This window comes from Chanos chanos, chromosome 5 (genome assembly GCF_902362185.1).
Source record: "Chanos chanos chromosome 5, fChaCha1.1, whole genome shotgun sequence".
In the NCBI taxonomy this organism is placed as follows: Eukaryota; Metazoa; Chordata; class Actinopteri; order Gonorynchiformes; family Chanidae; genus Chanos; species Chanos chanos.
This window is the reverse complement of record NC_044499.1, coordinates 14,577,048-14,637,887: the sequence shown is the minus strand read 5'-3', so window position 1 is coordinate 14,637,887 and position 60,840 is coordinate 14,577,048. Positions and strand designations below refer to the sequence as shown.

The 60,840-nt window shown below is 41.9% G+C and overlaps 2 protein-coding genes across 5 annotated transcripts; both read left to right on the top strand.

Moving 5' to 3' along the window:
• Positions 1 to 15,309: 15,309 nt before the first annotated feature.
• On the top strand, positions 15,310 to 27,833 carry LOC115811668 (midnolin). The gene is made up of 7 exons (XM_030773966.1): positions 15,310 to 16,040; positions 16,819 to 16,906; positions 17,074 to 17,136; positions 23,376 to 23,840; positions 24,281 to 24,401; positions 24,501 to 24,770; positions 27,449 to 27,833. Exons 1-7 carry the CDS (start codon positions 15,814 to 15,816, stop codon positions 27,709 to 27,711), a joined length of 1,497 nt encoding a protein of 498 aa, XP_030629826.1. The 5' UTR covers positions 15,310 to 15,813; the 3' UTR covers positions 27,712 to 27,833.
• Positions 27,834 to 53,653: 25,820 nt separating this feature from the next.
• cirbpa (cold inducible RNA binding protein a) lies at positions 53,654 to 57,307 on the top strand. 4 transcript variants are annotated; one of them, XM_030773754.1, is made up of 7 exons: positions 53,654 to 53,719; positions 54,299 to 54,416; positions 54,539 to 54,645; positions 54,870 to 55,050; positions 55,386 to 55,551; positions 55,802 to 55,857; positions 57,029 to 57,307. In XM_030773754.1, exons 2-7 carry the CDS (start codon positions 54,317 to 54,319, stop codon positions 57,034 to 57,036), a joined length of 618 nt encoding a protein of 205 aa, XP_030629614.1. In that variant the 5' UTR covers positions 53,654 to 53,719; positions 54,299 to 54,316; the 3' UTR covers positions 57,037 to 57,307. The 4 variants fall into 4 exon arrangements, with proteins under 4 accessions (XP_030629614.1, XP_030629612.1, XP_030629613.1 ...); XM_030773752.1 differs by lacking the exon at positions 57,029 to 57,307 and adding an exon at positions 56,367 to 56,455; XM_030773753.1 differs by lacking the exon at positions 57,029 to 57,307 and adding an exon at positions 56,259 to 56,354 and having other exon boundaries at positions 54,870 to 55,038.
• The last annotated feature ends 3,533 nt before the right edge of the window (positions 57,308 to 60,840 follow it).

The window sequence follows — 60,840 nt, the reverse complement described above, 5'->3', positions numbered from 1 at the left end:
AAATCTTTCTGCCTTCTCTCTCACTATACGTTCAGGAAAGATCTTTAGCTTTGATCTTTCCCAGATTGTGTGAAACCATTTGGTTGATTGTATTTTCGTAAACCACTGTAATCTACTCTACAGTTCTACTGTTAACGTAAGCGGCAGTTGTTCACGTGTGCAAGTGTGTGTGTGTGTGTGTGTGTGTCCTTGCGTGCGTGCATGCGTGCGTGTGCGCACACTCGCACAAATGAGCATACAGCAATATAGGATTTTAAATAAAATGCTTCCACCACTATTTTTGGTTTATAATACAGCTATCTCTAGATATTCATTTTGACATGTTCTCTGTGTGCACACAACAGTTCATAACGCTGTGCAATGGTCTTAGGCTCTTTTATGGCCTGCACCTTTCAGCCTCTTAACCCTCCACATGAGTATGCTTCAAACAACCAATTCATTTAAGCTGCAGGCCATTAACAGGCGTTAACACGGTGCCACACTCGCCTTACGCATAGAACTTGCATTAAGTATGAGTGTTATGACTTCCTGTGCATGTTAAAAGCTGGGTGAGTGAGTACTCTGATTCCACTGATCTAAGGCATTGTGTATTCATGAGGAATGCTCTGCTGCTTTTGCTCCACGGGCATATCCGGATGACCTGTTTCTCACACGCCTCTTTACTAGTCCTACAGGAGGCCCTCAGTGCACTAGTGCTTCTTAATCATGAACAACAGGTATGGTCCAGGACTTACTGAGATCTCAGCTCGCTCTAGTACCAGAGGCTCTGAGCCAGTGGCACTGACTGCTGAAACAATTGGGGGTGTAATAGAGTGTGGTTTATGGCTTTGGAAAACTCATGCTGCTAATCACAGTTTGAAGAGAAAGCCCTTCGCACTCAGATCTTTATCAAATTAATTCGTCCACAAAGTTAAGCTTGTTGATTAAAAAAACAGATGAAAGGTAAACCCCGCACTTTCATTCATGGTGGTTGTAAGGAAACTATTCCATATTATTATGATTATGATGATGGGGATTATTATTATTGTTGTTGTTGTTGTTGTTTATATTATTGTATAACAATAATAATAATAATAATAATAATAATAGTATGTAATAGTAGTTTTGTTGCTATGACACTGCTTTAATCCTAAGTATTCTGAGTACTAAACTAGGGTATCTTAACACACAAGAGGCTTTTGTTTGGTGCTTACTTGCTTGTTCCCAATTAACACAGCAAGTTTACACTCCCCACATTGGCTCAGACATCACGCACTGACACTCTCGCGCGCCCGCTTAAACAGTCAACATAGAAGAGAAAGCAAAGCTAAAACGATACGCTTGTAATGACTGTCGTTCACTTTTATTACCTGGAATTATTACGAATACCACATACGCAGTACACTCTAACCTACTTGTCCGGACTGCCTTGCATGTTCCAATGTAAATTTTCCACAGAAGTGTTCACTTGCGCATCCCGACCCGCCATAACAAGCGCTGCCGTAGGAATTGGCTATATCCGACAAAGATGCTCAGAGATGATCAAACAATGACACAACCTCAAAGGCTTCATTGAGAGTGCTCCAGGTTTCACTTTCCCAACAAAGCACAGGCATGATTCAACGTCTCAGCTTCACGTTCTTCTGTCTTAACATTTTACAAGACAAGCATTACTTGCCCAGCACAACTGCGTTTTTAGAGAAACAGCCTACCACCGCATCTTAACAGAAACATCGACCAGTGTTTCTCTTTCCGAGTGTCACATGGAACGAAGAGATAAACAACCGTTTTAGCGCATTTCCACAGACAATTCACTGATGAGTAATAAATTAAAATAGCCTATATATTGAATGTAGCTCCATAACAGTAAGGCAACAGATGGCGATATCTGGAAATATCAAACGACAGTGCAAGTAACCCTGTGATACTCACCTATGTGTAGATCATGCGATCCGTGTACGGGATGCTGATACCACACACGAATAGAACGGTTCTTCTCCGGGCGGTTTAATTTTCATCCTAATGCCAAACGTAGTTATGAATGAAACCTAGCGTCTTAGAACACACCCACTGGCCGGTGTAAAAGGAAAAAAAAACACCACGTGATGTGAAGGATGATGCGAGCGATGGGATTCCATGCACAGAAATGGTCCAGCACGACTCCAGATTTGCGTCAGCATAGTCTGCAATGCCTGACTTGTCAAACGGTGTTACATCATTGCCAATAACCAAGACTGGGCTGATATTCATCTGAAGATGTGCAATGAGTGAAGGTAAACTCTAAAATGAGTCGGTATATAGTACTTCTCATAAACAAATAAATGATGCGACTTTCCCTGTGTTATCTATCTATCTAACTATCTATCCTCCTCTCCTGGAACACCCATCGTTTGTGTGTATGTGTTTGTGTGTGTGTGTGTGTATGTGCACGCGCGCGCTGAAGTCATCGCAGCTAACGACTGGATTTGATGCCAACACCTAACATTTGATGTTAGACGGTTAAGGATCCGACAGACATACGCGGGACCAGTGAGAAACCACAGAGAAAATTCACACTTTCCAAAGGCGTTTTTTTTTTTTTTTTTCAATAAGTGTCGTTGGTATGCGTCAGCCTTATGTAAGTAAAATGGTTACACCTGCTCCCTATGGTAAACATAGCACTCCCATTTTCGAGAGTACCTTACTTTCACAAAAGCCCAACTGAGGTAACGACTCTTCTGAAAAGATAAATAAACCGACAAATATCATTTTAATATTTAAAGAATAGTAGGCCTATTACTTTCAGAAAGAAATGTTCTGATGGGAAAACATTTGCGTCACAGACAAGTTCATACCTTGAGATGTTATGAGGCCATTTTGCGCCACCACCTGGTTCAATCTTAAATTGAAATTGTTAGGGTGATGTCATACCAATTAGTAATGTTGGCTAGATCACTGGGTCTCTCATCCCATTAGCTGAAAGATGTTTGCTTATTCTTTTGTTTGTTCCTTCTTTCGTGTAGGCCTATTTGTTTGTTCCTTTTTGTAAATAAAAACTAAAACACTTAGTTGGGATCAGGCTAAACCAATTAATTATTAATAAATTAATAATTTCACTACATGTACTTTATCACACCTGTATCGAGTTCTTTAGGATTTTAAAGAAAACGAGACGACGGGTTAGAATTTTGACTGGTTAAGAGCGGAAGTCCCTAAACACGTAGTGATGTAGGGCTCAGTTGAACATGCTCCTGAGCGGGCTACGTACATAGTCTAAATTTACACAGTTATATACATGGTTTAAAAGACAGCCACCTTTGTAACACGAATAAGGCTGCTTTGGATGGGTTAAATCGTCAACCGGTGTATCCCGCATCCCATCATGTTTTCAGGGTCTATAGCCTAGTCTGTGCTTTACAACAGTCATACCACCCGCTATAGAGAGAGATCAACAGTTACTCTTTGTGCCACGTGGGGTCAGTGTTGGATTCCATTTCACACATAACACGTTTCAAACGGCTGTTGTAATCAACCACGCTTCATAATTCTCCACGAGAATGGATTGAAGTGGTCTAATTTCTGAGCCGTTAAGTAATAAACTGGTATCGTATTTGGTTGGAGCACATGTTTCGTATCCGTGGGCCAGAGTTTCATGTTTCCGACGGGGAACCAGATGCATGTTTTAGGTATTGTTCAGCTAACTCGGATTTGAAGACATTCCTTGAAAATGTATTTATTTATTAATTTAATAAACCTTATTGATTTTGATTGTCAGAAGTGAAAATAAATGGGTGATCAGTTCAAAAGCTGTATATTACATATCTTGAAGTGGAAGTTATATCAATGTACTTCAACTCAGAACTATTAAAATTGTCTGTTGGGCTTAACAAGTATACACTCTATTCATACGTTATATAAAATTTGTATTATTCCACCTCACAGTGAAATAAAGTATTTTCGTCGTTCTGAAGCTTCATCCTGGCTGAATCTTAATACAGTAAAGAAAAGAGGGTTGTAACAAAGGACTTTGAGTAACTCCTTCAGTTTTCATCAGCAACCAAGAGTGCAAACAGTCACTCGCTATTGGTTATCCTTCTCCATTAGATGCGCTAATCACAGCCGCACTAGTCTCCATAAATGCTGCCGCAAAGCCGCCGTTTTTGTTGGCGCGACATTCGAAAGGAGAAGACTTGTGGGGAGACTGTGATTGTGCGTACACTTTCGGAGAAACTGCTGTGCTTTTCATCGCGGACTGCTGTATTCTGCATTCATCAAATCTTTGTGTGCGTTCAGATACCAGTAAGTAAACTCTGCATTGGTAAAATATGCGCGCTTTGAGTTTACTTTATATCCGATCGTTCGGTGATCATACCCGCCATTATGTAGTTAAGTTTGTAAGATCCTTTGTTCTCGTAATGGCGGCATGTATCGGTTTGTTTGTATGTTTGCTGTGTTTTCAGTCGTTTCAGTACGTAGTATTACCTTTTACCATGTCTTATGTCGGTAAATGTAGCGTATTGTGAGTAATACATGCTTTATAATGCGGATATTATGTCTGTCGGTATTCGCAGTAATGTATGATCGGTTTACTCGCTATGTAGATGCCAGTTTTGCTATAGGCATGTGTATATTCGTTCCGAGTGTAATACTGCGTTCTCTGTCTTGACTCTAGCTGTGTGTATGAATGTACTTGGTTGTGTATCTAATGTGGTGCTGTTATCTGTTGTTACAGAACCACACAATACATAGATCACACACACAATACAGAACCACACAATACATAGATCACACACAAAGCACCATACAAAGACCACACACACATAGATCATCATACATAGATCACACAAAGAACACACAAAGCACCACACAGTTACAAACACAGCAATACATACACCCCCAATTCACAGCTCTGTATACATGGTGATTGTATACATACCACCCACTCACACATTCTTCTGTACTTCCATTTCTATTTTTAATAAAACCCATTAAAGAAACATCTTGTGTTGCATTCTAACTGGATGCGCCATAGCGGCCGCACACTTCCTGTGAACCATACAGTCCTTTACACACATCACAACAATTTTGGTCCTTCGAGCCGGACTGACGTGGTCACCGTGGAATTGGCTGGTACGACGCCTCTCACCTACTCACGGCTGCGAGAGGAGTGGTACGCCGCGACAGGAGCTAGACCCAGATACCGTCGTCAACTAGAGCATGTGGACCCACTGCCCCAGAGCATGCACGCTTCTCCCCAGCACAGTCCTGCACCAGATAAGTTGCCTGCGATTTTGGAAGCGCTTCACCTGTTCATGGAAGACAACCGACTCATTCGGCAGCAGATGACGGACATGCAGAGGCAGCTTGACGCCAGAGCTTCTCTCCCAGGCCCGCCAAAGACTTCTGAGCCACCACGAGGCCTGCACCACCCAAGGCAGAGAGACAGCACAGAGACTCCGGTTGCTCCAGCCTTCCATGCAGGTTAGTGGTCACGCTCCTCCCCCAGAAGACGACAGTGATTGGCCGCTGCCACCACCTCCTGTGGCAAACGACATTGTCAACCAGCCACCACAAGCTGCAACATCACGGGACTTCGTGGAGGAACTCACAGCGTTGCTGAGAGAGATGAGGACAGCGCGTCAAGAGGAAACTCCTCATTGCCCAGAGCGCCATGATCCTGTGTCCCGACTGCCAACCCCAGGCTCCTGTACTCCACACACCACTGCAGGGAGTGAGTCTGCAGGCAGCGATCAACAGCCCTCCCATCAGCGTGAGATGGTGTACCAAGGTCCCCAGCTTACCATCTCAGCATTCGCTAAGGGAGACCCGAGAGAGTTCGCCAGGCTAAAGGTCACACTGGAGAATCTGCTGCCTGAGGACGCTACAGAGTGCTTCAAATATCAGATCCTACTGGACCACCTGAGATTTTAGGAGGCATTGCTGATTGCCAACTCTTACACCAACTCCCCACGGCCCTACACAGACACCATGGCGAGCCTCACAAAGCGCTATGGTCAGCCTCACCAGCTGGCCTTGTGGAAGATTGCTGACCTGATGGAGGCCCCGAACATCGCTCGTAACGACGCCAGTGGATTCAGCAGGTTTGCCCTGCGCGTGAGGGCACTGGTGGGCATGTTGGACCAGCTGGGTGACAGCGGACAGACTGAGCTCCGCTGTGGGTCCCATGTCACACGGCTGCTATCCAAGCTGCCACAAGATATGCAGGCGGAGTTCAAGAGGTTTTTGTACCCCAGGAGTGTAAGCTTGGCCTGACGGAGCACACGCACCCAGTGACAGCGCTGCAGAAGAAATACAAGCACCTAAACGGGCTTCCCCTCCAGGTGCTTAACAGAGTGCACCCGCTGCTGCTGATTGGATCTAACTACCCCCATCTCATCACACCAGTTGAGCCAGTGCGTCTGGGACCCCCAGGGGGACCCGTGGCAGTGAAGACGAGATTGAGCTGGACACTTCAGGGGCCGACCAACCGCATCATACAGCAGCTTAGAAACCTGCAGTGCCTGCACATCTCCACTCTCTCACCCTCGCTTGAGTTGCTGCAAAATGTTGAGAGATGGTGGCAGATGGATGGGCTTCCCTACAGGAGTGAGAAACTTGTCACTCGCTCCTGGCAGGACCAAGACACAATGCACCTGTTGGCGACGGAGACGGAGCGAGTGGATGTGGATGGTGTCCAGCGCGACACCACCCCCCTCCTCAGAGTAAAGAACAAGCCGCAGCTCCGCGCAGTGGACTCAGCCAGTAACCCAGCTGATGACATCACACAGGGGAAGACATTGCTGGAACTGTCCAGAAAGAACAGGTGGAGCCAAGGCCCTGCCTTCTTGAGACAGTCACCTGAGTTCTGGCCCACTAAACCAGCCATTGGAGAGACAGATGATGCTGCAGAGCTGCGTAAATCTGCCTGCTGCTTCACTACAACTGCCACAATCCTCCCGCTGCCTGACCCTGACCAGTTCTCCTCCTTCCAAGAGCTGATTGAGGAGTTGCACTGTCAAGTCATGGGGCGGCAGCTGACCAATTCAATCTTTCTGTTGAAGACTACCAAGAAGCAGAAAGAGAGGTCCTGAGACGAGCACAGTAGGACAGCTTTGCTGAAGACTTCAGACACCTGTGCGCTGGTAAGCCCTTGCCTGCAACCAGTAGACTGCTCTGCCTAGCTCCAGAGTATGATGACTCCGTGAAACTGATTCAGGTTGGAGGGAGGCTTCGCCGCAGCGACCAGCTGGAACCAGATGCCATCCACCCAGTGGTCATGGACCCCCGGCATAAAGTGACTCAGCTGATCATCAAGGATGCCGATGAGAAGCTCCATCACCCAGGAGCAGAGTGTCTCTTCGCAGAGCTACGCCGCAGGTACTGGATCCTACGCAGCCGAGAAGCTGTCAATCGTCACCAGCGCTCCTGTCCAGACTGCCAAAGGTGGAGAGCCACTCCAGCGGTGCCCAGAATGGCGGATTTACCATCTGCCAGACTGCGACTACTGATACCGCCCTTCTTCTCCACAGGCATGGACTGCTTTGGGCCCTCACGGTCAAGGTTGGTCGTCGGACAGAGAAGAGGTGGGGCATACTCTTCAAATGCTTGACAACACAGGCTGTGCACATAGATGTTCTGACCAGCTTGGACACTGATGCTTTCCTGATGGCCCTTCGCCGTTTTGTCGCACGAAGAGGTAAACCTGCAGAGCTGCTGTCTGACCAGGGTACCAATTTCGGAGGTGGCGAGAGGGAGCTTCAAGAAGCACTGACATCCTTGCATCCCACGCTCAGAACGCATCTGGCTAAACACCAGATACAGTTCAAGTTCAACCCCCCAAGTGCACCACACTTTGGGGGTGTCTGGGAGAGGGAAGTGAGGTCCATCAAAGCTGCCCTGTACGCGACCATCCAGACGCAGACAGTTCCAGAGGAAGCTGATTGAAGTGGAAGGGATCCTAAACTCCAAGCCACTGGGTACGTGTCAACAGATGTGGCTGACACTGATCCAGTGACCCCCAACCTGCTCCTGATGGGGCAGCTTGACCCTTCACTTCCCCAGGCGGTGTATCCAGAATCTGAGCTCCTGAGTCGCCGGCGCTGGAGACACACACAGGTGCTAGCTGGCCAGTTCTGGACGCACTTCATCAGACGCTTCCTGCCTGCTCTGCAGATACGCTCCAAGTGGCACAAAGACCCTGCGCAGCTGTAACCTGGGACCATTGTTATGGTGGTTGACCCCCAGCTGCCGAGAGCCCTGTGGCCAGTAGGCCACGTCACCAGTGTTCTCCCTGGAGCGGACGGGAGAATAAGAACTGCGGTCGTCCAGGTCAAGGACAAGACCTACACCAGACCTGTCGCACGCCTCGATATGCTGCCTTCCATCCCTGACATAGACACTGACAGTCCTTCATAGAGCGACAAATTTGGTGGGACAAATTTTGGGGCGGCTGTTACAAAGGACTTTGATTAACACCTCCAGTTTCCAGCAGCAACCAATAGCGCAAGCAGTCACTCGCTATTGGTTATCCTTCTCCATTAGATGCGCCAATCACAGCCACACTAGTCTCCATAAATGCTGCTGCAAAGCCACCACCTTTGTTGGCGCGACATTCGAAAGGAGAAGATTTGTGGGGAGACTGTGATTGTGCGTACACTTTCGGAGAAACTGCTGTGCTTTTCATCGCGGACTGCTGTATTCTGCATTCATCAAATCTTTGTGTGCGTTCAGATACCAGTAAGTAAACTCTGCATTGGTAAAATATGTGCGCTTTGAGTTTACTTTATATCCGATCGTTCGGTGATCATGCCCGCCATTATGTAGTTAAGTTTGTAAGATCCTTTGTTCTCATACTGGCGGCATGTATCGGTTTGTCACACAAAGAACACACAAAGCAGCATACAGTTACACAGCAATACATACACCCCCAATTCACAGCTCTGTATACACGGTGAGTGTATACATACCACCCATTCACACATTCTTCTGTACTTCCATTTCTATTTAAATAAAACCCATTAAAGAAACATCTTGTGTTGCATTCTAACTGGATGCGCCATAGCGGCCACACACCTCCTGTGAACCATACAGTCCTTTACACACATCACAACAAGGGTGATATTAAGATGAATATATTCTCTCTGCTGTCTTACTAATATTCTGAATCTGAAATCTAGTTCTGTCAGGAGAAAGAAGTCTGCTCTGCACAAATTCAACTTGTCCTTACCATCACACAATCTGAGTTCCATGCTACTCCACTCTTTGACTGGAAAAGATTAAAGAGTGAACTTGGTGTGACCTCTTTATCATTCTGCACACATCACCTTCTGTGTCGTTGATCATTGGTTCCAGGAAACAGTTGACTACTGCTTTAAAGTTAGATCAGCTTCCTCTGGATGGTTAAAAGCGAAAAAAAAAAACAGTCTGGCTTTAAAACAACATAAATCAACCTTTTTTTTCTGTATTTGATTACATGTGCACACACATACACAGACACACACACATGCACATGCACACATTCAAAGAAGTTCTTGAACAGATGGCCTGAGGAATAATAAATCTGTCTCTGAAACCCAAAGAGCTGGTAGGTTTTTTTTTCACTCCTGTGAGGAAGCATATGCCAATTCCATGTGGTGCATCTCACTCTCTTCTCCATCCCTTGTGTAGCCTGATCTGTAACGAGTCTTCTTCCAGGAGGTATTATAGAGTTTCTATAGAATAATCAAAAAGTGGAGTGGGTGTCTACTATTCAGGCTATATCAGGTATCAAAGGACTCTGAAAGGTCAAGCTAAAAAGGCTCTGAGATCTTGGATTTTTACAAGAGGGGAAATCAAATCAGGATCAGTTTTAATGATTAGTGATAAAAGTGCAAGATAACATAAGTGATTTTCCAGTCAAATGAGGCACAGTTATGGAGTACCTCATTTTCCCACTTAATTTTAGGCTTACATTTGAAAAAAAAAAAACGTGAATATCTTATCTACATGTATAAAAGCATAACAGTCTGTTTATTTTGCATATTTATATTGTGTTTACACATTGTGGTTCAGAAGACTACTGTCCTTTTTGCTTTGCATGTTGTGGAGGATTTGATCAGCAAAAAGTTTGTAACAGACAGATAACGAGTTGGCCTTGCTTTGTTGAAAGTGGGACTGAAGACTGAAATACTGTTAGACAACTGTTGAGGAGTGCAGCCTGGTGTGTTTGGTCAGCTGAAAGACAGGCTAGTCAGAGTACTGACCTTTGGACAGCGTGGAGAGGATACATCCCTTTCCTTCAATTCATCCGTGAGGGTCTGTGCTGAGACGAGGAACAGGGGTGTCCAACCCCCACACTCAAATGGCAGACATTTGTGCTGAATAACACAACTGGAATGCACATTTAGCCCCCCAACACGATGACCCTTTGTCAGGTGGTCCAGATCTCCTTTTAACTCAGAAACAAGTTTTCCTATTCTTCTTGTGTGTGTGTGTGTGTGTGTGTGTGTGTGTGTGTGTGTGTGTGTGTGTGTGTGTGTGATGCTTTTTTCTTTATTTGCCTAAGAGGACTGGGGTCATTGCCGCGAGTGACCTACTAGTTGTGTGATTTTTTTCTCTTGAAAACTGAAAATGCAGGGGATGGACATTTCTTTATTTTAAGATCATGCTACACTCTATGTAATTATACTAGTCACAAAAAGGCAAATAGTTAAGGACTACTGCACAACCGGAACAATACCATTATGTTTCTTGTTTTAAGACTTTTCATGTTGAAATTTAAATTTGAGCGGAGGCAAAGAGAGGCTGTTCGACTCAAATCACAATTCAGTAAATGTTTGCAAAAATTTTAAACAATACCAAACACCCAAGTCATTTAGTTAATCTTTCACTATCTCATATGGGTGTCTATGTAGTTCATCACAGAAGAAATAGTAACAGTAAAATTCAACAGTCCACAGATGGTTTTATGAATGCCTCTGAAATACCTCTGATGTCTGAATGAGAATGTGAATATACATCATTCGAGAGTTCTGATATCTAACACTCACATAGTTACTGAGTGCTATTTTATGTCATACACAGTAAAGATCCATTTCTTTTGGTGCACACTCAGGCTATTTGAGGGGGCAGTCAGGTCTCTGCTTGCTGAGAATGGGACCTAAGTGTAAATTCTTGTTGATGGCCCCTCAAGCAAGCAGGAATATCACTACTGACAAAGAGGCTTGGCATCCTGAAATTCTTCGGCGCGAGGTATTACATTCCAGACCAGTGAGGTGTTTGGAAAGGAGAAACAGGAGAGGCCAGAGATGGGGGGGTTTAGGAATGTGAGGACGAAGAGCACTAGACAGAGAATCTGGCGTGTTCTAAGTCCTCTGACGTCAAAGCCGAGAGGCTCCCTTGTGTGCCAAGGATTCGAACGTTCAACATTGCTGGCTCATGCCTCACAACATACGCTAGTCTGACATCCGCACTGGGTGTCCTTTTGTGACAGGACCCTCTACATAATGTTTCCCTACAGACAAAACCTAAGAGCACTGCATATCAAATTTGCCTGTGGTGAATGAACTGATTAGGTCAGTATTCCAGATATAGGCTCAGCCAGACCCATGGCTAAAAAATCATCTAAATGAAAAATACAATGAAAATGAGTTGACAACTAGACTTGAGAGAGACTGTTTTTATGTGTCTGAACTGTGGTGTTTATATAGTCCACACTGGTGACTGTGAATTATATAAACATTTAACATTCTTTTAGTGTTAAAAGAAGCCAACCCTCACCAGAGTATGTCCAGTTATTATTAAAGCCCACTCACAGATAACTGTGGGTGTTAATGGGCATAAAATAACTCTGAAATTTTATACTCATAAATTTCATACTTGAAATCAACACCTTCAGATTTGCTATGTATCACAAAAGTTTCCAAAACTGAAGAGAAGAGGGCATTTGCTTAAAATAAGAGGAGCAATCCTTTCCGATCCCATGGAGAGGGCAGTCATGTTAAAATACAAAAGCTTGCAGAATGAAAAAGCATGCATTAGAGAAAGCACACAGAGAGGGAGAGAGAGACAGAGAGAGAGAGAGAGAGAGAAATAGATAGATAGATAGCCTCAGCTCTCTGGACAGTGATGCTTTAAAAGAGGAAGTATGTTTAGCTGAGGAGGGGGAGAAAAAGGAGACAGAAAGAGGGAAAGGATGAGGAGGAGGAGGATGTGGGCAGAGAAGACACTGACGCAGCCTTTGGGAGGAAGAGGGGGAATGGCTATTTTAAGCCTGCGATAGGGAGTAATGTGTCCTCAGTGCTGCATATCTGCTCTCTTTCTCTGACGTCACTGCTTTGGCTGTCTCCTCTGCACGGTTTTGCCAGCCCTTCCACGTGACCGATTATGACCTTCTCTATCACTGACTCCATTAGCATATATCTTACAAAATAGCACAGACCAGCTAAAATGACAATGCTTGTTTGCACTGCAGCTGTTCCAGTTATATCGGTCAGAGTCGAGATCACCTTTATTTACCGAGTACATATCATGTGGTGTTTGCTGTGTGTGATCCAGAGACAGAGGGTTACCTGACAGTCATATCTGATGGATACGAAAACTGTACAGGAAGGATCTCACAAAGAGAACCCAAAGAGCATGATGAACAACAGACATGACTATGCAGACAATACACTGTTTAATGTATATCCTGTACCAAATATGCTGAATTGGTCATAATAAAATAGCAGCAAAAGATTAGTCATAAAGTGCTATAGTGCTTTAGTGTTAGGTGCTTTTCACAAAAACCTACATCAAGGGTGCACTGAATCAAAATAATTGCATATCTAGAAAATGGAATGCACTAAAGCAGAACAGAACAACGCATTTTTATCGGTAGACATTTTTTAAGTGTCTCGTTTGACCTTTACCATTGAAACTGTCAGAATACATGTTAATCCAAGCCTGCTCAGCAAAAAAGTATTTAATAAGAACCAGAATAAGTGCATATGAATATACATGAGACTAAGAATAAGAATTAAAACTATGTCAAGAGTTCCATTCTATCATTTGTGACTTCTCTGACAAATGAATGATACCCACATTTACATTCACTTTTTACCCAATGCATGTGTCAACACAGAGCACTTGTAGTGTTCATATTCAAATCTCTTGTTTCGCATCACATAAAAAAATGACAGATAATGACTGAGTTTCTGTTTGCAGAAAGGAATTACAGTGTGTGTGTGTGCAAATGTATGACTGCTGATATTTTTCAGCCTTTATAAAATTATGACGTTCGCATTAATAATTAAGCTACCAAAGTGTAATAAACAGTTCATTAAATTAAGTTCCATTGTGTTTCATATCTGTACCTTTTAACCTAGTCATGTGTTTTCCTTTTCCGTCACCTTTAAAGTTTAAACTTCTTTGGTCTTTACCGGTGCAATGAACTATTAAAGCCTATAATCCATGTTGATTGTTATGGAAGTCATAATCTGACAATGTTATTGCCAAATGGAATATTATTAAGTAATCTGTAAAGGTATGCTAAGTTTGAACAGTGAGTGGCCTCATAAAAGACACTGTACACAGAGCTGTGGAATCTTGCAGTATTTTATAAAGTCAAGCAAATTTTATGATGGCTAAAAAAATACCAACATTCTCATAATCATAATGAACTGCATGCATTTTGTGGAATTGTGTGATACTAAAAAAGAAAATTAAAAGCATTTTTATTTTTCCCGTGTGTCTCTTGAGGACTGAAAGAGTAGTTTCATTTCATTATTTAAGAAGAAGGTTAGACATGGAGTATAAACATAGTGTACCTCTTTTTTTTTTAACAGGGTTTGAACTTTAACAATTTGTTATTTTTGAAGTATTTATACTTCAAGTACTTATAACTTTACAGTATTTTAACAACAGTATAGTTTTGACAGAAAAAAAGCAACATGCTATAGAGTCAAATGTTCAGCTTTCTCAAAAAACTGAACTTTTGTAAAAATTTTCAAAAAAAGGAATGACATAGATAAAAAGACGAAACTTCTAAAAGGTACATAAGTATTTTTTAATAATGTAATTTGCTTAAATATAAGCTTTGTGTTTACACCTGATTAAAACAAACCTTATTTTGAAAACCTGTACTAATTGTGAGTAGAGGCTTAAACCAAAATGGCAGAAACTGCAGTCCATACTGACAAATCCAACATGTCAAGCTATCTGATAAACACAGCAGTCACATTAAGGTTCTCTGTTGATGGTGTACACCCAATATATACGCTGGGACATCACAGTGTTATGAAATGTATTTCATAACATTAGAAAGTCCGAACCCATGGACCAGAACATTCTGATTACTCACAAAATCAGGATGCCTTCATTGTTGACTTGGCACACTGCCTTCATATTTTTCCCTGTGCTAAACGTTTGACTGTACATTCTGTGACACAAAACAGACAATCGCTGGAATGAGGTGTATGTGAATCAGATTTACAAGAAAACTAACGATCTGACAACTGTACCACTTGGAGCCATGGGAAGCGTAGATCTCAGGATGTTGAGTCATCATAGACACACCCTTGGAGTAACGCTGGGATTACAGGCAACAATGTGAATAAACAATGGATCTTTGAGAACATCATGTAAGATGACTCATTGTTCTTTCTGGCTGTTGTCGAAAACATTTTATGACATGTCAAGTGTCATTTAACCTAGTCACCCTATAGGTTGTGTAAATTTGAGGTAGTAGATATCATATAACTGAATTTAAGAGCATCTTGTACACTAACGTCTCAGCAGGGCATGTCTTTTACCGCAGTGCATTTGACTACAACCCGAAAAAACATGTGAACTCATACGGGTGGTATGCGGTTTCAGTTGAGATGACACTGTAATAACGAATGTAATTACTTCTTTGGTTTGAAAAACATTTGGTTAATATCAATATATTACTAATGAAAACATCTAAAATAAAAATGAAAGCTCTCCCCTAATTGTCGTCTTTATTGAACGTCTAAATGAAAACCGCACAATTGTATTCATTACAAACACTTACAGTACAACGATGATAACGCAATGTTATGAATGGCAGAATGACTTGACTGAGTAGAGAACGTTTTGGTGCTGTATTTGTTGCATATCACTGATTGGTTACTTTGATAATAGTCGTGTGGGAGAGGGGGAATGGGCGGAGCCTTTTCCCTACATGTGGGTGTTACGAAAATTCTGGGGATTGGGCAACCTTAGCCAAGGCTGTGTACGCAGGCTTTTTGATTGGTCTTTTAAGGTGGTGGGCGGATTTCTCAGCCGGGCCTCGTAACAAATGCAGTGCAATGTGATAACAGTCCAATAGTAGATCGAACAAGAGACAGCGGAGTCAACCTAGCATGAGGACGACGCATTTACTGGTGTTTCCTTGCATGAACTAGTGGTCTCTTAACTCAACCGTTCTCCAAAAATCTATACTTACTTGGACAAAAAGTAATTATCGAATAAACAGAGGGACCTGTTAACAGAGCCTGTTTTCTTTATTTTTTGTCGTACGTTGTACTATACAGTCATCAGCTGTTTCAGACCATGGATGAAGGCTTTCTCTGACCAGTGGAGAGGAACAATAGCCAACGTGGACGAATAAGACCATTTGACAACGCGCGGACAATTAAAAATCACTTTGGAATTTTTCAGAAAGCAAACAAATAGCTAAACAAACGTGAAAGGAATATTGGAATCTCCTTTTCGCGTCGTTGTTTGATCATCTGGCAAAGATTTCTTTTTGCACTCTTGGACAATATACGGGGAAGGCAGCCGTCTGTGTCCCCACAAACGCCACGCAGAAGCTTTTAGTCGTACTGAGGCACACATTCACTGACCTGGTTGGTCCTCTGGTTCGCATTATATCGGATGGACCAGCATTCTGAAACTCGTAGCTGCACCAGTCACGGACCTTCATCCCATTGTCCCGAGCTTGTACCGAGTGAAACCTCCATGAATTTATTCATCAGTTCAACCACCGGCACCCGCTTTGAGCTTTCTCTTCCTTTGGAAGAGACGGTGGAGGGACTAAAGAGGAGGCTTTCACAAAAACTTAAAGTTCCTAAGGACAGACTCGCTTTGCTGCACAAAGACACGTAAGTAACCAGGTTCAGCCCTTCTTTGTAATAGAGACGTGTGTGCTGCAGACGGCATTGTTATCTCTTTGGTTTAAGTAAGTTCTTCTCTCGGCCATCTAAGTTCCTCCGAGAGAAACGATGGCCACACTAAGGTTTTTTTGTGCGTAGTTAGCGATGTGGTCATCTCACTGTGAGGTCGGAGGCATCAGTTTGTCAGTACTCACATTGTGGGCTTTTCCAGGGAAGACCGATTTTACATTCCAGTCGTTGTCGACACACTCATGGCATATGCACGCAGTGAGGTCATTGCGTCCCAGGAGAGGAGAGAGTAGCTGTGTGTAGTAACTAGGTGAAGAGACTATAAGGTTATATGGGGGCTGGTGGTAAAGTATACTATTGTATTTATATTAATAAATGGCTTACGATTCGCACGTCCACGTATGACGAGTTCAGTGGCACAATAACACTGCTATACACCTATAAACCGAAGAAAGTGACCTACCGCAGAGTTTAGTAAACCGTAAACTCAGTTCCCCAGCGACATTCCCCAGTGCCCTGTTAACATGTATCAGTAATCCAGGACCTGCAACATGTTACCCACTAACACTGTGTTCTTCCCTGGGCTTGACTACAGCTAGTTCTTATAAGTGACAGTAGCAAGGATGACCTCAGCTCAAACTCTGATAATGATCTGGAAGCAGATGTATAACTTGCCTCAAATGAACAGAGACAATTATGTGTTACGTTACCCCTTGTGACACATCTGACTGTTTAGTTGTTGCCTCTCTTTCTGTAGGAGGTTAAGCACAGGGAAGCTTCTGGACTTTGGAGTAGCTGATGGAAGTAAGCTGACTCTGGTTCCCACAGTAGAAGCCGGCTTGATGGTGAGGAAATGGACAAGTCATTAATAGTTAAAAGGAGTTATATGTTTAACAAATGTTTGTTATTTTTCTTCCTTTCCCTTATTTTTGAGGGTTAAATATGAGTAGCTTTGTGTATAGAGGAAGATGTTGATAGTTTTGTTTGTTTGTTTGTTTTTTCTCCTCTGAAGTCTCAGTCCTCAAGACCTGAGCAGTCCATCATGCAAGCACTGGAGAGCCTAACAGAAACTCAGGTGAGTGTGGATGTGGTCTTGTGTTTCCTGTCTCATCAACAAATTTTCGTCAGAAACTCACTAAAAGTTTCTTGTCATATTGATCATGAGTGTCTCAGGAGGAGTCTCTCCAGAATTACAATACATGTGTGCCATGTAACATGAACAGCACAAAAACACACACACACACATGCAAACGCACATGTAGCTGGACAGCAGAATTTGAACTGATCGCACTGTCTCGCTTCCTGATTTTTCAACGTGTTGCATTGACTTGCAGCTTTACTACATTGTGCTATTTATGAATGTAACACTTTGTGCGCACAAACAGTTGTACTGTATTTTCCTGTGAACACCGGATGGGTGACTCATGTTGCTGGGAGATGGCAGTCTGCCCATTTAAATCTCTGTTTGTAAGTGCATCTGCGTCTGTGTTTTAAGTAACACCCTCTGGCCTCAGAACCACAAGTTTTGTGCGTGTGTGTGTGTGCGTGCACACGCGCACGCGTGTGCGTGTGTGTTTGTAAATGGCAACACATGCAAGCCCAGGCAAACTCCACCCCATAAATGTGTGTGTGTGTGTATATACGTGTGTGCGTCATTTTTGCTTCACTCTCTGAAGTCAGCTCTGCCCCGGCTTGCGTGTGGTCGGACTGTGAGAGAAAAGACTCGAGTCGATAAGAAAAGATTTCCAAGAAATGGCTCACAGAGCTTTCTTATTATAACTCCGCACAACCACCCGTTCTCTCTCTCTCTCTCACCTCCTCTCTCACTCTGAATAGGAAATGTGCCTGAGAGCATGCTGTGCAGACAACACTGTCTCTTCAATGGCCATTCATCCCTTTTAAATTAAAGATACGATCATGAAATAGAGTAACTGCAGTGGGTTTTTTTCTGAGTCTGCATTTTTTTTTTTTTTTTTGCGTTTTTGCATTTTTGTCAAATTTTTCTCCGGTACTCAGAGAGGCTAAGGGATTTTGTTTGAAAGAATCAACGGTGCAAGTCTGTATGTAACTTATGTGCTTTTAAAGTCGTAGTGCAGCGAAGCCTTGTCTCTCTGTGCCATGTTTTGTAGATCTTGGCAGTTAACAGATGTGGTTCGTGGTGCAGGTGGAGTGTTGCCTGAGAGAAGTAGAGGTGCCTCACTGCAGATATTTTTAACCTGGAAATCCTGCTTTTTGTTGCGCGAGCACCGAGCAGCCCCACTCTGACGACAGTTGGGTGTATGTGTGCATGCAGGCGTATGTGTGTTTGTGTGCGCGCGCGCGCACGCGCGCGTGTGTGTGTGTGTGTGTGACTGCGGGGGTGGGTAGTGCAGGAAGTATGCGTTTCTCATTGTGTGGCTAGCCCTTCTTGTGACTGCTGTTTCCACAGAGAAAGGGAGTCAGCTGAACGCAAGGTTCAGACAAAGCCCATTGCTATCCACCCTGCCTTTTGTCAAATAAGCTGTGCTTCACCTCTCACCATTAACTCTGTGTGTGTGTTTGTGTGTGTGTGTGTGTGTGTGTGTACTGGGGGGGGGGGTACAGACAGGATATAGAACCTGCCTGTATTTAGCCAGACCATAAGGTCATGGTTCACTCAGTACAGAGCAGGATATAACATAGACTTAGCTTTGCAAGATAAATGCGCTTTACCAGCAGACCGAGAGGAAGTGCTTGGGTCTGCAGGGGCTGGAACTGTGAAATTCCTGTGTAATGGTTAGCTTAGCGTTTTAATTATGTTGTGGCTATGTGTAGACCCTCCCCGGAGAAGACATTAAACATATGTAAACAAACAAATATAAACATATGCATTAACCTTAAAACTTAGTTTATTCAGATTCGCTTTGAAAAAGACCATGATATTTACTCATTTATATAGTGATGTGTTGTCATTACCAGCTGTACTAAAAAAATAATCCTGTTATTACTTGTAATTCTCTGTGCACATGAATCATTTTTTCGGTTTATTTTTAGATCCGAACTTCACCTCGATTTTTACACTTACAGCTACAGCCAAGCCTCGTGTGGAAGAGACCCTTGAACCACTAAAAAAAGCGTTTTTAGCCATTTCCTGTCTTATCTTACAGAAGAAAAATGCTAAATGGTGGTTTCATATATGACGCACACCATTGCACGGTTGAAGTGGAGCGTGTTCAACTCTGACATTTCCTTTGAGGAGAGCAACTCTGTTATTCTTTTTTTTTTTTTTGTAACATATAGTCAAATTTGTCTGTTTTGCGCTTTGTGAAGTCATTACAGATGTAGCATATCCTCCCACAACACATCACGTCCCAGTCATTCTTTGTTTTAGACCTCAGCTACCGTCAAACTCATCAGCCGGCCCCAGCCAGGGCTCCAAAACAAATAAGCTGGAATGAGGAAACTGCTGGCATTAATCCTGTATTAACTGCAGGAGGGTTTCCCCTTTGAGTCTCTCTCTCCGCTCAGCTACTGCTATTGACAACTCATTCAGCTTTGGCTGAAGTCTCATTGACTTACAAAAGCCACGCAGCTCAAATGAAGACAATAGAGCAGAGTGAATGTATGGGAGAGAGAGAGAGAGAGAGAGGGAATGTCTCACTGTGGACTCTAACAGGAAAAGTAGTTTTCTAAAATGTCAATTTTGCTTTGCTTATGAAGTATGATATGAATGGAATGGCCTTCCCCTGACCTTTCTAGGAAGGTATTCATAATATGAAATGCAGCAACGGACAGTTACTATTTGGGCCTTGGGGTTTTGTTTCTCTTTTGTTTTACCATAACTATTGCTTTCGAGTCATTACACAGCTCACTTTGTTCTGTCCCTGCTCTGGACCATTCAGCTCCTCCTGATAGGGTATTGGTAGTGTGGAATGATCGTGAAGCGCATATTGGCAAATGTGTGATTGTATTGAATCACCCCACCCTTAGCATTCACACATACACACACACACACACACACACACGAGCACAGGTCTGTGAATCAGGACTGACTTCCCGACTTTCGTGATTCGATCGGTGTAGCGACACGACCTGACGGTGTACAGTGAAACCGCTGCTCCAACCAAATCACGCTGCAGTCACAGCCCCTCCTCTGGTCTCTCGCTCCGAAATGTCGACTTTTTTCGTTTCTTAGCGGCATTGAGCCTTCAAATGGACGCTGACTGATGTGTTTGGTTAGTCCATTTGAATGAATGACTGAGCATGACCCCAAGGTTTTCATGGCTCGCTCACACTGGGCTTGTCTTGCGGTAGATCAGATGGATTTTTTTTTTTTTTTGTGGCGATAGTCAATAGCGCGTCTCTCAATGATCTCTCAGCATCGAAAAGGCAATGAAGATAGAAACAGTGCATGTACAAGTGTTTATGGGTTATTGTGAGATATCCCTTGATGCAATAACAACAGAACAAATCCATCTCTGGCTTTTCTCACCTCTCTCATGGTAATCCTTCTTCATCAACCGTAATTGGAAATCATTGGTTCTTAATAGCATTCTGCAGTCATGGAGTAGACAGAATGGAAGGCCATCTGCGTGTCTTCAGGATCAATAGGGGACCATCAGAGAGGAAGCTCTGAACTCTCTAGTCTCACACTTCCCCCATTAAGGAAAGCCATTCAGTAACAGCCTGATAAGAGTCCAATTTGAATTTTGAGAAAGGTAGCACGTTACATTAGTAGGATCACACGTAATTGTGGAGATAAGGGATTACAATTGGAATTGGCATTCAAAATGATAAGGATATGGAGTGTTAGATGCATTGCTGTTTCTTCAGAGGATCTCTATGAATATTTCCACTGAATGATATTAATGTAATGGCAGAAGAGGATTTTTTTTGCTGTTTTAAATAGGTCTGCATTACAGAAAAATTGAAAGGGTGACCTTCCAACATGGAAACGTTAGAATCTACTGAAGCAGCTGTAGTTAATTTACATGCACATGATCATGAACATGGAGTGGTTGCGTTGGCTTTTGCTTGGTCTTTTCCCCAGTGAATGTTAGCTTATGAATCCAGGGGCGGGGAGAGATAGCAGTTGGGTAGAGCCTGATATTTGTGGAGATGAGTCCGCCAGCACTTTTCGACAGTCAATCGTTTGAGTCGTGATCACCTCTGCCTTTCAGTGGCCGCCTGCTTTTGTGCCTGAAGTGGTCGGCATCGTGACTGGGCTTTTCCAGCGGGGGGAGGGGCGGAGCGAGCAAAGAATGAAAAAAAAAAAATCACTCCAGCGATAGCTCCATGTCCACAAAGCGGTTGATAACACCATTCAGACTCCGTACAACAATCATTGCCATTCACAGGTAGATCAATTTATGAGATCATTTCTTATTGGCCGTTTCGCAACGCTATGACTCAGACTGCAGAAGTGTAGGTTAATCATTCTCTCTTTGGAAAGAGTCAAATCAAAGACCAAGTTTGGAATTTTCTGTTTTACTCAAGGTTGAGCTCACTGAGTTCAAAGTCTTCGTTGACCATTTGAACTCTTCTCCCTACGTCATGAGATGTGGTAATGATCAGATAAACCCATTGTCACTGGCCACTGATAGAAAAATGTATTGTGCAGGTATGTTTCACTTACATCTGGTTAACAGTATTGACTTAATGAAGAAAATGAAAGTGATTTCCAACAGAGGAAGCGAAGAGGGAAGAGAGTGGAAATATGGCCCATGTGTTGGCCACATTTCTTCCTTTTTTTCCCAATACCATTCTCTGTCTTGAGCTGTTGGTAATGTTGATCTACAGGCAGATTCCAGTTCCCATTAAGACAAGGAACAGAGACCTTTTGAACAGAGATCCTGTTATGTAGTTTAACCATAGAAAATAAAAACCCATATACCGCCGTGGTTTCACAGCCAGGACAGCAGAAGTCTGAAGAAGCTTCACTCCCTAAAACCATCTCACCTCTGCATACATCTCAATGAGGTTTTTTTTTTTTCTTTTCTTTTTTTTTCCTCAAACCCGAGATCTGTTTACGAGAGATGCCTGCAAACAATTTGTGTGAGCTCTAAAGCTCTTTTCAAATCCCGCCATCTAATTATGGTCTTATTTAACAGCAGTTAAACTGTGTGGGTGTGCTGGTAGGCTTAAGGGTCATTGACATTTGCCCAGCCTTTTATTCCACCAACCTACTTCTTCTTAGTGTGCCTCTTTCTTCTAGTACGATGATATCACTCTTTCCCAAGAACACAGGTACACCCTGCACTCCGTCAGGTATTAGTGTCCGCCCCCTAAAATCTGCCCGTGTTATCTTACTCCTCTATCACATGCGCCGTACTTTACGTAATCTCATTCCATGGCTTGGTTTGGTGTTGGCGTGTGGGCACAGGGCTGTTTAAAGCTATTATGGTCTGTTGTTCTTGTAGCAAATGTGTCTACATATCTTTCAGGTTCCTTTTCTTTGTTTTTTTACACGTCAGTAGTCTAGCTGCTCTTTGCCTTATGCTTTGAGAAGTCTTCACCGGTTTGAGTCAGAGCAGCAGACAGGCGTGAAGGCGTAAGGTTGAGCATGGATTACCTATTTCTTTACAGTAAATAGTTTGTAGTGGGTGTGATGGCTCAGACTAGGACTAGAGAAAAGGTCAATAGCATTTTCCCAGCGTCCTCTGCTGCCTCCCTTTCGCTGATGAGTGATACCCGCTTGAGAGCGAAGTTGTCACTTTTGCAGAGAGACAGCTGCCCACTCTACACGCATGCACACTCACACACACATGCACACACACACACACACACACACACACACACACTCAATCACACACACACACATGTATATTCAGGTCAGTTGGGATTTTCCAGGTGTTTCAGGTATATGGAAAATGTGTTTTTGTGGGTCTTGCGTCCTTTACATTCTGAACAAAAAATGTTAAGATACCCCATGTTCAAAAGACAAATAATACCAATTGGCCTTTGAAAATGTTAAGTTAGGAGATTTATTGACTAGGATCCTCCTGTTTTGGGTTTGCCTAATTAGCCTTTCATGTCCTGTGAGAGTCAGAGTTGAGTTTGAGGGAGTGCTGACACTCAGATGACCTCATCGTTCCAGTGGTTATGAATCACATGGGCTAGATCAAAGTCCAAAGGGCTTCCCTCTGCATGCTGTCTTTAGTACACTCATCCTCTCCACTCACGCAAAGGCCCTCTGCTTTAGAGATCGACTGTGGTGGAAATGGGGCACAGCTTTGGAGACAGAAGGGTGTTCAGTTGAAAAAAGATTTTTTTTTTTCTTATCTGTCTGCATCAGACAAAGACATGTATTCATATATCTGTGGTTTTGTCTTTTTTTTTTTTTCCTCTCATCTGTAGGTCAGTGATTTTCTGTCGGGAAGGTCGCCCCTCACGCTGGCCCTGCGCGTGGGAGATCACATGATGTTCGTCCAGCTGCAATTAGCGGCTCAGCAATCCTCCGGCCAGCAGCACCATCGCCACCACCTGTCCAGGGGTCCTTCGGGTGCGGGCTCCACGCCCGTGGGCTCCTGTGGAAGCAGTAGCAGCAGCAGCAGCAGCAACAACAACAACAACAACACCAACGTCGGACAGATGAGGAGCCCACATTCCCATCACACGCAATCGGCTTCACGCCTCGAGTTTCCAGTCAGCTCCTCATTCTCGCCCAACGCTCGCACAGACCAACAAGCTTCGCCCAGTGCCCACGCTGTGCCTGCCAGACCCTGCCCCACCCTGTTTGCTGGCACTGCACCCCACCCTCATTTGTCTTCAGGTGCCGGTTCAGGCGTTCAGAACGCAGCCCCGCCCACACCTTGCCCGCGGGTAAGCCTGCCCTCTGATTGGTGCCTCAGTTCCGTATGCTGGCTGGTGAGGAGACGTTAGAGAGGGTGGCCTTGGGCCGTGACTCGTTCTGTTGGTCACATAGCTGCTTTGTGTGAAGAGACAACTCAGTGACTTAGCTGTCTGGGAAAAATGTCCTTATGCCTCATTTGCTGCAACCTTTGGACGAAATGTATCATTTTACTGTGATGAATCAAGGCAGTGAGATTTCATTATGCTAAAAGTAGTTCAATTTAGTTGATGACTCTAAACAAAGACTGTTTTGTCTCTTTTTTGGTCACTGTGAGGCCCTTTGGGATATGTTGATGTCATTAGAGATTCCTCTTAATTAGTCACATGGACGGTTTTCCTCAGTAGCTGAGCGAAGATGGAGTTGAAAGTACATTGGAGGCTAATTTGACTAATTTGTTTGTTTGCGACAGGCTGATTGCAGTACAAAGATCCCCAGCAGTAGCTCTGCCTCCAGACAGACAAGAAAACCAGGCGCCGTCATCGAGAGCTTTGTCAACCATGCGCCTGGGGTTTTCTCAGGAACCTTCTCAGGTGAGACCACGAACCATCAGACCTAAAACAAATTCTGAATAACTAGAACTGGCTGGTGAGAGACTCATGTACCTTTATCTCTCTCTCGCTCTCTTTCAGGCACTTTACATCCTAACTGTCAGGACAGCAGTGGGCGGCCCCGTCGTGACATCAGCACCATCCTGCAGATCCTGAACGATCTGCTCAGTGCCACGCGGCACTACCAGGGCACCCCTCCTTCACTAGCGCAGTTACGCTGCCAGACCCAGTGTACCCCTCCATCACCTACACCCTCCCCGCCTGCTTCACCCACCTCTCCCACTCACTTCTCCACCTCAACTACCTCGGATAGTCAGACACCTAGTCACAGCCGGCTGGCCAAACCTGCTGGTGAGTAACATCGTGTTTGCACGTATGTGCTACTTTGTGTGTGTGTGTATGTGTGTGTATGTGTGTTTGTTTGTCTCAGGGGGAGGGACAGGTGGGTGTGATGAATGTCTGATGATATGTATGTTTACATGCATGACTGGCTTGACTGTCTCTTTGGGGACAGTGAGTTCATGATGGCTTATCAGCAGAACGGAATGCCATGCTGTGTATGAAAGGAGCACAGATGAATAAAAGCACTGTAAAGGATGAGTCAGCGCGTTTTACTGGAAAATAACGCACTGCTCTGGATTTCTCTCTGATGTTCTAGCGTGCCTATGCAGGCACCAGATGTGCAATAAAATGTGTATTTTGGGGGGGGGTGCGCTGTCTAGCTTTAAATGAATGCATATTGGAACACGTTATTCGTGTGTGTGTGCGTCTGCGTGTGCATTTGCGTGCGTGTGGGTATATACGTGTGTGTGTGTGTGTGCACGCATTTGGTTGTGAGGCCGCATTAAATAGCTTCTCCAAATAGTTTACTTCTCAGCCATGCTGCCACCCCCTCTCTCCTCCTCTTCTCTTCTCTCTCCACCCCCTCTCTTGCCCTCTAGTCAATGGACCTTCCTACCATTTCCGTTAGAGCAGTCCAAAAGTCTAACCTCATCTGTAAAACATGCCAGCGCTCTCCAAGCCCAGCCCTCACACTCTGTCTGTATGTCTTTTGACTTTATATGGAACCTCTTAGACAGAAACGCCCGTGTCAAAAGAATGTGTATTGTGGGGGCGGAGAAGGGAAAAACACTGTGTTGAGCTTCCATTCATGATCTTATAATTCTGTTCATGTGTTTAATTTATATCCATACGCTGACCACTCATTTGCTCACCGACCGCTTTATTCTGCAAAGAGGTTTTTGCGTCAGACTGAAAGACAGAGAGTAAGAGACAGAGAGAGAAAGAGAGAGTGAGAGACAGACAGAGCAAGAGAGAGAGAGAGAGAGCAAGAAAGAAAGAAAGAGAGAGAGTTATCTTCAAGCGCATGGCCTATATGTTTCCTACGTCCAGAAAGGTCCAGTGCATTGTCCTAAATTCACAGTGTTTGTAGAATAGCCAACTCGTTCACCAAGCTGATGTTTTTGACTAAAGAACTATGATTTCTCTCAGTTAGAGATATAACCCCTCAGAGGAGAGCAGGCAGTGACCTAATGTTCACCCCCTGGTGTGGCTTTGTTCCTAATCTGTGAGGGTCACAGCTCTGCCGGTGAATATTAACCTGAACTGCCAACCTAGCACATCTCAACTCTTGTCTTTTTCAAAGAAGCAGAGTTCATGAATAATTCCGACCGGATCATAATTACCCGTGCCGCGGGCCCGCGGGGGCCACGCCTGGCCGGCTAATAACAGGCCCTCACTCTGCAGTCGTGTGTGATCTCATGTTCCCTCGTTCCATATCTCTCCAGTGGAAACATGCTGATGAGGCTTAAATCATTCATGGCTCACCCAGGTCCCGGGACTGTGGAAAGAACAGACCCACGGCATTGCACTGTTCCACTGGGCCACAGGCCTGCTCTCAATGCAAATGCAGGCTCAGCCTGTCAATCATTTCCACAGAGCTATTGTGAAATAACATCACTTACTAACCCCGGAATGACTTAACACGGACACAAAAAAGTATCTTTTACGCCCCGTTTTTTTTTTTTATTTGTTGTCGTTGTTGTTGTTGTATCTCTTAATTGATAAGCCTGACGTTTTTAGTCTACGTAAGGTAAAACTGAAGTGTGTGTGGTTAAGCAGGTCCTGATAGCTCATTAGCTTTGATTGTCTGACTGAGAAAGCACCCTGGTGCTTAATGATAAGTGTCTGCATTGACAATACATCAAAAGGAGGCTAAGCACATTGTGAAACAGTTACTGTATAATGTGAAATGCGTGGTGATTTGTGGTGCGTTGGCCATCTAAGACGACCTTCCTGTTGTACACAACCGTCGGCTTGTAGCTTGTGTATCAGCCTTGTAATTTCATCTAGGTGGGCATCTGGGAAAAGAATTTGCTTCGTTAGGTAATATGTGATTTGGAGTTTTGGTTTGTTAACCAGTGTTCGGCTCCTGTAATCTTCTACTTTTCTGTTTGTGTGTGTGTGTGGGTGTGTGTGTGTGTGTGTGTGTGTGTGGGTGTCTGGGGGGGGGGAAGGCCAGATGGGCAGCTTGATGCAATACTGGATTTCTCTCTGTGCTTTGTTTATTCTTCTGTGACTGATGGAGAGATAAGGGGTAGAATCAGTATTTTTGTTTTGCTTTCCCCCACTGCAAATAGAAATATGTTTCAAAACGAAACTGAAGTCCGATAGAGAGAAACAGTTCAACAACCTACCTTTAACTCTGAAACTAAAGGCTGCAGTCAGGCTTCTTGCCAAAACTTGCAGAAAGAACACATGTTGAAATGACAGGCCTCTAACTATGCAGTCAAGTGCATCTCTTACCCTTTTCATTTTTGCATAGTTTAAATGTGCCAAATACCTCTTTGCCAAATTACTAATGCTTTTACCAATGGTACAAGTACTCTGTCAAAACAATAATATGGTTAATGGTTAGTGCAAAGAAACGGTTGTCATATCCATTGATTTTAAATCATTTTGCTTAATCAGATCTCTTTCTTTCTTTCTCTCTCTCTCTCTCTCTTTCTCTGTCCGTTTTTTCCTCTAAGGTGAGCATGTGCGTCAGACCGAGAACAGGGCGACACGTTGTAAGGTGGAGCGGCTCCAGCTTCTGATGCAGCAGAGACGGTTGAGGCGAAAAGCCAGAAGGGACACGCGCGCCCCTTACCACTGGCTGCCCAATCGCAAGGCTGCACGTAGCCATAGCAACAGCAGCCTCTCCAGCGAAGGCTCACTGGACCTGGACTTTGAAGAGTCCGTGTGGAAGCCCGACGTCCAGTCAGATATGAACACAGAGTACGTCATGGCCTGAACAGACACGCCCATAACTCTGTGAGAGAGGGCCAGACGGCGTCATAGGGGTGCGAGAGGAGGCGAAGAATGAAAGAAGCCAAAAAAAAAAAAAAAAAAAGAATGGAAAAAAGAATTTGAAGAAAAAAAACATGGTGCATAGAACAAGAGATTCCATCTGAAGGAGCCTCACCCGTAACTGTATATCATGCTTGAACAAGAGATCTGGACGTTGGTTTGGATACGAAGACGTTAAATAACAAAACTACTCTTTGGAATTGCCTTTTTAGTGACGGGAACACCCGTCGATTCAGAGACCATATACCCTGGTGGAAACTCTCTCTGAAGTCTGGTTGTCTACTGGATATACACAAGACCTTGACTTATAAAGGTCCCTCTACTCTCACAGTGGGCATTGAAACTTATTCACATTCACGTATTTGACTCTTGATGTTTTAGACATAATTGTCATTGTTACAAACGCACTATGTAGCATTAAACTAGTTAAGGATTCAGGTTTTTCAAAATCCACACAAAAAAAAAAACAAACCACGTTTTGCACATTTTTACTCTTCTCTTGACTTAGTTTAGAAAGGGCGCAGTTTTGAATATGGAAGCATTAACATATTTGTTGAACGGAATGATTTCATATCGGGAAGTTAGCAATTGGATTTATTTAAAAAAAAAAAAAGATCGCTTTTGAGAAATTAATGTCAGTTTGATTTGAAAAGAAACCTTTTATGGAGTGCTTATCAATTCTTATTAGTGACCCTTTAATGTCAGTGCAAATCTGAGGAAGCATTTAGTCACACAGAATTCAATTAGTCCCTACCCTCTTACCATGTCTGCGGATCAAGAGTGACTATTTAATCTATGTTCTCTCTGTGTGTGTGTGTGTGTGTGTGTGTGAATTCGCTGTATAATGATTCACAGAGATAAATCTCTAACATTGGGTATAGCATATATTCAAAGCATATATTTGTGCTAAACCAACAGAAACCACTGTATTCAGTCCCACAATGCCAACATGTCAGTGCTATGAGAGTAATGATGTAATTCTCATGCAGCATTGCAGTATAGGTCATTCAGTGATGTCAATACCTGTACTCCAGCTGATACAAAGGAGAAAAAAAAAGCCCGTAACGAAGAGTAAATGCCGTTTAATTATACTGCACAACTCCCTGCATTTGAGCAGATATCAATAAGAGATATCAGTGATTCGTGATCGTCTTAAGATGAAATTTCAGTGCCTCTGGTTACTATAAACTGCGCCTGAATCTTTTTCGCTGCTACGGTCTCATTTTCTGGGTGAAAAGTCAGCAAATTTATGAGCATGGATACGCCAGTTACACATGTCCGTGACTAGAGTACGGGAGAGAGACTTTGAATGCATACATTTCATATATGAGAACCTTCAGGAGCACCCCGTTCATCATAGTATTTTCAGTAGCACTATCTTGCCATTTGTCAGGAGACAAGAATATAAACAGGGTGTGGAGCCCTGGTCTGTCTTTACATTTTGAGAGGAGAGAGAGGGGGGGGTAAAGGACTTCCCTTGGATTCTCTCACTGTCCTGTTGTTGGTGACACATTACGGTTTGTGAAGAATTTCACCCAAACCAGGACAACAGAGGGGAAGTGTCTGCTATTTGTCCAGCGTTGGCCAGGAAAAAAAGGAACTCTTCTGGGGAAAAAAAAAAAAAGAAGTTTCAGGAAATTCTAGAAATGCACAATTTTGCTGTGAGAGATTACAGTGCTGGGGAATGGACCATGTCTCTGTACAGTGGCCTTATTATTTTTCTCTAAAATGACAGAGAATGTTAGTGTGGGGAGAGGTTTTTTTTTTTGTTTGTTTGTGGATGTACGCTGTTGTTGTGATCGTGAGAATCCACACACACCCCCCCCCCTCCCCCCACGCTATCAACAGCCAACTGACTTCTCTAAAGGCCTTGGTGCCTTAAAAAAAAAAATTCACTGCAAACTGATTTTTTTTTTCATGTGACAACAGGTTGGAACTCAAAACAAAACTTTAATTTTTTTTTGTGTGTGTGGCGTGTTGGTAAAGAGGGCTCGAACAGACAGACAGACAGACAGAAGAGACATTGTGTATTCTGCAAGGGGTTTTTCATTCTTGCTCAAAAGAAGACGGAGAAAGAGAAAGACTTTGAAAACTTGGTCTACTTTTGTTTTGTTTTTTTTCTTATTTTTAAGGATAATGACGTGACGCGTGTTTTTGTCTCTTGATCTCGTCTAATGCCATTCTGTTTGCTTTCAGTCTTACTTGTTTGTACTTGAAACTCAGTTCTCTCCAACACCAGTACATTTAGGAGCAGTAAGCATACTGTACAAATTGTATTACTGTGCAGAGATAGGCACGACTGTCAGCATACTCACGACAACATGTAACTATGTGTGTTTCTTGTCTCACAGAAATCTGTTCCCAAAATATATTTGGACTGAATGCATGAAATACAATATGTAATTTATTTAAATGAGAGTGGAAATAGTTATATAAATAGATAAAGGGGAAATGTAAGTGGTTGTTGAGACTTTGATTATCATACAGTTGGTATGATCTCAAATGGTTCACACTGCATTTTGTTGCCTGTTTTTTGTTGTTGTTGTTGTTGTTGTTGTTGTTGTTGTTTTTTTTGTCTCGTAAGCAAGTCATTAAAAAGAATGAGTCAAAGTACAATGTTCTAGCTCTAGACCAGTTGTAGCACATTTGTAATTGTATTAATTTAAGAAACCAAACTGGTAACTGTGAATCGGTATCCTCTGTCTTTTTTTTCTTCTTTTTTTTTTTTGCATTGTTTATGTCTTTTCTTTTTCATTTGTCTGTGTTTTTTTTGTCTAAGAATGGAAACTTGTGTCCAAAAGAGGAAAAAAAAATTAAAGCTGAAAAGTATTTTTTTTTTCTTGAGCAATACAGTGTGGCTTGCGATAGAGTTTCTTTCTTTCTAGGTAATAAATTGAACGGAGAATACTATTTTAAAGACTCAACTTTATTTCGATAGCAACATTGTATGTGTAATAAAATTTTTCACCCATCTAAACTGTAAGGCTGTTTATGGCCAGTCTGCTCACAATATCCCAAAATACTTCATCCAGCCTAACTGCTTTACTGACTAAACTTTCAGCACACGTTTAAATATGCAGCAAAATAAAAATATGTAGTTCTACATTAAAAGCTGCCTTAGATCAAGTTACATCAGTTTCCAAATAAAGGAATTACAAAATGAACTTGAATAATGCCACACTATTTGCTGGAGGAGGAAAAAGCGGCTCCGTTTGCTGATAATCTGCATTACCTCATTTCAAGATTTGGACAGAATGTTTTGACCCGCTCAGCATCAGTTTCCTGAACTTTTTGAGAGACGGTTCCATCCTTGTCGGAGCTGATTGGTACAGGTGTTTGCTTCAAGCGTTGGTTCAGAGAGCAGTCGTAACTGCGTGTGGTTTTTGGTTAAGTGATGGTATTTAAACACCCAGTAGGCTAAGGGAGGATATGAAACAGAAAACATGTAACTGTCTCTTTTTGGATCAGCGTAAACACGAGAACAGCTTCACTCTCATGCCCACATACTCTGTGCTGTTCATTTAAAGCCTTGATAGTAATTTCTATAACACAAACCAATGGACACACACACACACAAACAGGACAAGAAACATGAACATTTCTAATTTCAAGGAATACTTTGTCATAACGTAAAAAACAGATCAAATGCAAATTGCACCATTTGTACAAATGTCTTGACATATCCGTTTTCTGTGTTGACCTGAGGAATGTTTCATTGTTTAAGAATATTATGATACAAGGTCTTGAGTCTAAGAATGTAAACTGTTCCCCTCTGCTCACTAACAAAGCCTTTTTCCAGACAAAATGTTGACTCACTGAAGCCTCTGGGCCGTAGCCATTGGGTATTGCCGCTTAGAGCTCAATCACCGTGAACACAGTGCAACACTAAACAGCTATACGTAATAACAAAGCGGATTAGTGTGTAATAATTCCTAGATTAAAGCCGTATTCTCAAGAGGCAGAGGAGGGTTAAGATGTGGACTTTGGTCCAGTTTGGGTTTGTGGTATGAGTAAAGTGTAAGACTTTGAAGGACGTTTGAGTCAGAAGAGATTTTTAAGATATGGGTTCAAAGGCTGGGCTGAGGTTAATAGTGATTCATTGAGTTTTTGTTGAAATTTTCTTTTGAGTGCAAAATGCCCTTTGTTAGCCTACGGAGGTCTGTGACATTTCACAACTAAATACAAAACCGTTATCATGGTTTCGCCGTCATCATCATTTGTTTTTGCTTTTGTCACTCGTCATCCTCTGTTAAATATTCACAACCACCCAGCCAAAATAAAAAAAACAAAAAACTATGAACTGAGAAAAAAAAATACAGAAATACAGATAGTTTGATTAGTAAGTATATTAAAAGTAAAACCCAGTTAAAAGAAGAACCCACAAGAAAGCCTAGTATTGTCTGTTGAGATACTCATGTAATGATTCAGACAAAGAGTTCAGAAAAATCTGTTTGCAATGTAATGGTACATTTTGTGTGTATGGTTGGAGACATGCCTGTAACCGATAGCCTGAGATGCAGTTTATGATGACTGCATTAGTGAGGAACATTGAAAAGTCTATCAATGACTCCACTACGTTAGTGTATGCCATGCATAATAATAACACAGCAAATAAAGCAACTTCTTTTTTAGCAGCCAAAACACTTAATACGATGAGTCCAATTTTTCTCTTATGGGTAATCTGCTGTGGGAGTAATGAACCAAAACAATGTCTTAGCAGTTTACCATTGCTTTTCAGTCTCATTTGGAGACGATTCCTATTATGGACCATATCAGTGATTACCAATGACATAAATTCACTCATTTGAAGTGATATGAGCTATTCCAAATGTGCTTATTTTCCTCTAAAAACGATATGGTTACACAGTGTCCCTCAGATAATCAAGACCAAATCCTGAATGGCAATCAGCACCTTCAGAATTGAACTGCTCTATTCAAAGTGCCCTCCAGGCTGTAATGAGGTGACCTAAGGAACACGTTCAATGCTTGTAATAAACTAGCACCTTAACCCTGCATCACAGACAATACCTGACACCTGATTTCTCCCTCTGAAACCTCAATCTGACCCGAAACTAATCAGAAAGATTTATATTAGTGCTCTCAAGGATCTGGCAATAGACACAGTATAGCTCCATTGATCAATACAGGTCTCATTGGCATTTGCCTGATATTACATATTGACGTGCACACACTGGCCTCTGCGCAGTGCTGGGTGAACCCCGTGACCTGCTTTTTGTTATTGCCTCCATCATCACTCTTCACCATCACATTTCCCCGTGCAGAGGCCTGACCCCATCATGCCGCATATCTCCAGATGGACACTGAATCAGCTTTGTTTCCACCTCTAGAATTTTCCGGAAGAGGTGTTGTTGCATTTAGTTACAAAATGAACTGAGGACATATGTTTCCGTTATTTAGGTCAGTGCTACCTTTTTGATGTCGCTTTTGCTTTTTTTGAAATTTTTGCAATTTCATTTCTTTGCGCGTATACATTTAAGACATATTTGAGCCTCCAGTTGATAACAGTGCTTTACTGTTCCATACCACAGAAATGCGCTAACCTTAAAAGCGTTAACATTATCTGCCTAACGTGTCTGTCACTCCATATGCTAATTGACATGGGCATGATTAGAAAGGATCTCCCACATCAAGAGCGAAAGAGAAAACCCTAACGGCGTAGGAAGTCAGAGGGACTGGCGTCATTAAAGAGGAAATGACGGGGTGAAGGCACCTGGGCCCCAGCCTCTCTTCCTGTCTACGTCTTGTGGCAGCCGCTGATGAAACGCCACTCGTAACCCAAAAGAGCCAATGTGTGTGAGAAACACAAACCAGACATTCTGTACTTACCCAACTTCCTCTTCTGATACCAGCAGTTTGTTGGGGGGGGAGGGAGGAGGGGGAGGTAATGTTAAGAGGAAGTTTCTTCCTTTAATGACACATCAGATCCGGTCAGTCGTGTTCACACACGTGAGAGGTTTTTTTAATTTCTGTTTGGGGAAAATCTTTATTAATGCAGATGAGGAAGCATGGCATTTTATAAGGAATTTATGATATGACTTACACTTTAAGCGTGAGAAAACGGGCCAGACTAAATGCATAAATATGCATCAGCACTGGTGTCTCACCTTTTACTGTGTAAATGGTCTTGTTTCATTTCTCTTCCTGAGATTACACATATTCACTCATTTGAAGTGATCTGAGCTGCTCTAAATGCACTTATTTTCTCAAACACATTATGGTAACACAATGTCCCTCAGATAATCAAGACCAAATCCTGAATGGCAAACAGCACCTGAAGAATTGAGCTGCTCTATTCAAAGTGCCCTCTAGGCTGTAATGAGGTGACCTAAGAAACACATTCAATGCTTCCTTCAAAAGAAGAACAGAGAAGAAAAGAAAAGAATGCATTCAATGCAATTCCAAAAGCCTTGAAAATGATTCAGAATGAACAAACTTTGAAATCTACATAGAACACAACAGTGAAATAAGCAGACACAACATCTAAATGATCCTATAAGATCCTTGTTAGATCTTGTGAGGTCTTTGGAAAGGTGTTTGAAGGTTGTGCAACAAAGGCAGGAAACAGAGATATTTTCTTCAACCACCGTTCACCTGACATTTATGTCTCTCTGTCTGAAAGACCTCTTTATTGTATCCACCAAATATCTCTCCATTTCTTCTTCTTATCCTCTCCCATAACCCCATCACATTTCTTAATATGCAAATATATGAAATAAGCTTTGGGATGCGTGACAGAAGTTTAATGTAAAACCAAGGCATCTCCCTCTTTTTTCAGTTTCAGATAGTCACAGAGAGCGCTGACTTTTAAAATGATATCAAAAACGATAAATAGTTAATGTGTTTGCTTGTTAGTTTGTTTGCATGCTTGATTGTTAGTTTCCAGGATTTTTTTTTTAATATTGGACATAAAAGTGACAATATTGAAATGTATCTCTCACTGATTTTATGCATCTTTCTCCTCTGAGTGGATCTGACTTAGGGGAAGAAAATGAGAGAACTGAATTATAAAAAGGCCATTTGTGCGCTGAATGAAAAAAAAAAGCATCTTTGAACTTTTTATTTTGCATATTTTTTGAGTAAAAGTACATTCGCTCCCCGTTTAAGCTTTAATCTTTTGGAGCTGTGTTTGCAAAACAAGCAGTTACTCATTGTTCAACTGTAAGTTCTTATCAGCCCTAATGTTTAGCCAGTGTCTTGTGCATGTGTTGATTATCATGGATTTGCATAGACCAGCAGAGAGTAATGACACTGTGAATATTTGCATGCTACTTAAACAGGACATTGAAAAATGTACATTGATAATAAAAAGAAACTGTGGCTTATCTGTTTCAGACTTTGGGAAGGCGTTTTTAAAGAAAATGACTGCTCAGGAAAAGAACTCAGTAATGTAAAAACTTTACTTTTTTCACTTTACAAGACCAGACAGACTTGATCACAGAAACTTTTTTACAATGCCATTACATGTAGCTCAGAGGTCTCTCTCTCTCTATCTCTCACACAGACACACACACACACACACAGACATTTTGGCTTCCAGAGTGCTGACCATCCTCCATCCCTTTGCTCTCCTACCCCCTCTTGCAGAACCTTGTCATCTATCACAGATGAAAGCCCTGCAGCGTGAACTCTGACCCATGGTCTTATAGAGTGTTGTCCCAGTGGTGGAGAATGGTGGTGTTTAAACAGGCCCAAAGCTGAAGCACTCCAGAACAATCACTAAGAGATATGAGGGAAGGGGTTGGAGACAAGAAACAGATACTGCCTTTTAACAGTTTTTACAATATACAGAGTCTGTGTGTACTAGTAAACTGTGTTTATTGACACAGTGCCATGAAAATGCTAACGGTTGCTTGTGTGTGTGTGTATGTGTGAGAGGGGGAGAGCGAGAGAGAGAGAGAGAGAGAGAGAGAGAGAGAGAGAGAGACCTTCATCTCTATGTAAATTGAGTGACTCCTTTGCTTAATTCTCTTGACCAAATCAAGTACACTGAAGACTGTGGACATCACTTGAAGTTGCTTAGCAACCTAGTTGAAATGGCTTTTAAAAAGCACAGGGAGAATAAAATGCTGCCCACTGTTGGTTATTCATGCCTTTGTTAGTCCAGCTATTTTAAGTTTGGGAGTATTTTTGTTCTCTGTTCCTTCCCAAAGGTTACTTTATTTTTAGAGTTTCATGCTTCAGTTTGGTTCTTTGTCAGTCTTCTGTCTCTCTCTCTCTCTCACTCACTCACTCTCTCTCTCTCTCTCTCTCTCTCTCTCTCTCTCTCTCTCTCTCTCTCTCTCTCTCTCTCTCTTTCTCTGCCTCTCTCTATGTCATTGAGACTATTTTTGAGTGGTGTGTATGTGGTAGTCAGGACTGTGTAGGTGTAGCACTAGTGAAGCGATAGGCTGGGTAGGAAAGAATGCTACGTTCATTAGAGTGTTTCATTTTGTGAATGTGACCCATCTCTGCATTCCAAGGACCTATCACAGGTCACTCATTACTGGGAACAAAACAGCAAACAACAGTACTATGATATATTTAAAAAGCGGCCCAAAATTAGTTTTCATTTCATTGAAATCATATTCGACCAAGTAAAAGACATGCTGATAACATTTCTTTTTGTGATTATAGGACGCCAACATTATTGCTCTACATACACGGTTTCTGTTCAGTGATGCTTTGACATGACACGTGATGTTTTCCTATGTAAATGTAATTTCTCTCATCATATCTTTTGTGAAATTAGATCTGTGACTCAGAGTTCTGCTAACACAGACGTGAATACAATGTTCTGACACACACATACACAACACACACACACACGCACGCACGCACACATGCACACACACAAGCGCTTACCGCTAGAGACACGAAAAAGCATCTGATTCCTGACTGCGTGTAGGTGGTGTGTGCGTAGGCCCAAAGTGGGCAGTTGCTGTAGCAACACATTTCAAGCCCAGGCTAGCGATTCATGCTGCTGTCAGATTTCTCCTCGAGAATGTCAACCCAAACAAAAAGCCACTGTCACACCTGCCCTCTGTTTGTGCATATCTTAACATTTTCTGTACATGTCTTGGGAAGTCATTCACTTCGCCATAGGATTCTCCTCAGTGTGTATTTTACCTTGACCCAGATAGACTAGCAATGAAGCAATGGATCTGCACTGGTTGTGACCAGTGTCACTAGTCTGATCAAGGTCATTTCTGCTTCAAGTACTCAAATACGAGTGAAATAATTATTAGTGCTGAACAACTGTCTTGTTGTAAGCTTGTATATATGTGAATTTTGCTTAACATGGTAATTTTTCCAATATTTATAAATACATATTTATAGATATGTTACATTGTAGATATTATCTGTCCTCTTGTTCACTCCTCTCTCATTCATGTGATGTTTAAAATGATGTCAGTTGTCATCGCAGTAAAAAGAACTGTGAACACGGAGAGAGGACTGCGGTGTGTGTGGCAGGGTTAGTAGCAAGCAGACGTTTCACAGTGAAAATTCTGATTAGACAGTCTCTGTTTCGTTTACTGATGTGACTCCTGTGTGTGTGTGTGTGTGTGTGTGTGTGTGTGTGTGTGTGCGCGCGCGCGTGTGCGTCACAGCCTACCTCACTCCCATAATGTTAATACACAGCTTTATCGCCTTGGCTGACCCAAAAAAAGCACCGAGCCTGAAACAGTATTCTGAAGAGGGGCCGCAGGTGTGGGAGAGAGGATGTGGGTACAGAGAAGGGAGGTTTCAACAGCGAGATAACAGAGAACCTTTTAGAGGAGCGCACTCTATGTGTGTGTGTGTGTGTGTGTGTGTGTGTGTGTGTGTGTGTGTGTGTGCGTTTGCGTGTGTGTGTATTTGCATGTGTGTGTACCCCCTTATCCTGTAACTCTATTTACTGGAACATGTATGAGTTCATTTGTCTGTGCCAGTGATCTTTCCTTGTCTTACATCATAACAGAAGCAAGACGGTGAGTGGGCACAATTTCATGCTGAATAAAACTGTCTTCAGAAGAGAGAAAGAATATATATATATCAGGGATTTCAAAATGAATAGCTTTCAATACTGTACTTTTATTCGCAAATTTAGAATAGAGCTACGAGTCCATTTCAAATTCTTTTTTTTTTCAAATTCATATTCAAACTGTCTTTCAGGAACAGCTTTTCTACTTAACTAACTGCTCTCCTCACATAACTCTCAGGCAACTCTGTTGAACGCTTGTTCCATGACACATTTTGCACTTTGCAATCTGTACTTTGTCAACTGTTATTAGGACATCCTTTTTTTTTTTTTTTAAACACAAACCTTCCTCAGATGTCCCCATTTCCTGCTCCTTTCCATAGAGCTTAATTCAAGTCCCTATTTTTGGAGACGCTTAGAGAGATACTTTCCAAAACTGTTTTATGAGGCCATTTGGAAAATTGTGTCCTCATCTACTCCTCTCTCGCACACAGCTTTACAGGTCATTCTGTTCTAACCCACATGGAGGTGGAGGATTGACAGGAAAAAGAACTGCTAGTAGAGAATGTGTGGGCGGAAGAGGTACACAGGAATCAGTCTACTGTGAGGCTTTCCAGCACATGAAGTAAACAATCCATCTCTCCCTCCCTCCCTCCCTCCATCCATGCATCCATGCATCCATGCATCCATGCATCCATCCATCCATCCATCCATCCAAACAGCTAGTTACCCATCCAAACTATCGTAACAGCTAGCTAGTCACTGGACACTCCAAACGACCAGCTGTCGAGTTGAATTGAAAAACCATTCCCCGTCTACTGACTGTCTCAGTCAGAGACACGTGCTTTGTCTCACAGCTACGCAGGCCAAAGGAGGGAGAACCTGAGTAGCTCTACAGCGAGACAAAGATCTTGCCTCTGAGGATTATTTGAGACATAAGGATTATAGCAGGTCCTAGGATTGTTCTGTAGCGTAAACATAGTTATGGTTTTTCCAACAGGGATTGGTTTACTGAGCAGATTCCCAGACTTCCATTGCATTTCACCAGGCTGTGCAGTGACTCAGATCCTGTGGGTGTGAGTGTCATTGTTAGGACCCCCACAGACAGACAGGTCTATTGTATAAATTACTGTAAATGTCTCTTACGGGAAAAAAAGCCGAGAGGAAATGGAGTGATTGTGTATTGGATTTAATGACATCCTGGTGTCAGCGTTGGTGTACTGTGGAGAAATAAACAGCACTGACTTTGTTGTGCTTGAACTGGTCTGTCTCTACCGCCGTTCATTTATTTCAAAAGGTTCATGAAGATATTACTAATGTTGATGAGTATGACTATAACTGATCATGTGAGACTGACACACACACACACACACACACACACACACACACGTACACGTGCACAGCTCACAGGTACATTCACACTAGTCTCAAGCACATAGTTCCTTTTTCCTTTCCCAGTTTTAACACTTCCCAAAACTTCCATTCATCATCAACATCTGGAGCTTACAAAGACGGAAAAGATTGTTTCCCATTTCCCATTTTGCATTTTCGCAGTTCCTCAATATCCTATAAATAATTAATGCAGTGGTCTCATCAGCTGTCAGCTGAACATTTTCAAATATAGCATTTCAGTCTCACAGATTTTCTTAGTCGTTTGCATATAATTTCCACAACAATGCAACATTTATTTAAATGATATATGACCAATAACCATCATTGGGAAAGTTTAGACAAAATCTAACGCTGGCTGAAAAACATGAGCACAAAATCAAATAAATAGGACACACGCCCACACACACACACACACACACACACACACACACACACACACGTGCAAGCGGTAGCTCCTACAGTGGTCAAAATAGACACGGGCACTATATGTTTGTTTGTTTTTTTTAGAGTGGTATTCCTCCCAAATAATGCGATATTTTTCATATCTGCCTTGCTCTCCTCGTGGCAGAATGTCCATTTAGCATAGATAACTTATATGCTCATCTGTTTATATAGCTCATAAAAGCTTTTTTTTTCACATTTTACATTTTACACCCCATCTACAATTTCAATTTCATGGTATACAGCAAAAAGACGTTGGGCGCCACCATTAAATAGAGTATTCTACACATCAAGTATACAGTGTATGTTGATATACTAATTATACTGGAGTATCATATTGGACACATACAGTACAAGACCAGTGTTCTCTACCTGTGATTTGAGTGTACAGTTGTTAATGGTCACATGTGATGTGCTACTCTAATGAGAATAGCCATGTGACAGTATGATTACTGTAACACAGCTGCCTTTTTGTCATTTCTGAGGGCAAACAGGTGCAGTATCACAGCAAACCCCAGTGCTCCCACCACATAACCACCCTCATATCCATACACTGCCCAGAGCGGATTACGTGCTCTGAGAACACCTCACAAACTTCAAAAATATTGCCAAGTAAATCTATAACAAGACGTAATACTACATTCAAAACCATGTCTTTTCTCAACAAAATGAGCACTTTGTAACCGAACCATACACAAAAACCAACGTCAACATCACAAAACACCAGTTATGCATGAAAAATGAAACACAATTTTGAAGTTCTTTAGATATGAGTGTGAAGTTCTGTAGAACTGGTTTATGGTTGTATGTGGGAAGCCACCCTTATGCTTTCACTGAATGCACTTAACCATTGTTGTGTATGGTTTCGGTCACAATGTTGGAAAAACCAGCAATGTCATTGCGAGTGATGTTGGTGTGATATTTACATTGTGTGATGTACTCAAAGCTTTTCCTTTCAAATGATTTAGATCCCACAAGATCTGTTGACACGAACAAGAAAACTCTGTGTGTCACTGTCTGACCTACATATTACTTCTATTTTCAGCTTTCGTTTCTCTGTGAGACAAATCAATGGTAAACTCCCACTTGAATTAATTCTGCATCTTTTTTGTGTAATGAACTGACTACAACAAGGAAAAAAAAAAAAAAAAACAGCTACAAAAAACCTAGCGAGTCAGATCTGGAACGTTATTTGGGGAGACCGTATCCTGACTCGCTTTTTCACTTGTATCTCTCAATCCCATATACACACCCCAGCTCCTCCTGCCCCCCCTCAGCGCTACAGCTGTCCCCTGTGTGACAAGAATATCTAGATACTCCAAGTCATTTTAGAGAGTGTGTGTGTCTGCAGTAGGAGCAAAGGAATGTAGAGTCTGATCAAAGTGAAAAAGTGAAAGAAAAAGAGTGTAGGAGTGAGGAGGGGGGGGCAAAAGAGGAAGGGGTAAACAGTGTAAGAGAACAGTGAGGTGTGGGAGGCAAGAGAGAGAGAGAGAGAGAAAGAGGGAGAGAGAGAGAGAGAGAGAGAGAGAGAGAGAAGTTGACAGAGCATAGTGAAAAAGTGTGGGAAAGGAGAGATGTGATGTGATGGAGGGGGCAGGGTGCTTTGAATAGGGATTAGAGAAAGGAGAGGGGGGGATAGGGATGAGAGAGGAGTGGGAGAAAGACAGAAAGAGGGAGGGTATGCCTGACAGGAGGAGAGAGAGAGAGAGAGAGAGAGAGAGAAAGAGGGAGAGAGAGAGAGAGAGAGAGAAAGAGGGAGACAGAGCGAGAGCGAGAGTGAAAGAGAGAGAAATGAGGTACAAAAAGCAACCCACACACATAATGTTCCCTATTAAACAGATTTCCAAGGACTTTTACAGGTCTTGCTATGAAGAACATCTATTCCAGGCACAGTGCTGCCTACACATCACATCACTTACAGGGTCTCTCTGACACAGTCAAACACACACACACACACACACACACACACACACAAACACATGAACAAACTCCTCATTACAAACAGTTCATCATGCACAGAGTCATGGTGACTCCATTGTCAAATGAATGGCACATGAACACACACAAAGGAATGCTTATTCTTACTCTTTCTCTGTCTCTCTTGCTCTCTCTCTCTCTCACACACACACACACACACACAAACACACACTCACACACCCTTTTAAACCTGGACAGCATCTTAAACAGTCCATCAAGCACAGGGTCTAAGTGACTCAGTCATCAAACAGAATCACACACACACACACACACACACACACACACACAAAAAGCATTTCTTTTCCCAGCATGCAGTGTTTCGGAGTACTTGAGGCTGTACAGCTACAAAAAGCTCAGAAATATGAATGAGTTCTCAGGCTTGTCCTGCACTGTAGCATAGCCCGTCACTCAACATATTCCCGCTGACGTGTGCCCCTGCGCTAAAATCAAGATCACAAAGGGGGAAAAAAAAAATGTTCTTCAGTACCAAGCAGTGATTTATATAAAGGTGAATGGTGGTTTGAGACTGCTAGCTGAAGCCACTGGAAAAGGCCTGTAAAGTACAAGAAGAATGAATACTGACACTCCCTTAAAATCATGACATCAAATACAAACTCACCATCAAATACAGTTCATCTCATTATTCTCCTTAAAAAAACAAACACACACACACACACACGAAACTGGAGCTTAACGACATCTATCAGAGATGAACTCAGTGGCGGTATTTGGTCTAAAGTCTGTTTTTACTCTAGGTGTGGATGTGTTGACGGTTGCCTGACACATTTCATTAACGTGCCTGTCGTGTGGTAATGATGTATTATGTTTTTGAAAGCTCCGCAGGATGTGCGGGGCGCGGCGTCTGTGTTCCCCTCTCGGACCCTTGACCCTGACTGTTCTGCTGAAGTGAGACCCTCACCAACAGTCACATTCAAATGCATTCAATCACATCAGCATTACTGACCTTAACCCTGCCAGCATCCCGGGAGCTCGATCTCTGACCTTAGACCTTTCTGGATCAATGGCGGTTACCCCCCCTCGCCTCTGTCAGAGGCGATAGGTCTCTAGAGTAGAGAGACCTTATGTCTTTTTGGAAACATTTTTTTGTTTTGCTGATTTGACAATAAAGAGGAGGAATTGTTGCATCGAGGGTTTTTTGATATGCCCGGTGAGTTGTTACTTTTAGGACGGGAAAAATGAATCAAACTTTACATTTGCTGATTGGAATGAGCTGTAACTAGATAAGATTTTTAGTGTCATATTTTCCTCTCAGAGACAGTGCCAGCTATTGAACCCTGACACAGCATTCCAGCTTTTACTTCAACGCTTTCCTGACAGACCACACTTTGGCATTATTTGTCATCGTTTTCCTGTACTGCTTTATTTCCTTACTTGGAATATTCATCAATCAAACTTATGCATTTGAGGTTTGAAATGACTTACCAAATTGCAAAAATTAAACGTGTTTTTGTCTGCGTGCTTTTCTCTCTCTCTCTCTCTCTCTCTCTCTCTCTCTCTCTCTTTCTCTCTCTCTCTCTCCCTCTGTGTGTGTGTGTGTGTATAACTCATGGATTTGAATTAAATGTGGTAAGAGATATTCAAGTGGAATTCTGGGGTATTCACCTCACCCAGTTTTGATTTATAGGCATGAGCCCTGCTTCAAGTGTGTATGCTTGTGTGTGTGTGTGTTTGCTGTGTAGTGTCTGTATCCCTGTGTGTGTGTGTGTGTGTTTGTGTGTGAGGACAAATACTGATGACTCAGTTGCTGATAAAGAGTAGAGCGGTAAGAGAAGCACTGGCCTCACCTAGCTCCATGGGAAATTAATCAGAGATGACTGCCACTGTCTGGGCACATCCCCAAATAGACACCAACACTTAGTCATCATTCTGTCACAAACACCTCGCTCTATTAGCATAGCATATACAGGGCTTTTCAGAAGAGTCTGGAGAATGATTAGAGGTGTATCAACTGCAAAAAAACTCTATGCATGTACTCTTATATAGACATACACACTCGCACACACACGCGCACGCGCGCGTGCACTCGCACACACGCACACATACACTCTCTCTCTCTCTCCCTCTCTCCCTCTCTCCCTCTCTTTCTCTCCTCAGTTAATAGTTCCATATTCAGTATTATGACAGTACTACAATATACTACTTTGCATGAACTTCCCCTCTGTATTATGCAAATACTTTTTTTTTTCACCGAAAGCAGGAAATGGGCAGCCCAGCTTTCTGAGAAACACTGACTTACCGTTCACTTTCTCACACTCACACACCCATACACACATACACTTCTACACACACATACATTCACACTTCTACACACACATACACTTACACATACATGCATACACTTATATAAACACACATAGACTTATACACACACACAGACACACACACACACACACACACCCATGCTCAGGTGCACACTGGCACACATAAATGACAAAACTGGGTGTGCTGCCCATTCATGCCAAAGCATGACCTCTGAGTGACGGGGCAACGGAAGCACTTCCTCCCCGCCTCACTGTAACACATACACACACATACGTGTACAAATACACACACACCCACACGCCCACCCACACACCCACACGCACGCACGCACGCACACACACAAGCACACACACACAAGCACACACATGCACACAGAAACACAGACACATACACGCACGCACGCACACTGTGTCAGTTAACATGACACATGACTCAACTATTTCTTAATGTCTTAATAGCATTCCAACCAACTGTGCATTATATTTTCTTCATGAACCATTCGGGCTTCAACTTTTCACCCAGGAGTGTTTACAGAACCAATCAGTTTATCAGCAGAGATAAGCAAAACAGAAAGACTTTTTTTATGTGCCTCATTTCAAAACCGTGTTGCTTCTGATACCATTCTGATACCACTGATTAAAGCAGACATGTTCTCCACCGAGACCGTGGTTTTTATCGTTTGTTTGACATTCGTCTGGATCTTTGTTTAATTCCTTTGCCCGTCATCTCTGCGTCACCTGCTAAAACACATATACTGTCGGTGTATCATCAGGTTTGACCGACGTAGCAGTTACAGAGAAAATTTGCCATGTAACAAAAAAAAAAAAAAACCCCATCAAAACCCAAACCAAAACTCAGATTGTGCCTGGACAAGCTCCTCAGTGTGAAAGAGCGGGGGTGTGGTGAGAGCCGATAGAAGGTTGGTTCTGGTATCGGTCTGGGTCTAAGGTTTAAAACCCTGGCGAGGTCAGGGTCCAGTTCTTATGCAGGGGTGGTGTGAGTCTGAGGTGGAGTGGGAGGAACAGGGCGCCTAGTTTTTATGGTTCATGGGCGTTCACTCAGAGTTAACGAGTCGCAACAGTGCTCAGCCGCCCACGTCTTCCGCCCCCGCACTGACTCTGGCAGCCAGAGAAGGCCTCACAGTCACTCCACAGGTTCAACGAGTCTAAGCCCCTCCGTCTACAAAAAAAAAAAAAAAAAAAACACGCTACAAACAGCACAGGACACAATAGACCACAGTTCTCTTTGCTGCACTCCCCTTCAGGTCTGCTCATCCTGCCTTCGTCCTGTTGGCCTGTCCAACTCGACAGGTTTTTTTTTTCCAGTGTAAGAATTCCCCAGCGTGTGTCAAAGTGTAACTGTGTAGACACAAAAACATCACAAAGTATGGAATTTGTGTGATTCATCGTTGAAAGTATTAACAGGGACAAATGTTTCCAGTTTGACACTTAATATTTCCATTCAGGAACCAATTGGTTTCAGTCGCTCATACATTCACTCCACTCACCCCTTTGTTTAGACTTAACACGTGCATTTTGAACATCTCACATTTTAATGTGCAACACAAACAAAAGAAGAAAATCTAAGTCAGGCAACACATTGATAAAAGAATCCATTTTTTGTAGACTTTGATTCTGTTTCGGTTTCTATTTTAGTTTTAGTTAACGACAATTCCCTGCAATCAATATCTGCATCTTATCATATGCTGACTGGTTAGCTATCAGTAGGTGAGATGGCATGCTTTTGAAACGGTATGGGTACAGTACGTTTTATCATAAATCATTTTCTCCATTGACACGCCCATACAGACAAAACCTTTAACTTTACTTGTTTTTTATTTGTCTGTTTTTTTACGCTTACATCAAATGGTCCTATTCAGACAAGAGAGTTTTTGTGTTGAAAAGCTTTTTATTCATTCAAGACGTGTTTAATTCCAAAAGTATTTTAGAAAATTATTCAACATCTTCAGAGACTGTCTTCTTTCTTATCTCTTTCTTCAGCCGTCCGCCTGCCAGTGAGGACACAAAGCAGGTTACAGTCTATATGAATAGTCCATTCATGAGAGGATTTTACACTGCCTCTGTTTCACGTAAATCAGGAACAAATTCAGAGGTGGCACCAAGCAACCCAAAATGACAAACATTGTCAGCTGGTTTGTCTCATTAATTCAGATATGTCTAATGCCAATATACACATAATAGCTGTTTAAACGCTTTAACAAGCATAAAATTATACCTTAGGGAGACATTGCATATATCTTACTTAATCTTCCATCACATGCTGGGAACATGCCTTACTTTGAACTGAACCACAAATAGTTTTGAGCTAATAAGATGAATCTGTGCTTTGTGTGAAATGACTTAATATGCAATACAACCCTGTTATTATGTGAGGAGGAATTTGAATACATTTCAGTTTGTTTGCCTGATGGGTGGGATGGTGTTGCAGGAAACTTAATTATCTCCCTTTAGTCATTCTCCAGAACCTGTCCGTCTACCTCAGTGTCGCGTGTCTTCTTTGACTAATGTGTCTAAAAGCCCTACAGACACAAACGCCCAGAGGTCAGTATACATGAAAACAGTCATTTGAATCACAATTATCTAAGAGAGCATCACCGAAGAACAGTGAGTTCAAATAGTGTTAGAATGCAGAATCAACCAAAAAAGTGTGTCGTCAAACCTTAAATTATCAGTAACAGAGTGATGGGGTGTTTTGGAGCTTTTCGCTTCACTGTCACCTTGTCAAAAAATAAAAAATTCCGTGAAGTAAACTCAGTTCGACGTTCAGCACACACACACACACACACACACACACACACATACACACACACACACACACACACACGCACGCACGACCACACACACACACACACACACATACACACACACACACACACACAAACACACACACGCCCACACACACACACACATATACACACACACGCCCACACACACACACACACATGCCCGCGCACCTGCACACACGCACACACGCACACACGCACACACACACACACAGAGTCGCCCCAGACTAGCATATATAGTGGTTTTCAAAGGCATTATTTTTCATCTGCACTCTAGCATGGTTCATGTCAGACTGAAACTTTGCTAAAAAAAATTCTATTTTAATCACAGTCCATCGTCATTTTAGGGTTAGTTTCACAGGTAGCTGAAAATGAGTCCAGGAGTTAGCCAAGACTACTGTCGCTGAGAGCTCAGGATGTTCCTTTCCTTTTCTACTGTGTAACTGAACATTGGCCTGATGAGAGGTCATTCAATTCTCTTTCTATTTTCAGACAAAGAACTGTCAATATCCATTGACAAGTGCAAGCAACTTACAGTAAAACTGGTTGAATGAATCAGTTGGCCTGCTACTGTGTGATTTGCTCTTGTGGGCAGCTGAGTTGAGTGGGAGGTGATGACCTTCCACTGAAGACTGGGAGCCCCCTGCTGGTGACATTACCACACTGCATACTAATATAGGACATGACCTGCCCTACACTCAGTCACCCACTCCACGTCCTCAACCAAAAGCTTTGCAGAAAAAACGACCATGCCTGCATGTTAGTGTATCAAAGACAGATTTGCAATGGACTTCTTGGTTTGCGTTACACTCTATTGTAATGTTTTGAGGTTTTTCTCCTTTCATGTATGACATGTGCTCAGTATTTATTTCAAAGGCATTTATCAAACATAAGTCCTGTGATTACTTTGCATATCTAATCTTTCTCAGTTCTCTCAGAATTCAGACCAGTCTCATCAATGCAACCTTAATGATTCCAGTGAGATATTAATTACAAGAGTGGAGTACATTACTATTCATATTAAACCATTTGAATATATCTGTATTCCTGAAACATCTTATGTCATAGATTAGATTAATGATGTAGCTCTCTCTCTTATATAGTAAATTTGTTAAGCACAAGCTTTTTGCAGAGTCAACAAAGTTCAGAATTTTCTTTAACGTTACTGGTGTCCTCTGTGTTCTAAACAGGTGTTTTTTTTGTTTTTTTTTACCAGGATCCTGTTCATGGATTACACCAGATCTTCAAAACCAGCAGCTACTGTATAGTTAGATGAGTGTAGAAGCAGTGGGCAGGTCAGCTGATACTGCTTCCTCTTCCTGCCACGTTACCTTCCTCCCTCAAGACACTTTAAATATGGTAAAAACAAGCTCACCTTACCCCCCACAGAAACACGCGCATACACCCACGCATACAAACACACACACACACCCACGTACGCGCACACACACACACACACACACACACACACATACGCAAATGCACATTTGCTGATAAACACCAAAACCACATGTGAGAAACAGGAAGTTCCTACTTTTGCTACCAATACTACTATGCTCTCAGCAGCATAAACTTGGATTTTATAGTTAATCCAAAGGAAGAGTTCTGAATCTGACTTTAGGATGCTCTCCTATGAGTGCACTGTTCTTCTAGAATGCATATTCATCATTCCAGAATGTACGTTCTTCATGTACGCTCATTCCAGAGTTTATGTTCATTTAAATGAAACGTGATCTCAATGTCTCAACAAAGGCACTTGAGTGTTTTTTTTTGCTTGCCCTTTAATCAGTTGTCGGCGCAGTCAGTTTGAGGAGGGAGCTACGCTATCTCACAATGCCCACTCACTCATTCACAGTTATCAGCTGAAGGATTCGCAGCCACACGTGTGATGCTTGCACTTTCTTCAGGACATCCAGTCCAGGAGAGCTCGAGTCACGAAAATGACATTAATTGCTGTGAATCAAAATGTCCCCGTCCTAATGTATTCGGCAAGGTGTTGCATTTAATCACATGTGATCACGCGGTTATTTTTACACTTCTGCACACTTCACCCTTCATCAAGGCTTAATCATCACACAGGGCTGTTCGGCGGAGGGGGCAGTTTCGCTTCGTGTTCACGCCGATATAGAATTTGTGTACTCATTCTTCATCAACCTTCACTTGAACTCCGGTTCACAGCCATTGCAATGCACCCCAAGGACGATAGGAAAGACAGACTGGCATAGGGATAAATAGGCAGGCAGTTAGGGACAAACAGCCAGGTAGACAGGTAGCTACAGACAGACAGACAGTCACACAGATAGATAGATAGATAGATAGATAGATAGATAGATAGATAGATAGATAGATAGATAGATAAACAAACTGGTGTAAAGGGGTTGAAATGTAAATGGGGTGCTAACATCCCATTGCCAAATGAAAATTACATTTGCATAATAATCTTGGCATTGTACAGCTGAATGGAGAGAGATGGGTGGTGTGTTGGCAGAGATGTAAAAATAGAGTGTTTCTGGGTGGGTGTGTGTGAAAGAGAGAGAGAAAAAAAGAAAGAAAGAGAAAGAGAAAGTCGTCAAATGACCAGAAGCCCTGGGTGTTTCTGTGTGAGTGTGGGTACAAAGTGGAACACCTCTGAATAGAGCAGAGGGACATCTGCTACCACACAAAGAAGTTTCCAGAAAAAGCCCTTCGTGTCCATTTGTCCATCACGATAACTATACAGTGAATGAGAAAAGTGTAAAACTCTTACTTACGGTAGTACAGGAAGTTGTAACAAGTTCTTTAGGCACTAACCACACCACATTCGGTCAGAACAAAATGTTCATTCCTGCATTGTTTCTGCCAACTATGCCGTTCGACTGGAATGTAGATGCTCTTGATATTTATGACTGAGATTGCAATAGCTGTATGAACAAAGATTCATGACCTATGACTTTCTTATGAGGGTAACACAACATTAACACAACACACAAAAGTAATTAGTACACTGATGAACCTGTATTTATGGTTGTCTACATTAATTCTCTTTGCTATAAACAGTATGATGATTATTGTTGTTGTAATTGAGATAGAGGGATCTAAGGACCACACTGAAAAGAGCTGTAGATCGATTTGATTTCATTTGGATTTGATTAATGCTTTGAACAACCTCACTGGGGGAAAGTTCATGTTGTTTGGTGACTCATGATTGGTGTTTAGCCTGCACTTGTGAAAACAGGTGTATGTTGTCTGCCACATACACAATTGCAATGGGTGGATTCAAATTGAGTATTGTGTATTTTGTGTGCACTGTGTTTGTAGGCATTTTTTCCCTAGTGAGGTTAGTGAGTGGTACCATTCCTTGGCACAGCAGACCTCATAGTACTGAATGAATCACGTACATGAGTTCTATCCAGGGTCCTATTTGTTTCTGCACCATTAAAATTCTTTTAGTCTTGCAATTTTTTTTTTATATATATATATATGTATTGCCTCTAAACACTGTTATAACCAGTTGCTTTTAGAGGGACAAAGTTTAGTGAACTTTAGAGTGTTGTGGCAGCCTTTGTGAGAATAAGAGACAATGGATTTGATTAAATGGATAGAGACTGGACTGAACTGAACTGGACACAATGGATGATGCTTAATTTACAGTGAGCATCAAGTGGTTATAATAGCTAGACTTAGTTTTGAGGATTTGAATTTGCAAGATGATGAATACACAAAATATGTGTATACATAGATCTTGTCCGACTGCCTGCCCCCTCTCTCTCTCGCTCTCTCTCTCTTTCTCTTCATGTGTACATATACATATATATTCTATATATTTTTCTTTATCTTTCTGTTTCTCTCTGTCCTGCATCCTCTGGCATTGGGAGGTGTTGCCATGGTGACGACGGGGTTATTTTTGCCTCCTGTGCGCTGGCGGTACAGGAGTGGGCCCTGTCCATGTTATTAGGCTAAGAGACTGGCTGGTGGGCCGGGGTGGACAGGCGGGGGTGGATCCGAGCCGGCTCGCTTTGTCTGGAACAAAATGTGCTCTCTTTTAGAACGCAAAGCTTCCCTCTCTCAATACAGCTCACTAACACCCTTAGCACAGCTCTGCTGGAATCCAGAGAGCTGACAATGACTAACACATCCAACGCAGCATGCAACCACTTCACTAAGACTCCAAACATACAAACGTATACAAACCTGGTTATCAGCAGACCTCTCGCAAAGTAGTGGAACTTATGAAGTAGTGGAAGTTACAGAAGTCTTTGTGTGTTGTCTCAGACAGACACATTCACATACTAAAATACACACCTTGGCTCTCATACACATGCAAGCATGCAAACACACTCTTTGTATTTCTTCAAGATGCTCTCAGGCATGATGTGACATTACATAATACTTATATAATATATATTATTAATCCGGCATGGTTAATGTTTTAAAATATTCACATTCTACTAGTATTAAAAAAAGCCAGTTCTTTGCTGGAGGACTGTGTTTAGTGCTTTAATAGAGAGAGACAGAATTCTTGAGAGATTAAGATAACAGGGATGATAACATTGATAAAACTGACAGTGATGATGATGATGATGATGATGATGATGATGATGATGATGATGATGATGATGATGATGATCACACGTTACTTAGAAAAAAGTGCACCCATTCTCCTTTCTCCAAAAACTTTGGGAAGGCAATGAGAAACTGCTAGAATTTGGATTCATAAAACTGATAGAAAGACAACCATAACTCTAGAACTGTCACATCATCCTTGAAAATTATTTGAGATTGTAAATAACAATAAGAAACCTTGATGACACTTCCCTCTAGTGTTCATCTAGCAACGATACAACGAACATGTTGAACTACATTACGATCAGATCTTCGTTTAACAGAATTTGAATACGATGAAATATTAAAATGACTGTGAGAGCAAGGCGGGCATTTGAAATATGTTGCCAGCTGTATTTATTAATCTGTTAACATGTCCCTCAAACATTTATGATATTCTCATTATCCAGCAGGTTGCAGTGTTGAGCTGCTCATATGCATATCTCCCGCAGTATAGTAAAGCATGGTACTAAACACAGAACTCTTTACACATACAATACAATGAACCCAAGAGACTTGCCAGAATGCAACACTGCTTTCATTACTACATGATCAGAAATGTTCAACCATTTCACAGGGAGTCTGAAGGAAATTAATGAGACAGAGTATTTATTTATTTAATTTGTTTATGCATTATATTCACACGATACTACATTTCATCATTGTGTCTTTCTGAGCTCTTATATTAAAATTTAATTTAAATTTAAAATTTGTAGACTTTCTACAATGAGGGATTTTTTTTTATGTAGGGAGTGCCTTTTGTCTAATAAGTCAGATTCCAGTGTTGAGTGCAAACTGATCCAGTCAAACAAAGACTCAATCTTATTATAAACTGGGTATCAGGGTATAAGGGTACCGACTCATTAACAAAGAATATGCCCGTTTCATGTAAACTGCACACAAAGTAACTAACAGAACAATGAATTTTATACACCCCTTTAAGATATTTACGGAACATCCTACACAAAACAATATAGTCATGAGAGACATATGCAGATTTCAAGGTCCCCCTATTTTACATGGGCTTGTGCCGGCCTACCTATCTGACTTAATTACACCCTATAACCCCACACACACTCTGTGCTTTCAAGATTCTGGAATTTTAGTCGTTACAAGAGTTAAAAAGAAGTCCGCTGGCAACCAAGCCTTTTCCTACTGCTCTCCCTTTCTCTGGAATGATTTACCTACAGGAATTAGGGAGGCAAACTCTCTTCATACCTTTAAAACCAGACTAAAGACTTATCTATTTTCTCTAACACATGAATAATCTAATTTACATTTGACTTTGTTATAGACATGTAAAGCCCTTTGAGACTATAAATAGTGACATTAGGCTCTAAATAAACTTGTATTATTATTATCATTATTATTATTATTATTATATGTCTCTTAATGGAACTGCCTTTAAATAGGTCTTCATGCCACTGCTGAGTCTTCTCTGTGTTTATTCACAGAGAAAGCAATTAAATCGCAGCATGTGGCGGGTGAACATTTAAACCAGAACATCTGAATCTCCACTTGAGTTTACAGCTCAGCTATCTATCTGGCTTGGCCTTGCATGCCATTCTACACTCATCTCTTCAAGCAACCTTTGGTCGAGCAAGAGCAGGACAATTACTGCTCATGCACAAACCTACACACACAGACTCAGGATAGAGCTAACTACATTCTCTCTACATTATACATTTATATTTCATATTTATGCATAGTGGTTTATATATGTGCGCATTGTAGGATTTAAAGATGTTTGATCACCATGAAGATGATTAGGCTTAGACACCTGTTAATTCCTCTGTTAAATTTCATAGGTTAATTCTGTTTAATTTCTTGGATTAATATAAACGCTAATTTGCGGTCATTGGTCGCGATTTTGATTTATTTATGCTGGTTTGCAAGACAAATTCTGAACAATTTGAACATGATATGGTTTGCTCTTTCTATCGTGTTTTCTGGTTTGATTGCATCAGTGCTTCATAAACCTATTTAAAACCAGTAAGAACTGAAATCTTAATCCACAGACCATCACACACAAACATCAGCTAATTTAGTCGCACTGTGGTGTGTATACCATCAGTTTATTACGTTAGCCTGAGACAGAGAACTATTTATATTTTAGTTGCTGAGAACAATATGCAAATTGACAGATAACTGATATTAGAGACAAGCATATAAACTAGGACTACAAGCGTTAGAACAACTACAGCACTAACAATAACATACCACTATTACTACTAATCATAATAATAAAACTGATTTAGTAGTAGTAGTAGTAGTAGTATAGTATTTCATTCTCCTATATTTACACTCTAAACAATACCGAAACACATTTGTACCATAAAAGTAGATTTCTATATCACTCCTATAGTATAGCTGACGTATTTGAATATCCCTGAGTAGGTCCCTCCTACTTGTTACTTATGTAGAAGGCAATACAACATCACCGTTTTTTCGTAGCACGCACCACTCGCTGGGGGGACGTCGAACGGTATTTGAGATATCGTAATTGATTCGAGAAAGGTAGCGTGTTAAATGTCTTTTTTTCCTTTAAGTGATTTATTCTTAATGTACGATGTTGCATTTTTGTGGCTTTCCAATATGCATAAAATAACCATGTGCAGAAACGCTTTCTACTCCGTGAGCAGACAGACTGCGAAACTGGCTTTAACTTGTTAGTGTTATCCTCTTTCATTTTGAAGCGTTAGCATGGTCTGTGTAATTTACCCATTCCCATTTTCCACCAAACCGATAAAAGGCTTGTGTTATAATACTTAGCTTTTACATCTTTGTAATATTTTGACTCAGTATTTAAAAGAAGCAAGTTTTATCTGCCTTTGGGTACCGCCACGAGCGACACATATTCTCAGAACAGGCGGGGAGCATTGTTTGACCTACTTTAGAGCTATGTGTGCTAACTAGCCTACGAGCTACAACACGATGACCTAGTTATCGGTCGCCAAAGAAGGAATGGCCAAACCATGTTTCTGGGCTTATTTGCTCCGATTCAGTGTGTCCAACTACATTGCGTGTGTCTATTTGTTTTATTGTCTGAACGTGTTTTCGATCGGGATGACATTAACAACGAACAATACATTATAGAGTCAGTAGCTTGCTACAATGGCGGATGAAGGGAAGCTGTTTATTGGTGGACTCAACTTCGACACTGATGAGGAATCTCTGGAGCGCGCCTTCTCAAAGTATGGCGTCATTTCAAACGGTGAGCTTACGCCTTAAACAGTAGCGTGAATGGTAACGTTCCAATTACTAATTCTGACCACTAAATAAGACGAGTTTGTTTTGACACGATTGTAAGTATTATGCTTCTCTCTTTTGTTCTAGTCCACATCGCCAGAAATAGAGAAACAAAGAAGTCGAGGGGTTTCGGCTTTGTTACGTTTGAAAACCCGGATGATGCAAAGGATGCAATGGATGGAATGAACGGGAAGGTAAATTGTTTTCAATATACTAAATGTCATTAATGCAAACTCTTGTTCAATAATTTTTGCAATATGTAAGATTGATCATGCTCTGTGGTGAAGCCAGTCACCAGACCTTTTTCTTGATTCCCTGAGTACGATTGGCTGCAACTTTTCTAGAAACATTGTTTTTCAGTGTCTGAAAAATCACCCCTTAGACATGACATTTCTCTGCCTTCTTTTGCACTGTGGAGTCGGTTGATGGCAGAACAATTCGTGTGGATGAGGCGGGAAAATCCAGCGGTGGCGGCGGCAGCGGCGGTGGCGGCGGCGGAGGAAGGGGTGGTTACCGAGGAGGTGGAGGTGGAGGTAGACCTGGGGGCAGAGGTGGTGGTGGATTCTTTCGGGACAGCAGAGGAAGAGGTGGGCCACGGGGTAAGGGTTAGTCTGTGAAGTAATAGTGCCAGTCATTTTTGGTCATTTGTATTTCCTTTTTTTTTTAAATTTATTTATTAAGTCCATGACTGGATTTATGAATTTGCAAAATGTGTTCCATCACAGCCTAAAGTTAAGTGGCCAGATTTTATAAGTTCACAGAGTTCGAAATTATAAACAGTATGTGTTTGGGAGATGGAGAAACTGAAGTTTTAAAAGACCAACTAAACTGCTGTGCTAATTTTTTTGGAACAATTTACAGGACCCGTTCTCTGATTAGCATCGGAAAACTACTTCAGCGGTAATGTTTTGTTCCTGATCATGTTTTTTCTAAGGTGGTGGTGGTGGTTATGGAGGTGGAGACAGAAGTTACGGTGGAGGCTCCCGTGGCTATGGAGGAGGAGAAAGGAGTTATGGTGGAGGTGGCTACAGAAGCAGTGGTGGAGGTGGCAGCAGTGGCTATTCTTCTGGAGGAGGTGGAGGCTTCAACAGAGATAACAGGTGGGTCTTCAGATTTGTTTTTCTTTTGTCTTTACCACTCATGGATCTGTAACCCTAGAGTTATAACGAAGAGTGTCAGATGCCAATGTGATCACGCAGTTACCATAGAGATGCATGTGATATCTGTGACTTAATGCTGTAATCTACATACCAGCGAGCAGCAGGGTTGATTCAACTCTCCACCAGATACACATCAGTAACAACAGGTGGAATTTGATCATAGACGTGCTAACTTTAGCTTTTGTTTCAGGGGGTCTGGCTATGGCGATCGTAGTGGTTCGTACAGGGACAGCTATGACAGCTATGGTAAGTACGGCTACCTTCACTCTGATCTATACCACTCTTACCACTGCATAGGCAGCCCATAAGGTAATCTTAGATTGCATGATTCATTTATGATGTCTAAGTACGGCCCTGCGTCTTTGAGACCACTTTAAAACGTTAATGTTGACACTGAGGACTGTCCGACATCGACAGGTGTTCGAACATATTAGATGCCTCACAGAAGCTTTTTGATGTACCTAGTCGTACCTAGTTGCGTACATGCCCTCCCAATTCATGACTGTATTTTTTTTTTTTTAAACACACGAACAAGACTAAGAGGGACATAATTAATATCTCTTCAAACTGCTCATAGGGCTTTTTCCAATTCTGATCATTCTCTGTGAGAATGAGATCGCGTTTTTTTGTTTTGTTTTTTTTTGTAGCGCCATACCCAAAACCAGCTTTTTAACATCGGTAATCATGACGGATGTTGTCAAACAGAATCTGTGCAGATGCTTCAGTCTTCTCACGTGTGCTTGCTTCTTCCTCAGTTGCACACGAGTAGAAAAACTCAACCCGATTCAAGACCAACACTTCACTGGCTCTGTGTTACTAAAGATGCACACTTCAAGGATCTGCTCTATGCTTTTTGGTTTGAATTTGTATTCGCTTTTATTGTTTAAAGAGGGCAGCTTTGAATGGGGGGGTGGTGAGGTCAAATAATTTGGCCATCAGTGTTTTCCCCTTGAGGAAACATCTCAAGTCCTCCCATTGTTACATTGTTACACAGCTTACTTGGAAAAATGAATGAATGCAAAACTCCTCATTCACACAATTCACATTCAACTCACTCTCATTCACACCAACCTCATAGCAGCTGTTGGCCCTGAATTTGTTTCTTTGCTTTTTAAAAATACACCTTAGTTATGAGAATTTACCCACAGTTTTGTCTTTAGGGTGTCCAAAAAAAAAAAACAAAAAAAAACATCCCCTCATGGTTTAGTTACCCTTTCATTTTAACAACCATCTACCTCCTAAAACTCGTTGAATTTTAGGGAAGCCAGCTCCAATGATTTGCTGAGACTCATGTGAAATAGAACTTTACTTCAATGTCAAACAGGATGTGAAACTGCTAGTCAGACTTTTCTATAGAACTTTACTGATACAGAAAGAATTGTCCATGTCCAGTATCCAAAGAGTCGATTCCTTTCAGACTGGTGAAAACTGCAAGCGCGAAGTGGCCAGCACTGCACAACACCACAATCTGCCTCAGTCTGCTCGAGGTATCTCTACTCTGCTCAACGTCTGCATTTTTAAAAATACTGTTCCAATGCACCAAATCTCAAATTACCATCAACGTGAAGAGGAAAAAATATTGATACGCCATTTTGGGTGCTCTCTGTTCTTTGTATCATAAACAATGACCTTTTTTTGTTTTGTTTTTTCATTTTTTGGCTCCTTGAAACCTATTAAACAGACAAATTGTTGAAAATGCTCTGAATCTCGTGTGATTTCACAAAATATATTTGACAATGCCGAATAACATTTAATCGTGTTTTTTAATATTAAAGATGAAACGCTTGGCTCCTTTAATTATTGAAAAAGCAAATGGATCTTAGACTGAGAATGCCTTTTTATCAAGCCCTCAAGGCAGTAGTCCAACCAGACTATTTGATATCGTGCATGTGTGCGGTGAAAGTGTGACGTGTGTATTTATATTAAAAAAACGTGTTGTAATGCACTGTCTAAAAACAACAGACATAACAGAGCAGTATCAGTGCCAGTCTGGGCTCAAAGATTTCTTGCGGGTTAAGTACCAGACCTCGGTGACATGCAGTTGCATTTGAATATATTACATGGAATGTTAACCCATTCAAGTACTTGAAAGAGTTACCCAAATATTTTCTGGTCGTATTTGTTCATTAAACAGGTTTTCTTATTTAGAGTATCTCATGAAGAAGTATATAGTGACAGGGTAAAGAATGTAAGTGCTGGTTTTCTCAGACAAAGTACTTGAGAGGGATTGTAACAACAAGATTGTAACCGTAACATAAGTTCACTGCAAGGCCTAAAACACAGCACAAATGCAGCCAGGGTGGAGAATCTACCGTCACACAGGTGATAGGCAGCTGTTAGTAATTGGCCCTGTTACCGCGGGACAATTGGTCCAAGGCGATGGCACTCAGCCTCATGCACGTTATTTGCATGAAGGAACAGAACCATCATCCCAAGGTTATGTGGCTAAGTGGATCTGTGGGTGTGCATTCCTGGACCTTGACTCTGGGTCACTATGAGTCAGTACCTGTGGTAGCAGAGAATACCAGAGGCAGAACTGTATATTTGATACTGGCTGCAGCAGGAGGCCAGTGGGGTGATGTGAGGGGAATAGTCCTGTAAGGGAATGATACGTCAGCCGTGCAGCTGCTGTGTGGAGGTGTTGTGGCAGAGCAGGTGCATGTCTGGTGGAAGTCTGGTGACCAGGGAGTTACAGTAATCCAGTCTTGGTCGCCTGGTGAGACTGAGGTTAGGAAAGGGCAGGCCGGCCCTCATTCCTGACATCTAATAATGCTTAGCTGCTGGTCTAAATTAAATTCAGTTATTTGTTTTAACATTCAGGTATCAGAAGTAAATGATTAAAATGGTATTTTGGAATTTCCCTTCCAGACAAACAGCGTTTGTTTTTAAAAAATAAGGAGAAAGCTTGAGTTGAAATGCAGCGTAACTGAGCTGTTTTCCCTTTGTCCCAAAGGACCGGAATGTGTCTTTCATGATCTGGGTCAAATTAAAACCGCTAAGTAGGCTCAGAATCCAAAAATGGAATAAATGGTGACTCTCAAACAGAACCAGAATTTAAAGCAACACTTAGCCAGTATAATGAAATGCAGTATATGAGAAGTCCTGGCATAATTAGGTAAAACCCCAGAGTTTTCTTATGCAGACTTCAGAGATTTACTTTCATGTTTGAATTTGTTTAATTACAGTATTCATCCTCGTAGGAGCAAGTCATCTTTGCGGTTTTAGGTTGTGAACATGTGTTTTCATACAGTATTTTCACTTCTCTGTTCTTAGATATTTTTAGAAAGGTGGCTTGTCATCTTAGAGTTTTGTTTCAATAGTTTAGTGAAAAACAATTATGCTTAATTACTTTTTTTTTTTTTTTTTTTTTGAGGGCACTCAAACCATTTTCAGCGATGTATGATAATCTCTTAATTAATTATTTGTACCCAATATAATATTATACCAGCACTTAGATGAGTAAAATATAGTACAAGTCCGGCAATATCAGACTGGTTTTAAGACAAAGGTACCTAATTAACTCAATGTCACATTCAGCAAATACCTTCCAAATGGGCGAGTAAAAGAAATTCAGCGCTGGATTTTATGCTATGCTGCATGTGCTGCTCATCAATTGTTTTTTTTTTCAATGGAAGTACCAGGGGAAAAACAAACAAACTAACAACAACAAAAAAAAAAAAACAATATTTTGACTTCAAAACTGACTCACATTCTAAAGAGTAACTTCTGTCACGGGTACTACTCGTCACGGGTCACTGTCGCCGTATGTGGGAGCAAACGGTCGGCATGTCCTCGGAGAACGAAGCATTGCACCTTTAGAGAGGACTCCTGCCTGGGAGTTGAACTGAAAGGCTGGCTTTTGGGCTAGCGCAAGTGTGGACATACAGTAGGCCTGTTTTCCTGTTTTGTGAGGTAACGTCTCCTGTTCACATTTTTTTCAGACTCCTTATTTTTTTTATTATTTTTTTTTTTTTTTGCTTAGATCCACATCGGCATTCTCTTAAACCTCCCAATTCGTTGCCTGTCCTCCACTGAAATAGAACCTCTGAGCTGTGAATTCAAAGCCGCGCCACACCCCGACACTGAAATCTGATCTGGCTCCAGTCCATGATACCCCTATGTCTCACCTGTGCATTCTCAACCATAGCTGAAATCCCTTAGTGGGTTTTATCAGCTCTCCCTCAAGTTGCTCCAGTTGTCCTGTAGATTTAATGCACTTATCCGCTTTTGGAATAATACTGTGCATTTTTTTACCTCTAATTTTTCATCAGTAAACCATAACATAGGTATATTTTAGATTTTTTTCCCCAAATATTCATATGTAAAAAGTATCTGTGAATTTAATGATATAATTGTTGTATTTCACCTAAGTCTGACTAACTCGAGGTTCTCTCATTTTAGGTTGAGCTTTCCCAACTGGACCATGGCTGTGCATTAAATGCAGCTTGACTTTATGACTGGAGGTGTTGGTCTTTACCAGAAATCGATAGTCAGTCAAGGTTGGTCTACTCAACGCTATGTCTCGATACCTCTTTAGGTATGTTGTGGTTTATATGGTCTGTCTGTCTTATGCATGTATTAATATTGAGAGTAAATTAAACATTTTGATGCATGACTAGTACATGCCTTAGCTAACTTTTTATGCTTACAACTAGATTGGTTTGTATGTGACTTTCATATTGTTGATTTGAGCAATAGCTAAATGTAATTCGGCCGATGTTCGGCTGAAAAGGCTGCCAGATTACGATAGTAATACCAGTTACTTCTATTTCCATGTCTTGCTCTCTCATTTCAGGTGCAGAGAATGGAGGAAATGTGAATGGCTGATATGTTTGAAGGATCTGAGATAACCATTGGCTTTTACAATGGCCAGACCTGTGACTGCTCCAATTAGATGTTATGTAAATGTCATTTGACCGTTTTGGTTTATATTGTCACGTCTGACAGACAATGCCCGGAAGCAGTAATCAAGGTCTGTGTTCAGCTGGGAGGGAGAAAGAGAGAAAGTGTTGTTGGTTAAATGGGGGATTTTTTTTTTTTCATTCTACCATTTGCCAAGAGTTAATAGCTGCCTTCAGAGGGATTTTAGTCAGTCATACCAGAATAGTGATCACTAGGCCCACTGCTACCAAAGGTCATGGCAGCATTCAGTTGCACATGATTAACAACTGAATGTCCCATCATTTCAGTCAATGCTGCAGTTTTAAAGTTTGCCAAAGCACAATTTTA

Excerpts from the sequence above, each read along its gene's own strand:
- LOC115811668 (XM_030773966.1), top strand. The coding sequence starts at position 15,814 with ATGGACCAGCATTCTGAAACTCGTAGCTGCACCAGTCACGGACCTTCA. Across the intron at positions 23,841-24,280 it reads CGCCCACACCTTGCCCGCGG|GCTGATTGCAGTACAAAGAT; the intron begins GTAAGCCTGCCC and ends TGTTTGCGACAG. Across the intron at positions 24,771-27,448 it reads CCGGCTGGCCAAACCTGCTG|GTGAGCATGTGCGTCAGACC; the intron begins GTGAGTAACATC and ends TTTTCCTCTAAG.
- cirbpa (XM_030773751.1), top strand. The coding sequence starts at position 54,317 with ATGGCGGATGAAGGGAAGCTGTTTATTGGTGGACTCAACTTCGACACT. Across the intron at positions 54,417-54,538 it reads GTATGGCGTCATTTCAAACG|TCCACATCGCCAGAAATAGA; the intron begins GTGAGCTTACGC and ends CTTTTGTTCTAG. Across the intron at positions 54,646-54,869 it reads TGGATGGAATGAACGGGAAG|TCGGTTGATGGCAGAACAAT; the intron begins GTAAATTGTTTT and ends TGCACTGTGGAG.